Source organism: Miscanthus floridulus, chromosome 10 (genome assembly GCF_019320115.1).
Source record: "Miscanthus floridulus cultivar M001 chromosome 10, ASM1932011v1, whole genome shotgun sequence".
NCBI lineage: Eukaryota > Viridiplantae > Streptophyta > Magnoliopsida > Poales > Poaceae > Miscanthus > Miscanthus floridulus.
The window spans coordinates 861635-933723 of record NC_089589.1 but is presented as its reverse complement, the minus strand read 5'-3'; the positions used below and the strand labels follow the sequence as shown (position 1 = coordinate 933723).

The following is a 72089-nucleotide window of genomic DNA, read 5'->3' as shown; positions in this document are numbered from 1 at the left end:
GCGATCCGGTACGGCTTGTCTGCGGTTATCATCGTAGTAAGAACTAAAGATGAAAGATGGAAGATAGAAAAGGAAATCTGATTGCTTACCACTTGCTTGAAAGTAGCACGGGTGCTTACATAGAATGGTTAGTTAATGAATCAATGCGGCTATTATTAAAAATCAAATATAAGGACGCACGCTTAGTAATGCTTTCTGCAAATGCAACCCACAAACCAGATAGCCTTGCATATCATTGGAGTTTTTTCTTCTCTCCTGTCGGGTAAGTCTTGCTGAGTACAATTGAGTACTCAGGGTTTTATTCCCCCTATTGCAGGTGATAGGCGGATGCTAGAGCTGACCCTTGTGTGTGGACTCCTCCTGGTGGGCTCAACGAGGATTCCTTTACGCTACGATCGTAGTTGTTATTTATAACTCCCACCAAATACTTTTATAAATGAAAGTTTAATAATCTGTTGTCGTAGTTTATATATCAATACTTCATCATGTCGTTAATAGATATTTATTTCCGCTGTAACTCTGATCACATGCTTATATTTCGCTATTTAATTAAATTGTTTATAACTCTGATAATATGATTACATTCCGCTATTATAATAATAAATGTTATACTCTGATGTACATGTAAAGTGATGTAATAACTGGTTAAGAATGATGTAAGCTTTATTCTCTCATTTGTGATCCTGAGGGAAAATGTGGATTTTCGGGTTCTCTCCTGGGGTGTGCCCGACGGAACCGAGTAATTTAGTGTTCTCCCTTGGGTGCTTAGTGTCTAATGGAAGACGAGCACTTCTGTGAGGCATTAGATTAGGCGGTTCAGCCACACTCCTGTTCCCAATCGGCTTTTGATAAAAAGTTTTCTGAGTAGAATTCATCCAAATCTTTATATCTGAAAAATGAAGCATGTATTAGGAAAATTGTGTTATATTAAAGGATAAAAACAAAAAGGATAACCACAGTGCTGGCTATCCTTTCAGGTTATCCCTCAGGGCATGCTTAGTCAGATCTACCCATTCTCACTGCTGCCCGGCACTTCATTCTTGCCAACCCAGACCCGGCCGGCATACTCTTTCTCTTCAATCAGTCCGCCGATATGGCAAGCTCTAGGAGGTCCTTATCCATTTATGCTCCTATTTGTGAACTATGTTTGTGCAGTCTTCAGGCAACCAAACAAAAAAGAAAAACAAAGAAACTAATCAAGACATGGCACTGGAGAGCCTTGCAGGCACATGGACGACAGAGGTGCAGGGGCGCCAGGAGCAGATGGAAGTGTGCTCGTGGGGTGGGCAACAGGAATCAGAGAGGAGCCTAAACAGGACCAGATATAACTAGTATAACTGGTATAATGAATATAACAGGATAAGGGACCTAAACTGAATGGTTTTGGAACTTTACTCTTTCTCTCCAATCAGTTCGCCGATATGGCAAGCTCTAGGTGGTCCTTATCCATTTATGCTCCTATTTGTGTATTGTGTTTGTGCAGTCTTCAGGCAAGCCAAAGAAAAAGAAAAACAAAGAAACTAATCAAGACATGGCACTGGAGAGAGCGAGAGCTTGAGCTGTGACCGCCTGATTTGTGGCTGCAAGCTCTAGCCGCTGGGCATCATGCTCCCATGATGGTGCTAATCCCTGTGAACTCAGTTGTGCCCCAACACCGCCCAGCCCATTGATTGCCTCCTCCCTTGTAGGCACATGGACGACAGAGGTGCAGGGGTGCTAGGAGCAGATGGAAGAGTGCTCGTGGGGCGGGCAACAGGAATCAAAGAGGAGCCTAAACAGGACCAGATATAACTAGTATAACTGGTATAAGGAATATAACAGGATAAGGGATCTAAACTGAACGGTTTTGGAACTTTAAGGACCAAATATAACTAGTATTGGAGATGAGGCACTAATTTAAACCAACTCAAGAGTTGATGGACTAAAGTTGAACTTTTTCCTATAGTAAATGATTATCAAGAGAGATCACCTTTGTTGTGCACTAACCTGTCTAACAAGCCTTGCAATAGGGAGGACATCTGTGACTGAGTCTCCAAGATCTTGTCATACATCTCTACAGTCGACGAATGATTTAGCTTTATAGTTTTGATAGCGTCGTTGTGAAGATAACGAGGCATGTCCTTCAAAGAAGATTTAACCAAATCCTCTAATGTAGGAATGCAAAGAACCATGTCGTTCTTCCCACCACCGTTTTTCTCAGCTTTCCCACCATCTCTTTTCACAACTTCCTTTCTTCTTGTCACAACTTCCTTTCTTCTTACCGCAGGGTTGACATGCGTGCCCTTTTCTTCTTTATCCCTTTCTCCGCCTTCATTTTTGCCAAGGCGAGTGTGCTTATTCTTCTGAAAAGGAGCAAGGATAGTGTATTCAAGTGTATGTATTATATAGGAACAATGACATGTTGATTTTAGAACCAATATTCTTACATTACGCTTGACGTTTTTATTCTGCTCTCCAGCCACTTTCTGCACCTTCACCTTATCACATTCATTATAGTTTCTTGAATAACAGGTCTCTTCGCTTGAGCGAAACTGAAAAGGGGCATGGATATAAGTGTGTTTGACTGTAACATTACAGGAACAATGGCATAATGCTTCAAAATCAGATTCTTACCTTGAGCCTGTCAAACCTCTTGCAATCATCTTGCTTAGTTTCCTCCACCAATTTGGCCAGCATAGATTTGTCGTTGTAACAAATTTGTGGAGTCACAGAGGCGTCACTTTTGAATTTATCTGACTTTAGGTTGTCCAAGTAATATAACTGTAGGCATATGTTTACCGTTAGATAAATTTACTATTCATGAAAAATAATGGTTTTATTGATACTTACAAGAAGCACAGTCACGGGACCACTGATGTTGGGTGCTCTGCGTTCCAACCAAGATTTAACACCTTCTCTCAATTGCTCGAGAACTACCTTTCGCCAATTAACTCTTCCTATCCTTTCAAGGTCCATACCTGCTTGCATCTGGTGTACAGTGAGATAACCGTCTGTGGCTGGTATCAGCAGCGTATGGAATGTGATGAAGAAGAAGCATTTAACTTCCAACTTAACATCTTTGGCCTCTTTGGCTTCTCTCATCACATCATATAAATAGTCAACCTTGATACGACCCTTAATAGCCATATTTTTTCTTTCCTATTTTCCCTTATCCTCCATGATCACACACCCATTTTTAGGATCGGCAGGGAGCTTCAGCATTTCGCGAACAGATCGCTTGATTTTTGTTTGCTCCTCTTGTTTCTGCGCAAAGACAATGCTCTCATCAGATCCTTCAGGAACACTAAAAACATGCGCCACCACATTTAGCATGACAGGTAGAGACGTTGTTCCAATCTTGATCTCAACACTGTCAGATGATTGGTGAGTATCATTCATCAGAAACCTTAATCTCTTTGATTTGAAATGCATCTAAGGACATATAGAGCAGCTGCTCAAAGCCCAGTTGTATAATCTCCGTGCGCGCATCTGATGATAGTATCTAAACAGCTAAAATGATGCTGCCCGGACTGGTCTGCGTCATAACCTTTCCTTCCATCTTGTTTCTTGCAGCAAGCTCCTCTTTAGTAGAAGCAACAACAGTAGCAGCAGCCTCGTCCGACTCATACTCCTCTCCGGCTCCATCCCTCTTAGAAGGGCCCATTGATTCCTCCTCCTCTCTAGCTCCCTCCCTCTCAGAAGGGCCCATTGATTCCTCCTTCTCTCCGGATCCCTCACTCTCAAAAGGGCCCATTGATTCCCTGTCCAATCTAGGATAAATGTCAAGATAGAAAGCAATAAGGATGAACTCGTGCATAAGATAAATGCAAGGGTCACGCTAAATGTGGTGGCGCATGCTACCCTTGCATTTATCTTATGCACGAGTTCATCCTTATTGCTTTCTGTCTTGACATTTATCTTGGATTGGACAGGGAATCAATGGGCCCTTTTGAGAGTGAGGGATCCAGAGAGGAGGAGGAATCAATGGGCCCTTCTGAGAGGGAGGGAGCCAGAGAGGAGTATGAGTCGAACGAGGCTACTGCTACTGTTGTTGCTTCTACTAAAGAGGAGCTTGCTGCAAGAAACAAGATGGAAGGAAAGGTTATGACGCGGACCAGTCCGGGCAGCATCATTTTAGCTGTTCAGATACTATCATCAGATGCGCGCACGGAGATTATACAACTAGGCTTTGAGCAGCTGCTCTATATGTCCTTAGATGCATTTCAAATCAGAGAGAGATTAAGGTTTCTGATGAACGATACTCACCAATCATCTGACGGTGTTGAGATCAAGATTGGAACAACGTCTCTACCTATCACGCTAAATGTGGTGGCGCATGTTTTTGGTGTTCCTAAAGGATCTGATGAGAGCCTTGTCTTTGCGTAGAAACAAGAGGAGCAAACAAAAATCAAGCGATCTGTTCGCGAAATGCTGAAGCTCCCTGCCGATCCTGAAAATGGGTGTGTGATCATGGAGGATAAGGGAAAACAGGAAAGAAAAAAATATGGCTATTAAGGGCCGTATCAAGGTTGACTATTTATATGATGTGATGAGAGAAGCCAAAGAGGCCAAAGATGTTAAGTTGGAAGTTAAATGCTTCTTCTTCATCGCATTCCATACGCTGCTGATACCAGCCACAGATGGTTATCTCACTGTACACCAGATGCAAGCAAGTACGGACCTTGAAAGGATAGGAAGAGTTAATTGGCGGAAGGTAGTTCTCGAGCAATTGAGAGAAGGTGTTAAATCCTGGTTGGAACGCAGAGCACCCAACATCAGTGGTCCCGTGACTATGCTTCTTGTAAGTATCAATAAAACCATTATTTTTCATGAATAGTAAATTTATCTAACGGTAAACTTATGCCTACAGTTATATTACTTGGACAACCTAAAGTCAGATAAATTCAAAAGCGATGCCTCTGTGACTCCACGAATTTGTTACTACGACAAATCTATGCTGGCCAAATTGGTGGAGGAAACTAAGCAAGATGATTGCAAGAGGTTTGACAGGCTCAAGGTAAGAATCTGATTTTGAAGCATTATGCCATTGGTCCTGTAATGTTACAGTCAAACACACTTATATCCATATGCCCCTTTTCAGTTTCGCTTAAGCGAAGAGACCTGTTATTCAAGAAACTATAATGAATGTGATAAGGTGAAGGTGCACAAAGTGGCTGGAGAGCAGAATAAAAATGTCAAGCGTAATGTAAGAATATTGGTTCTAAAATCAACATGTCATTGTTCCTATATAATACATACACTTGAATACACTATCCTTGCTCCTTTTCAGAAGAATAAGCGCACTCGCCTTGGCAAAAATGAAGGCGGAGAAAGGGATAAAGAAGAAAAGGGCACGCATGTCAACCCCGCGGTAAGAAGAAAGGAAGTTGTGACAAGAAGAAAGGAAGTTGTGAAAAGAGATGGTGGGAAAGCTGAGAAAAACGGTGGTGGGAAGAACGACATGGTTCTTCGCATTCCTGCATTAGAGGATTTGGTTAAATCTTCTTTGAAGGACATGCCTCGTTATCTTCACAACGACGCTATCAAAACTGTAAAGCTAAATCATTCGTCGACTGTAGAGATGTATGACAAGATCTTGGAGACTCAGTCACAGATGTCCTCCCTATTGCAAGGCTTGTTAGACAGGTTAGTGCACAACAAAGGTGATCTCTCTTGATAATCATTTACTATAGGAAAAAGTCCAACTTTAGTCCATCAACTCTTGAGTTGGTTTAAATTAGTCCCTCATCTCCAATACCAGTTATATTTGGTCCTTAAAGTTCCAAAACCGTTCAGTTTAGATCCCTTATCCTGTTATATTCCTTATACCAGTTATACTAGTTATATCTGGTCCTGTTTAGGCTCCTCTCTAATTCCTGTTGCCCACCCCACGAGCACACTTCCATCTGCTCCTAGCGCCCCTGCACCTCTGTCGTCCATGTGCCTGCAAGGGAGGAGGCAATCAATGGGATGGGAGGTGTTGGGGCACAACTGAGTTCATAGGGATTAGCACCATCACGGGAGCATGCTGCCCAGCGGCTAGAGCTTGCAGCCACAAATCAGGCGGTCACAGCTCAAGCTCTCGCTCTCTCCAGTGCCATGTCTTGATTAGTTTCTTTGTTTTTCTTTTTCTTTGGCTTGCCTGAAGATTGCACAAACACAGTACACAAATAGGAGCATAAAGGAATAAGGACCTCCCAGAGCTTGCCATATCGGCGAACTAATTAGAGAGAAAGAGTAAAGTTCCAAAACCATTCAGTTTAGGTCCCTTATCCTGTTATATTCCTTATACCAGTTATACTAGTTATATCTGGTCCTGTTTAGGCTCCTCTCTGATTCCTGTTGCCCACCCCACGAGCACACTTCCATCTGCTCCTGGCGCCCCTGCACCTCTGTCGTCCATGTGCCTGCAAGGCTCTCCAGTGCCATGTCTTGATTAGTTTCTTTGTTTTTCTTTTTTGTTTGGCTTGCCTGAAGACTGCACAAACACAGTACACAAATAGGAGCATAAATGGATAAGGACCTCCCAGAGCTTGCCATATCGGTGGACTGATTGGAGAGAAAGAGTATGTCGGCCGGGTCTGGGTTGGCAGGAATGAAGTGCAGGGCAGCAGTGAGAATGGGTAGATCTGACTAAGCATGCCGTGAGGGATAACCTGAAAGGATAGCCTGTGCTATTGTTATCCTTTTTGTTTTTATCCTTTACTATAACACAATTTTCCTAATACAGGCTTGATTTTTCAGATATAAAGATTTGGATGAATTCTACTCAGAATTTTTTTTTATCAAAAGCCGATTAGGAACAGGAGCGTTTCGGCAGAAAGGTTGCAGTGTCTCTACATAACATTCCCATTTCCGAATATCATTTTGTACAAAGCATGAAACCAAAGGGATGGTTGAGTAACTTCATTGTGGACATGCAATGCTGCATTTGGAGGGAGAAGGAAGAATGGCAAGACAAAATTATCCTCAGTCAAGGTGCTGTTGTAAGTATCAATTTGAGGACACTGTTGTCAATGTTCAAAGTAAACATATAAGGATAATTTTCCTTCTGGATTATCCTTCTTAGGTTGATAAAAAGAAGGATAATTTTCCCTATAACCCACGAAGGATAATTAAGTTGATGAAAAGAAGGATAAACGAGAGTTATCCATTTGTCTTTTTATCAACCTATTTATCCTTGTAGATTATCCGTCTGTCTTCTGTCTCGTTTATCCTTCTTGGTTATCCTTATATGTTTACTCTGGTTTATCCTTCTTTGCCCAGCTAATTATCCTTCTGGGTTATCCTTGTACGACGTTTGCTCTCGTTTATCCTTCTTTGTCACGCAAATTATCCTTCTGGGTTATCCTTATTTGATCACTCTGGTTTATTCTTCTTTTGCCAACCCAATTATCCTTCGTGGTTTATCCTTCATGATATATCCTTCATTTTATCAACCTAATTATCCTTTTAGGTTATCTGTATGTCTTTTGTCTCGTTTATCCTTCTTTACCAACCAAATTAAGGGAGACTAAAGACATACGGATAACCTAGAAGGATAAATAGGTTGATAAAAAGCAGGATAAACCTAGAAGGATACACCAGAGTAAACATATAAGGATAACCAAGAAGGATAAACCACGAAGGACCACCAAGTTGTAGGTTCAGTTGACATGTCCAGGCGGTAGAGTTTGAAGTCGGTACGTGAAGTATATCGGTAGCAATGGTTGCAGTGATCAATAATTAAAAGCATTCCTCTGCATACCACCATAGATGGAAATGAAAATGGCCATTCAAGCATGCCGTCCCACCACACAATTTCCATCTCCTGTAGAATTGGGGGAAAGAACGAGCGAGAGTGAGCCTGCGACCCTGCATGCGAGAGCGAGACGGGACAAAGGAGGTGGGAGCATGATTTTGGGCCTCCGGAAGTAAAAATGGGCCGCTCAGCCTCATTTGGGCCATCGGTGGGATAGGAAACCGAGTGAGAATTGGGCCTATTTGCCGGATATTTGGGATGAAAGCTTCTCTAATTATTTTCGCGCCCGAGGTGGTTTGATTCAGACTGACACGCGGCAACCCACGCACTTGAACTTAGTATTTAGTCCCTGGTCCTCATTTGTTTCTTTCGCATGATGTAGAAGGATAAACGTACAAGAATAACTCTAGGCAAGGATAAACTAACAAGGATAAATGACAAGGATAATTCCATGAATATCGTGAGAAGGATAACTACTTGGGACATCGAAAGGATAAACGAAAAGGATAATTCCATGAATATTCCTGTTTATGGCTAGGATTACGCATGAAGACAGTTATTCAGTAGAGAAGTCTGAGGTCAATAGGATGATTCTGAGAAATGCATGCTTGTTTTTAGAATCAGAATCAGGAGAGTTCGACCTTATAAGTCTTTGTATTGTAAGGCCTTCTGACCCTTTTCCTGTCACTTCCAGGAGGGCTGTCGTTGCCTAGAATGCTATTTGTAGGAGTGAAAGCTCTGGAAGATCCACCAGCGCAAGGGGGCACGAGAGGTCTGGCTCCACCATGGTGGTCAGCTGCTCGAGCTCACCTTGTGAGATGAGTGATGGAGAAGCCAAGAGGGAGCCCATGCACGGAGGAAAAATAAGAGAAGAGGACTGATTTTTAGCCCCGGCACCTCCCTACAATTCATGAAGGATAATTAGGTTGGTAAAAAGAAGGATAAACCAGAGTTATCCGTATGTCTTTTTATCAACCTATTTATCCTTTTAGGTTATCCGTATGTCTTTAGTCTTGTTTATCCTTCTTGGTTATCCTTATATGTTTACTCTGGTTTATCCTTCTTTGCCCAGCTAATTATCCTTCTGGGTTATCCTTGTACGCCGTTTGCTCTCGTTTATCCTTCTTTGTCACCCAAATTATCCTTCTGGGTTATCCTTATTTGATTACTCCGGTTTATCCTTCTTTTGCCAACCCAATTATCCTTCGTGGTTTATCCTTCGTGATGTATCCTTCATTTTATCAACCTAATTATCCTTTTTAGGTTTTGTCTCGTTTATCCTTCCTCGACAATCTAATTATCCTTCTTGGTTATCCTTACATGTTCACTCTGGTTTATCCTTCCTGGCTAACCAAATTATCCTTCTGGATTATCCTTCTTAGGTTGATAAAAAGAAGGATAATTTTCCCTATAACTCACGAAGGATAATTAAGTTGATAAAAAGAAGGATAAACAAGAGTTATCAACCTATTTATCCTTGTAGATTATCCGTATGTCTTTAGTCTCGTTTATCCTTCTTGGTTATCCTTATATGTTTACTCTGGTTTATCCTTCTTTGCCCAGCTAATTATCCTTCTGGGTTATCCTTGTACGCCGTTTGCTCTCGTTTATCCTTCTTTGTCACCCAAATTATCCTTTTGGGTTATCCTTATTTGATCACTCTGGTTTATCCTTCTTTTGCCAACCCAATTATCCTTCGTGGTTTATCCTTTGTGATGTATCCTTCATTTTATCAACCTAATTATCCTTTTAGGTTATCCGTATGTCTTTTGTCTCGTTTATCCTTCCTCGACAATCTAATTATCCTTACATGTTCACTCTGATTTATCCTTCCTGGCTAACCAAATTATCCTTCTGGATTATCCTTCTTAGGTTGATAAAAAGAAGGATAATTTTCCCTATAACCCACGAAGGATAATTAAGTTGATGAAAAGAAGGATAAACAAGAGTTGTCAGAATGTCTTTTTATCAACCTATTTATCCTTGTAGATTATCCGTATGTCTTTAGTCTCATTTATCTTTCTTGGTTATCCTTATATGTTTACTCTAGTTTATCCTTCTTTGCCCAGCTAATTATCCTTCTGGGTTATCCTTGTATGCCATTTGCTCTCGTTTATCCTTCTTTGTCACGCAAATTATCCTTCTGGGTTATCCTTATTTGATCACTCTGGTTTATCCTTCTTTTGCCAACCCAATTATCCTTCGTGGTTTATCCTTCGTGATGTATCCTTCATTTTATCAACCTAATTATCATTTTAGGTTATCCGTATGTCTTTTGTCTCGTTTATCCTTCTTTACTAACCAAATTAAACGAGACTAAAGACACTGGTTAGCTCGCCCAGCAGCCAGCGTAGCCACATAGCTTGGCATGCCGCAGTGGCCGCCGCCACGTACTCTGCCTCGCACGTGGACAGTGCCACCACCTTCTGTTTCATCGATAGCCATGAGATTGGAGCCGACCCGAGGAAGACAAGCACGCCAGACGTGCTCCGCCATCCGTCGATGTCCCCCGCCAAGTCTGCATCGCTGAACACAGTGAGCTACAGCCCACTTTCGCTGGTCTTGGGGAAGACGATCCCCCTAATCCATCATCCCCTTGATGTAGTGCAGCAGCCGCTTCATCGCAGCCCAGTGGTCCTCTCGGGGATCCTCCATGAAGCAGCTGACGTAGCCCATGACGAATGCAATGTCCGACCTTGTGTGGACTAGATAGCATAGACCGCCGACGATGCTCTAATAGGGTGTTGCATCTACCTTCGCCGTAGTACTAGCCTTCGTCAGCTTCAGTTGCTCCTCCATCGGAGTCACACACGGCTTACACTCAACCATGCCGCTCCGCTCTAATAGCTTTGAGGCGTACGCGCTCTGACCGAGTGTGAGCGCCTCCTTCCTCTGTCTCACCTCGATGCCGAGGTAGTAGCAGAACGCGCCGAGATCGCTCATTCAAAAATGAGTCGCCATCTTGCGTTTGAAGCTATCGATGTCCTCTGCACGCGCGCCGGTGACGATCAAGTCATCCACATACATGCCGACGACGAGCTCCTCCTTCCCCCATTGCTGCGTGTAGAGCGCGTGCTCGGTTGCGCACCGCGTGAACCCAAGCTCGCCCAGCATGGCGTCAAGCTTGGCGTTCCACACTCGTGGGACTTGCAGCAGCCCATAGAGCGCCTTGCGCAGTCGGAGCACCCTATGCTCCGCTCCCTTGACGGTGAAACACGAAGGTTGCCTGATAAAGACCGTCTCTGCCAGCTCGCCATTGAGGAAGGTCGATTTTACGTCTAGGTGATGGACGCACCAGTCCTTCGCTGCTGCCAAAGCCAGAAGGAGTCGAACAGACTCCATGCGCGCTACCGGCGCAAAGACTTTCTCGAAGTCGATGCCCTCGCGCTGGACAAAGCCTCGGGCGATGAGGCACGCCTTGTGCTTGACAATGGTGTCACGCTCATCCCGCTTGACCTTGTACACCCACTTCAGGCTAATCGGATGGCATCTTGGAGGTGGATCAACGAGCTCCCAAGTCTTGTTTTTCTCGATCGCCTTCATCTCCTCAAGCATCGCCCGTCGCCAATTTACATCGAGCTCGGCTAGCGCGAACATGGGTGGTTCCTCTGCACTTACGAGAAGCAGCTCTGGGTCATTGAGCAACCGACCCGCTAGGCCTGAGGACCCCGTGCCACCGACGATGTCGTCTAACCTACGGAACCGCACCTCCTCACCATCGTGGAAGGCATCCATGAACTCGGTGATGTCGCTTGGAGGTGAGGCAAAATTGATCAGCGTCGATGGAGTCCCATGTTCTGCCGGAGAGGTCGGCACAGCACCTGGAGTGCTCAACACCCCGGCTGCAGTGCTCAGCACTACAACTGGACCGCTCGTCACCACTCCTGGAGTAGTTGGTACCACTACAGGAGTGCTCGGCACTAGTCTTGGAGTCGTCAGCACCACTGCAAGACTTCTCGGCTCCGCTACGGGAGTGTTCGACACCTGTCCTGGAGTGGTCGGCACCACTGCAGGACCGCTCGGCACCACTCCTGGAGTGCTCGGCACCCCTCCCAGAGTGCTCGGCACCGCCCCAGGAGTGCTCGGCTTGTTTGCTCGAGTGCTCGGCACCTCCTCTCCAGCGTCTCCACTGTAAAACCTCTAGTGTTATGATCTTGTTTAGCACCTAGGTTAATGCCTAAGAGAAATTAGCAAAACACGTTTTGGGGTTTAAAAGTTTAAAACACACATGGAATGACGAGTGAGTCTTAGGTGGTTCACTTTGATGGACTAAACTAAATATCTGAGTTAATTCACTTAGTGCGTAAAAGTATTTAAAAATATCCAATAACGATTCTAGCAAGTAAATGGCGAAGGGCTTGTTCTGTTGGATTGGGCATGAAAACAATTTTTATAAACAAAATAAAATATAACTTGTATTTAGAACTTAAATAAAATTTGAAGTGCAAGTTAGTAGTTGAGAATGCAATTTTTGTTTTGGTGAGTAAAGGTTGTTCATTAGTATATTGATAGCTCAGAAATCGAATCCAAAATTTTAAACTAGAATTTTTGTGAATCGGCAAGAAGTTGAGTAATAGTTAGGATGCCATTTTTGGTGAATTATATTGAGCAAAATAATCAAATAGTGCTTGAATGTTTTGCCTCTATGAGTTAGTATAAGGTATGGATTATTGCATGGGATATTTGTTAAGTGGAGATTAACAATGTTTAGACCTTCTATAAATTAAGATAAAAGTGCTAATGACTGTTAGTTATAACCTAAACCTTGAAATTTCCAGGATGACGATAGACAATGGCGTGTTAGCATTTAAATTCTAGCTAAATTTCTTAAACACTAGCTTTATATTCTTGTACTGTTAGTTGCATCATGGTGAGTACTTTGGCGTGAAGTGGTTCGTAGGATGGTCTGACGTAGCGGGGTTACCCCAAGAATTGCTCGAAACTCCTTAGAACACACGAAGAACCATGTTCAGTGCTCTGTTCATGAACCGGCGCGCTGTGCGACGAACTCATCTTGGCCCTCTCGTATCTTTTACCCTAGTAACTCTTTGGTCGCGCCGAGTGCTTCCCTAGCTAGCTGGTGGCGTGGGCTTTGGGTTAGTGAGGTTGGTCGAGCCTTAACCGCACTGTTTGGCAGTCTGGGTGTCGCTTTAAAAAGCATGCATGACAGTGGTTTCGGCCGTTCAGCCCTATGGCCGCGGTCACCACGCCCACCACGTTGTGCCGTCACGTTCTGGCGCGCCTCACGCATGTGCCGCTCCCGCCTTTTCTGTTGCCCTGCGGTCGTCTCATGAGCGCGTTGTTGCCGTTGGCTGCCCAGGCCAAGGTCACTGCCGTTGGCCGGCCCGTCTGAGCACGGCCACTGCTGTGGGGTGGTGTGCGCACGCTGCTGGTGGGGCTATGCGCAGCCAAGCCGATGCCGTGATAGCAGCCGCCGGGTCGACGTGGCTCCCGCCTCACCACCCAATCCAACTACCACCGGGCCACTTACCCTGTAGTAACTGCCACCCTCCGTTGTCTCATCGAGCTACTGCCTTGTCGGGGTGTCAGTGCTCTTCCCGCGCGCTCGCCGTTCTGTTTCCGCCGCCCGCTCTCGGACAAGGCCAAGTGGTCCCATCTCGGCAACTCGTGGCACGTTCCCTCGGGGCCTCACCGTGTGGGTGTTCCTGCTCATTTAACGCAACCGGGTCGTGGTTGTCTAAACCGTGAGCCGCTGCCTCGTCTGCCTTGCCGCCGATGGAGCGCATCGTGGCGTAAGCCTACGCGCGCGATTCGTAACCTCCCACTTTGATTCAGTGTTTCCGTAGCTAGGACCGGAGGTAGGCTAGCCTGTTGACCCGCTTGAGCCCCTAAATTTGCTCTGGTCGGCCGGGTTCGGTGGTTCTTCGAACCGCCGGTCCTCTCGCTCGGAGCAGAGCATGTTTTGGGGGTAAGCCCATACCCATCGATAAAGGTTCAATTGACGTTTTGGGGGTAAGCCCATACCCATCGCCCCCAATGGCTCCCTGTACTCTGTTGACACAGCAACGAGGATAGCCTCCAACACTCACATGTCATCTTCTTCATTGTCGGTGCCCTTGTCAATAGCATTCTAGAGCTATCGGGCTCTGAGCTTGATCTTCATGGTCACCTCCCACTCACCATAGTTGGTGCGAGTCAGCGTCGGTCAACTGGTGCCGCTGACCTCCCGCACCGTGCGCACGACGACCTCCTGTCGTGGCTAGGCAACCACAGCAGCACCGCTATTGTCGCCCATCTCCAAACCGTCCGTCATCGCCAGCGGATAGTCCGGCGACGACGCTTGTATGGCTTCGATACCACTTGTTGGCCCCTGGATCTTCGGCACCGGTGAGTCGACCGTTCACCGGCGTTGCTGACCGCACACTATGGCTAGAGGTAGAAGAAGGGAGTGAGAACAGAGCGCGCACACACACAGCACAAGCGCCAGTGTTAGCCGGAGCTCTGCAGAGGAGATAGCAAAACTGAACTCGCTCACTTTACTGAGTTGCTATGAGAAGCTATATATATATAACTATATCCATCTAATCCTAGTGCACAGACATGTCAGGTTGCCATGCTGCTACAGTGACTAGCTATGACAGTAGAGCTGACTTTGGCGCCTGCCCCTGCTGTAGCTACAATGTGCCAGGTGAGCCTTTCGGCGCCTGCCCCTGCAGCGGTTACAGTGCAGCAGCAGGGGAGCCCTTTTGGCGCCTGCCCCTGCCGCGCCGTACAGAGGAGATGTTTTTTTTCCCTCACCTACTTGTTTCTAATAAAAATTATATGGAAGAAAGAAAGATGCATGATGTATTAATTATTATCCTATGTGTCGACCAAATTTAAAGGCTGTCAAACCAAACCAAACTAAGGTCCCGTTTGGCTTGCTGAAACTTGGTTGAAAGTGGCTGAAAAACACTGTTCTTGCTAAAATGTTGTGAGAGAAAAATATTGTTCCGACTGAAAAATGAAGCCGAACAAACCGGATTTAAAATCAAAGAGGAGCAGGGTACTCAAATCAAAGAGGAGCAGCGTACCCTGAGGTTGGCAGCTGGCAGCATGGAACCACCAGTAGATGTGGAGAATCTAGAAAGCCAAAGGCCACCGGAGCTTGTTGGAAGGTGGCCATGGTGCTCCAGTGCAGATGGAAGGCGAGGCTGTGCGCGGGCCATCGTCTTGGTGGCCAAAGAACGAAGGATCGCTGCTCCTGCCATTGCCATTCCCACCACGGAAGCACCACCGATGCGATGGATCTTGTTCGTCCTATAGATAGATAGATAGATAGACAAATCGAATAGAAGAAGGCTAGCTTGGCTAGGATTGTGTGTGATTTGGATTCTCCTGAGTCCTGATCTCCTATCTCCTCCTATATATACTCCCTATTCCATCTATCTACGTACTAGTACGACATATATTCCTAGTTTCCTACGACTCCGCTTCGGCTCCGGCACGGAAGGGACGGATCGGGCGTTTCGGAAATCGGGTCGGGATCATATATGTAGATAGATGAGAGATCATATGTAGGAGTAGCCGAAGCCGAGTAGGAGCACAGCAGGCTCCTAGTTCCCTCCCTCCCTCTGAATGCTGTAGCCTGAATGAATGTGCACGTTCAAGTCCAAGACCACTCTCCAAGAGAGCTACAGTACAACTGAGTCCGCTGAAGTATCTTCTATTTTGATTTTGCTAGTATTAATTCACTGACTTGTTCCTAGTCATCAAACTAAACAACAGCAGGGTATGTCAGTCAGAAAAGAAAGAAATACGTACATCATACAAGCTTAATTTCTCACAGAAGCAGAGGCTAGAACAAATATTAACTGACTATGTTCTTCCACTTTGTATATAATATACAATACAATATATACCTACCTGAGCAATACATATAAAATAATAATATTAAGACCAGGCCACATATTTGTGCAAGACTGACGGAACTCCTCTGCATCAACACAAGCAAAGCAGATCTCCCTCCATTCTACGTTTTAGCACTGTTGGACATGCACATGCAAGCAGAGAATCCACAGCACCTCGGAACCGTCTGCAAAGGCAAATGCTGCAGCTTTTTTGCTTGTTTTCTACAGTGATTTTGGTGAGTGTGGTTGCTGACTTGCTGCAGCAGTCACTGCCGATCACGCCCGTTTATTGGCATGCCTACGAGCTGATGGTTCCTCTCTCAACCAACTTTGTAGGTTGCAGGCGCTTTTGGAGGCACGTAGCTATTCAATTTTACTCATACAAGAAACAGAGTATGTATATATGGTGCTAGCAGCTAGCCCCCCTGTAAGCTCTAAAGCTCACTACCAGAAACAAAAAAAATTCCTGTCGGTAAAATACCGACAGAAAAAATGCATAATTTTCTGTCGGCATACCGATAGCAAAATTCTGATAGAACTAAAGCGATAGGGAATTAGTTTTTTTTTTTTTTCTGTTGGTTGGATTTTTCCCTGTCGGTGGCGTTTATACCGACATGAAATTTTTAGTTTCCAGTGGTCGAACACACATTGTTTGTTCTCTGGATCCATGGACTGCATCTATCTTACAGTATTGCCGACAAAACTTTATTCAAATAAGGTACAAACCATCACTAAACCATAAATACTACGAGATTAGGGGCACGTTGGGCTACCGCGGTGCATGTGGCGGAGTTTTATGCTGAAAAGAGATGTGGCTGACGTAGCTTTCGCAAGAACCAAGCAGCAGCTCTGTGTTGCATGCCGTGCCGCATGTCATGGATAGAAAGTCTTTTGTTACCTACATAATTTTCTCTACCACCTTTTTTTTCTTTCTTAAACTTTCTCCGTGCGTTTAATTTTTGTCATCTTTTTGTTTCTGTTTGGGAACCTAGCTTTTATAATATATTTTAATCAGTAGGGCTTTGCCCCTACTATCTTCTAAAAAAACAGTACAAGATTAGCAACCTCCTTCCTGTATAGGATTAGAATTCACTATTCTTGATGACACAACATAGGAGCCAACCTTTTTGAAAAATAGCAAGTGCCAATGCCTAACATCATAATTTTTTTTGAAAATGGAAAGGAATTCTATTAATCTGATAGGACAATTATGTCCCTGTTTACATCCAAACCTCTGGATAATAAGAAAGATATACGGAGTACTAGAGTAATAAGAAAGATATACGGAGTACTAGAGTAAATCCAGAGCCCCTAATAATATTCTTCACTTCCAATCTATGACCTCCATGATTGCCACCTAGTTCCAATATGTCCATACTTAGCGAGCCAACGACCACCCTTAGAGCATCATCCCCCAATCATCCACAATGACAAGCTCCAAATCTTGGAAACACCACATGATACAATTCTATAAGAACTTCTCAGGACGCATCTAACATATTGAAAAAGCATCAACCACCTCATCGTCAAGGATGATCAAGGGACCATCAATCTAGCACCACTAGTTCTGTCTGGATAACTTCCTAGCCATCACGAGATCAGAATCCAGCAAGCCAATAACCCAAAGATGCAAACAAGGAACACAAGCATCCCCGCCAATCGCATCAAACAAAAACAGCATGAAGAACTCTGGGCTTGATGCCTAGACAGGCATTTGCACTGGAATTCTCTACAGGAAGCAAGGGCCAGTGAGGAATCATTGAAGACGACGATGACATTTTTTTTGCGACTAAGACGACGATGCCATCTGATAGCCCTCAGGACACAATTTACAATCTAAGACATAACTACTATGACTAGACTGAACGACTCCTCAACCTTGAACTTATCACACTGTTACATATATACTTACATGTATCAAGAGAAGAATGTCACGAATCATAGCCAATAAAGCGGCAATGTTTAGTCATTTAAAAAACATGAAAATAAGAACAATAGAGCCTACCTCTCAGCTCAATTCTTGTATTGCTCCAAGGATCACCTAAATCACTTAAGAAGTTTTTTTTTGTCCGTCACTCTCCTTCCTTATCCTGGATGCAGATAGATCAATTATAGCTTGGAATTACATTGATAAAATGCAACACAATATGCATGTTATCAATGTACAAGTAACTAGAATGAAACGAGAGACAAAGAAAGAGGTAAGAATTTACGCAAAAAGAGGGGAAAATAGAATAAAAACAAAACAATTAAACCAATGGTTACATAGCCCATGGGTATCGATATGAAGGACAAAATCGGACCCTAAACATAGGCTTGGCCAGCCTGATTGACGAGATGTGATAAATAATGATGAGGAAATCAATCTATAACTGATTAGGATAGATCTCTCAGTAAACTTATTACTCTAGAATATTATAAGGAGTAGTAGGGAGCTCCCTGATCAGTACTTTGGATGCAACTTTGCAACCCTAATGTTGGTCAACATACAATGCACCAACAATACAACACCATGGTATGATGGACATCGGGTATGCTTAAACCGATATAATTTATGTGTCTCGTGTGCTACTATCTAGATCTACTACACGTAACACACTATATAATCATAGTCGATGGTAAAAGACCTATAGTTAGCACTCTAGGTAGGAGTCTCTACAACCATGAAATTAGTACTCACTATACCATGAAACCTTGTGGAAATAGTTTGACAAACGAGTGTTGGGTAAATAGGAAATTTTCCCCTTGATGGACCTATATAACCTCACTTTTGTCCTATAAGAGAAGTCAGCTCAGGGTCTTAGATTTTATTTTTGTTCCCTGCTATGGGTAGAGAGCAAAAATACACCCTTCCTCATTCTATATATGACCCCTAAGAGGAGTGGGATAGTATTCAAGTTCTTTTTTATCTTAGCTAACCCCACCTGCAAGATTAGTGCCTCGTGTGTCTAAGTTTAGTTAGTTTTTTGAATTATCAATCAGTGAATATCAGACAAAGGTGCCATACTGACTTCTTAACAAAATGCTCCTCAATGCTAAAAAATAGTGCTATAGTTTCAACAAAATGTGATAGAAATGCAACTGAAAAATATAAAGGTTATAGTTTCAGTATAACCTCTCCTATATGTGTTTCCAAAAGCTATCAAACTGAATCAAATAAAAGAGAAGGACCTCTGTGTGAATTGCAGAAAAATGTTAGGTAGCCCCTATCTACAAAAACCCTTCTTCATCACCAGAGGATGGTCACAACGCACTCAGACAAGGCCAACATCCTACTAGATAGTAGATTACTAGTTTACTACACAAACCTGTTCACTAACGCCCAAACGAGGACAGCTTCAATAAATTGGGACCTACTACTGAATATCCAATCTCATGACTTGCAACACTTGGACAACCCAATCACCAAGTGAGAAAGCGCTAGGCCCGGACGGATTCATAGGCCTGTTCTACAAAGTCAGCTGGGATCAATGAAACCTCCTCAATCAACGCTCTATAGTCCTAATGAGCCTACTTACTCAGCCATGTCCTAATGATGCTACTACTCAAGCATACGTGGATCCCAAATACAATAGCTTCGGCTTCCATACATTATAGTGATTCACTCATTCACTCTTGCCTTCAACTTCCATCTTGGAACTTTCCTGGAATACAATTGACATCCATAACTCCTTGAGAAACTTGAGCTCTCTCAATTCAATCTCTAGCTTTTGATGCTTCAGCTCCGACTCCTCCTGGTACCAAGGGACAGACTCATCTGTACGAGCTACCTCGGCCTTGAGCTCAGCAAGCGCCTTCTCACTCTCCTCTTTTATCTTAGCCTGACATGCTTCTAACTTGTCTTGCCTGTCCGAAATGGACCTCAGGTAGAGGAGGTACCCACCACTGCTAGATATCATGAGGGTCACACATTTTTCCATTCCATCAATTATAACATTCTGAACTCTGCAGTCACAAATTAAATATATATATATATATATATATATATATATATATATATATATATATATATATATATATATATATATATATAATATATATAATATATAATATCAGCCTTTTATTAGTGACAGACTAAACAACATAATAGATATAACAATAAACAAAAATAACAATATAAATTCAGAGTGCTCATACCGCATTGTTTTGCCTACCATCAATTCTATTTTACAAGTTTCATACTACTTCACATGAACAAGATAAGGATATAAATTGAAATGAAGGATCACAATACATACCACTCATTGTATGGGGAAAATTTAACATGCAGTTTCTATATGCAAACAAATTCTGCTCAATGTAACAATTTAGAATCAATTATCAGAACTAATCATCGCTACTAGCAATCAAAATGAGACGAACATGAATTGAAGTACTAGGCGAAAGACAATGGAACATTTTTTACCTCATTGGCTCACTACAACAACTAACACTAACAGACCACCGACTGGGGGATGAGAGCCATGGCCGCCTGGCCTGATGAAAACATGCTAGATGTCACCTAAGGCCGTTGTTCCCCTTGGATGGGGGCGGTGACCAGCTGGGCGCATGCAGCCTGGACCCAGGGGCGTCGTTCCTCCTTAGGGGCTAGGGCTTGGGGTCGCTGGCCATGGCCTTGGCCCTTGGGGATGGCTGGATGGGGTGCTGGTCTGCTTGGGCGATGGCCGGTGAGCGACCAGGGCCAGCCGGACTTCCAGAGTAGAAGCAGGAGTAGGGACGCTTGGCACAACAGTGGAAGGTCGGGCTGTTTGTGTGCTGGGGTGGATATTGGGCCTCCGGGTAGGGCTGGGCCATGCAGGCCCCATATTCATATAGGCTAAATTCTCCGCGGGTGGGGGGGTCCATGTTTGAGAGAATTCCTTGTGTGCCCCCCAAAAAAATGACAGTTCCTTCTATTGCCCTTCAAATAATCATTTTGACTCCTGTACTCCATTTGAAAAAAAAATCCCTCGGGTGCCACTGTTGTCGACTTTTGCTAACGTGCCTGTTAACTCGTGGGCTCTCTCCGTTTGGTCCTGGTTGAAAGGTCAAATATGCCCTTGCCTCTGAATGACTTAGGATGGACCCAAATTCAAGTTTTTTGCTTGAAATCAGATTGCTTGGTACAAATACTCGATGCAAGTGGTATGAACTGACCAAACTAGTAGATTCGAACACCACAGATTTCAGAGACTTCATTGATGAGCTATTGCAGAAGTATCCTTGTTCTTATGGGGATCTAGTGAAAGTTTACTACTACTGCCATGAATCCAAAATAAGCATCCAAATATGTACTGACCAAGATCTGCTGAAAATGTTTGCTAAACATCTAAGTACAAAGACCATTTCTATGTATGTTTCCTACCACCAGCCAACAATTGAATCACCAATCATACCTGATTGGTACCAATCCACAAGCTCTGAATCTTTACAAATTCCTTGCACCCCTTCCATGCCAGCTCCTTCTCAACCAGATCGTACTCAAGATACACAACCTACCCAAACTACCACTGACAAAGGAGGCTGTGATGATGAAGACAAATTTCTTGTGAACCCTACCTGAGAATGAGCATTTGGGGCTTGATGAGGAGGATATGTATACTGAAGATGTGCCGAAGTGTCCTGTTTCTACCAAAGTGAGTGATGTTGATTCTGATTACTCAGAGGAGGCTAAAACAGATGATGAGGAAGAAGAAGAGATGGTAGAAGACTATGTCCCACTTCACAATCCTAAGAGATGATCCCCCAATGGCAGTGGGAACTATTTATGCTAACATGCATGATTTTAAGTTGGCTTTAGCAACTCATTCTATCAAGAACGAGTTTGAATACAACATTGACAAAAGTGATCCAGAGAGACTCATGGATCATTGTGCTGCTAAGGACCTTGGCTGCAATTGGAGGATCCATGCATCTACATTTGGAGATAATGTCACAATCAAGGTTATGTTGTTTTTCTGGCTATGTTTACAATTGCTTGTCTTGACATTTGTGAGTGCATCTACATTTGTGAGTGCAGTCTACTATTTTTCGATCTTGTTGTTTTGCCGGTTTTGTTTACAATTGCTTGTCTTGACAGGTGAAGAGGAACCCCAACCCCCATGACTGCAATAGTACAAGGAGGAGTGGGAAGGTAAAGCAAGCAAACAATTTCTGACAAAATTAAGGATTGGCTTGTTGAGGATCCTAGGCTGAAACCTAAGCAGCTTCAGAAGAAATTAAAAGATGAGTACAAAGTAGAAATTCATTACAAAAGGGTTGGTGCATGTAGGCAACTAGCTATGGATCAACTGTTTGGGAAGTAGTTTGACAGTTTCAAGAACTTGTATAGGTTCAAAGCACAGATTGAAACATCTTGTCCTGGTAGCTTGGTTGCTATTGATCATCACACTATCAATGAGAAGATTAGGTTCAATAGATTTTTCTTTGCATTGAAGCCATGTATTGATGGATTCCTTAGAGGATGTAGGCCATATCTTGCTGTAGATAGCACATTCCTTACTGGCAAATTCAGAGGCCAGTTATGCACTGCATGTGCAGTAGATGGCCACAACTGGATGTACCCAGTTGCTGTAGGTGTAATAGATTCTGAGACAACAAAGAACTGGGTGTGGTTCATGGAGAGGCTGAAACAAGCTATAGGAACAAGAAGAGGCACAAAGGGTGCTCAGAGGGTGGCAGGGCAGACAACAAGGAAGACACAGATGCCCCATTTGCCAACAATATGGACATCATTGGTACAATTGCAAAGATGGTGATCCAGCTGACATTGTTGCACTACTTGCTGAGAGGTGCTCTCTATTATATTTGATTCTCTAACTTTTTAGCAGAATTTGATGTTCTAACTTTCATGTTCTCTATTGTCTTTGATGTGGTGTAGGGTCCACCAAAGAAGAGGCAGAAGAAAGTACAACCAGCCACTAATGAAACAAGTATAGTGCTTGCAGTAGCCCCAACAATGAGCTTTCCACCAACAAAGAGTGAACAAGCTTCTGGTTCTTCTGTGCCAACAAAGAAAAGAAAGAGAGCAGCAAAATCTAGATCTACTAATTCCACCAGGTAAAATCCTCAAGCATAATTCTAGGAAAATGTTAAGTCATCTCATCTAGTATTTCAAACAAATGCAGGTCAGGATCAGGGTCGAACAACATGCCACCTATGCCCCTTTCCATTATACTACCAGAGCATATGCATTATGTGGGAGAGGCTGTGCAAGAGAAGATGCAGCCTGTAAGGAGGCCGCAGGAAAAGAAGGAGGCTGTCAAGAAGAAGTCATTGAAGGATCTTATGAATGAGCCTGTGAAGGAGACTGTCAAGAAGCAGAAAAAAGTGACTATCCAAGAGAAGGAGCATGTTCAACCTGCTCTTCTAGATAGTCCAGCTATGAGCACAAGAAGCAAGGTCAATAGCGCCCCATCAAGTCCAGCCATGGGCACTAGGAGTAAAAGGAAGCTTGATGTTTGATTTTTTTTTGACAAGGATGATGTCTGATTTAGTCACCTACTGGCAAACTTTTGTGCTACTTTATGCATATTTTGTGACCTGTAAGGTTGTGAACTAAATTGTGACATGCTGCTGTGAACTGTGAATTGTGCCATGCCAACTTCTGAACTCCATGTTTCACCCATGTAAGGTTGTGAACTGAATTGTGACATGCTGCTATGACTTATTTCATTGGAGTTGTGAAGTAGTTTTATGAGAACTCTAGTTTTATTGGAAATTCTGAAGTTGTTTAATTGGAGCTGTGAACTTGTTTCACCCATGACTCAGTTGCAAACTCTTTCATTCATTAAGTGGAGTTGCATACATTTTCAATCATGCATTATAGCCAATGCTCATTTCCGGCCTAGTGGCATCTAGGGGATAATAAATTTCTTTGCAGCACATACATACGAGGGCAAAACAGACTTCACCACCACGAGTTAACAGGCACGTTAGCAAAAGTCGATGGCTGTGGCACCAGAGGGATGTATTTTTTCAAATGGAGTACAGAAGTCAAAATGATTATTTGAAGGGCATAGAAGCAGCTGTCACTTTTTTGGGGGGCACACAAGGAATTCTCTCTCCATGTTTTGAGGGGTGGACTCGGGCTGTAGCCCCCCCAGCCCGGGGCCAGATCCGTCCTAGAACAGCAGAATACATGGATGATGTGATTAAGTTATTTGGTGATAATATTGCCCAAGGGCCACAAATTGCCTTCAAATTTGTATCAGTGTAAGACTATGCTTAGGGGTCTAAAAATGCCATCCATAAAGATAGATGCTTGCATTAATAATTACATGCTACATTATAAAGAGAACAAGAATTACGAAAAGTGCGATATTTGTAAAGAAAGCCCGCATGTAGTTCCTAAATCTGAAATCCAAGGGCACAAAAAGAAACCAATACGACGTAAAGTTCTGCGTTAACTCCGCTTTATACCAAGGTTGAATTTCACATAAAGTATGGGAGTGGTATGTGTCACACCCAATTTTAAGGATAAAATTGAATGCACAATACCCATGTGTGCCCAGGAAACAGTCACACACACAAGTCGACAAATCATATAAAGTATCATCACGGTGTCTCTTACATCAGATCCATAATACAACTTAGTCTTACATCACACAGCGGAAATATTAAGATAATAAACTCTCGGGGGCTTCATCACAGGGAAGGTCAACTGGTTGACCACAAGCCTAAAAATCCTCAGGGAAATCCTCATACCCGTTGTCATCTGTTACCCATCCGGGATTTTTATCCAAATAAAGAAAATAAACAAGTGTAAGTACATTCCGTACTTAGCAAGCTAACATGGGGTTATGAAGCTAAAAAAGGATTGACTCTGGTTTACTGCAGTTAGCATTTTTAGTAGGTCAAGCTTTTATTCTCACGTATTATCAAGTTATGCTTAAGCTCCCATTTAATCCCATAAGAACATATATCAGTGTAAAGTGTATCATAGATCATCATAGAACATCTTAATAGAACATCATCAAGTATCCAGTTATTCTGTGAGTTTTCCGGGCCGCTCGTAACCGTGAGCACGGCTGTTATAACAGTTTGTTACCCTCTGCAGAGGTGGTGCACATTCACCGCGAGTCGTGATCCCCATATGCCCGGGTTAATTACTCCCATGTCACTACCAAGGTGAGCGGGCAGGGTACACTATGAAGCCACTTCATAGGTTTCCCTAACAAGTTAGGGCCGCTAGGTTTCCTTGGCAGGCAGATGTAGGAACCCCCCTTTCCTATGGCACATATCCATTGCGGCTATACTCATAGGAATAGAGGCAGCCCTATACCCAACGTGGCAAGCCCCATTTGCGCCAAAAAGGTAACCTCTAACTAGCTAGAAAAGATCCTATTACTGAGCTAAAGTCAGAGCCATATGACTCTCCCGGTTGCACTGTCAGTCCTAGCTTTTGCCGACAGATAAGTCCTTATGGAGAGCTGGGAGCAACATGGACAAAAGTCATTTGCACCTTCGCCCTATGGAACCGTTGTTATGAATCATGTTAAACTCTTAGTTCCATAGTATCATTCATCATCATGTATATCAAATTCAGTTAGATCACTAGCAATCTACCCATATGCATTTAACCCATAGGAAACAAGGAACAGGATAAACAATCACTAGGATGTCCTTACGGGTATCAAAATTAGACACATGCAAATGAGTAATTGATTAAAGTGAAATAGGACATCAAGGAAGGCCCATGCTATACTTGCCTTGGTTCACAAACTCGTGCTGGTCCTGCTGGTCGTCGAAGAGTTCTTGGTCTCCAACGTTTTCCTCACCGTCTGAACGCGACCAACACAGCAACATACAACATTCCAAAAGCATTCATGCAAAGCAAACATTCCTATCATTAGAACAGTACACCAACAGTATGGAAAACAAGATAAAATGTTTGTAAACATAATCTACATCTCGCTACGATCACGTCAACGCGAAGTTCACGAAAAACGGAGCTAAAATGCAAAAGTTATGATTTAAACGGGTTTTCCTATAGCCATATATTTAATTAAATCTAATCATGAAATTAAAAAGTTCCAAACTTGACTAACAATAGTTCCTACATGTAGCTTATGAAATTATGAAGCTAACGCGATTTGAATGGATCAATTCGGAGCTAAAACGACAATTTTATAAGCGAAACAGTTCAAATGGCATTTCTGTAAATACTGAAAACGTATTTTGAACAAGAACAGTGCACTTTACGTTTTCAAAACGAGAAAGCGTAATCAGCGAAGTGCGCTAGGGACTGCGGGTTCTATTTTCTGAAAACCGAGGGGCTCTTTAGCATAATCACCTGCGAAGGGGTATCTTCTAACGTGAGCCGTCGGATTTGAAATGAACGGCCAGAAATCGATCCGGGGGAGAGAGAAAGAAAAGGTGGCCGGAACAGTAGCTCCCGTAGTGGCTCTCCATGGCCGGCGGCGTGAAGCTCACCGGAGTGCACGGTTCAGGGGCCACGGTCCATGGTTCGATGAACCATGAGCACCGGGAGAGAGAGGGGGAGCAGGCGAACACGTCTGGGCCGATACGGCGGCCGGAGGACGCGGCTGACAAGGTGGCGGACATGGCTGGCGGCAAGGAGCTTCCCGGCGCATGCGACAAGGCCATACAAACCACAAAACGAGAAATAAATTGAACGGGGAGAGAGAGGGGAGAACGGCGAGGCTCACAGCGGGGAGAAATAGGGTCGACGGTGGCTCGGAGTCGGCGGTTCACGCGGAGGGCGAACGGTGGATCCCGGCGACCTCATGGCGGTGGTTCCCTCGGGCACGGCGACGCGAGAGGGAGCGGGGAACAGCAGCAGAGGGTGCGGGGACGGCCTCGGCTTCCTTTTGTAGAGGCAAGGGCGCGGGCGACGCTCCCACGATGGCGCAAGACGTGGGCGAGGAGGCGGTTGCGGCTTGCGGCTTGACTGGCGCGGCGGTTGCGGAAGGAGGGAGACGGCGCCGATAGGTGGGGCCAGGCGGTCAGCGGCTGGGCGCGGGGCGCAGGCGCGCGGCAACAGCTGGCGCCCGAGTGGGCCGGTGGGGCTTGCTGGGTCGAGCAAAGCGCGCGGCTGGGCCAGCGGTTGGCGGGGTGCTGGGCCGCGGGGCGGGGAAAGGGGAGAGCTAGGCTGCGGTGCCGGGCCGAGCGGGGAAAGGGGAGAGGGGGCCAGCGGGCTGATTTCAAGAAAGGAGAGGAAAAATGATTCTTTCCTTTTCTATTTCTTCTATTTTCCAAAACCCTTTTTAAATTCAACTTTCAATTCTTTTTGAAATCTTTAACAAATTCCAAGCATTGACAAAATGATATGCAGCAGCATGTATGCATCAAAAAGTTTCTAAACTTATTTTTAAATTTTAATTCCACAAAATTTATTATTTCCCTGTCTTTTAATGCACACACATTTGCTTAAATAAATCATATTTACTAATTTTAAAAGAATGCAAATTTTAGGATGTTACAATTCGACCCCCCTTAAGATGAATCTCGTCCTCGAGATTCGGGTGATTGCTTACTCAAACAGTTGGGGATAAGTCTTTCTCAGATCCTCTTCTCTTTCCCAAGTAGCCTCATCCTCCGTATAACGATTCCACTGCACCTTGCACATCTTTACTGTTCGGATTCTCGTAACTCTTTCGACAGTTTCCAAAATCTTTATCGGATACTCTTCATAAGTAAGATCTTCCTTGATAGCAAGTTCTTCCAAAGGAATTTGTTCTTCTGGTACCCTCAAACACTTTTTCAATTGGGAAACATGGAACACGTCGTGCACACTAGACAAGCTCTCAGGTAGTTCCAACTGATAAGCTACTTCTCCACGTCTCTCTAGGATCTTAAAAGGTCCTATATACCTTGGTGCTAACTTTCCCTTCATATTGAATCTTCTCACACTTCTCATTGGTGACACTTTCAAGTACACATAATCACCAATCTCGAAGGTCAGCTCTCTTCTGCGGGTATCAGCGTAACTCTTCTGTCGGGACTGAGCTACTCTCAAATTGTCTCTAATCATTCTCACTTGTTCTTCCGCGTCTCTAAGGACATCAGGACCAAACACTTGAGTTTCTCCAGTCTGATTCTAGAACAAAGGCGTTCTACACTTACGCCCATACAACGCCTCGAAAGGTGCCATCTTGAGACTCTTCTGATAACTGTTGTTGTATGAGAACTCTACGTAAGGCAGACTCTTATCCCAACTATCACCATACTGAAGTGCACAGGCTCTCAACATATCTTCCAAAATCTAGTTGATCCTTTCAGTCTGTCCATCAGTTTGCGGGTGGTAAGCAGAACTAAAATTTAACTTTGTCCCCAAAGACCTATGCACTTTATGCCAGAATTGCGATGTAAATTGGGTGCCTCTATCCGACACAATTTTCTTGGGAACACCATGTAAGCACACTATTCTTTCCATGTACAACTCTACTAATCTTGCACCATTATAGGTAGTCTTGACAGGTAAAAAGTGAGCAACTTTGGTGAGTCGATCCACTATTACCCATATTGAATCATAACCTCTTTGAGTGCGGGGTAATCCTACAATAAAATCCATACCAACTTCTTCCCATTTCCATTTAGGAATCTTCATTGGTTGTAGTAACCCTACAGGTCTTTGATGCTCAGCTTTCACTCTTTGACAAGTGTCACACAAAGCCACATACTCTACCACATCTCTCTTCAAACCATACCACCAATACTTCTCCTTGAGATCCAAGTACATCTTGGTACTTCCGGGATGTATAGAGTAAGCAGACTCATGGGCCTCTTGCAGAATTGCATCTCGGATAGCTTTCACTTCTGGTACACATATCCTTTTCCCGAACCAAAGAGTACCATTCTCATCCATTCTGAATCCGGGTGCCTTTCCAAGCACTACATTCTCTGCTATCTCTTTAAGTTTTTCATCCTCCAATTGACCTTTGCGTATCTCTTGGTCCAAAGTAGGCTCTATCACCAATTCCATTGCATTAGTGACCAGGTTCAAATTGAGATACTCCATTTCAGCACACAACTCTGCTGACATAGATGTTATCTGAAGTCCATTGGCATAGCTCTTTCTGCTAAGTGCATCAGCTACGACGTTTGCCTTTCCCGGGTGATAATGCACTTCCAAATCATAGTCTTTGATCAATTCCAACCAACGATGTTGTCTCAGATTCAGATCTGATTAGGTAAACATATACTTCAAACTCTTATGATCAGTATAGATATCACTCTTATGTCCAATCAGATAATGTCTCCAGATCTTCAAAGCATGAACCACAGCTGCCAATTCCAAGTCATGAGTAGGATAATTCAACTCATGCTTCCTTAGTTGTCTAGATGCATATGCAACCACTCTTCCCTCTTGCATAAGCACACATCCAAGACCCAAACGGGATGCATCACAATATATAGAGAAGTTCTTGCTTAAATCGGGCAAGACTAATACTGGAGCTGTAGTTAATCTCTTCTTTAGCTCTTCAAAGTTTACCTGGCATTTATCCGACCATACATACTTAGCATTCTTTTCCAACAGAGCTGTCATGGGCTTGGCTAGCTTGGAAAAGCCTTCAATGAACCTTCGGTAATATCCAGCTAATCCCAAAAAGCTACGAATCTCACTTACAGTAGTTGGTGGTTTCTAATTCAGTACATCTTGCACTTTGCCTGGATCCACTGCTATTCCACCATTGGAGACAACATGACCCAGAAAAGAGACTTCCTTTAACCAAAACTAACACTTGCTCCGCTTAGCGTACAATTTATGTTCTCTAAGCTTTTGCAAGACCAACCTTATGTGTTCCGCATGTTCTTCTTTAGTCTTGGAGAATATTAGTATGTCATCTATGAATACTACCACAAATTTATCCAGAAACTCCATGAACACCTTATTCATCAGATACATGAAGTATGCGGGTGCATTGGTCAATCCAAAAGACATAACGGTGTACTCATATAATCCATACCGTGTAGTGAATGTAGTCTTGGGTATGTCTAAGTTCCGAATCTTAAGCTGATGATAACCAGATCGGAGATCAATCTTGGAGAACACATGTGCTCCTCTCAACTGATCAAACAAATCATCAATCCTAGGCAAGGGGTATTTATTCTTGATGGTAACCTCATTAAGTGAGCGGTAATCCACACACATCCGTTGACTACCATCCTTCTTATCCACAAAGATCACAGGTGCCCCCCACGGGGAAGAACTGGGGCGTATGAAACCTTTTTCTTGCAACTCTTTTATTTGTTTCTTAAGCTCTTCTAATTCATTAACTCCCATTCTATATGGACGTTTAGCTATTGGTGCAGTTCCAGGTAATAATTTGATAATGAATTCAATGTCTCGGTCAGGTGGCATACCTAGCAAGTCATCGGGGAAGACATCCAGGAACTCCTCCATGACACGATCTTGTTCATTGACTTCACCATCTAGCTGGTTCACTATGGCTGTAGGCTGAGCTTGCACTACTACTTCTACACAGATTCTATCCCCATTGAGTGATGTCACAACCACAGATTTCTCCTGACACTGAATCACTGCCCGGTGTTGTTTCATCCAATCCATTCCTAGGATAAGATCAATTCCCGTTGTTCTCAACACAATAGGCTTCACTTTGAAGTCTACCCCCCTTAAGGAAATGCTAGTTGAGGGGCTCCAATAAGAAGCGGGCATACTACCTCCCGGGGAATTCACTAGTATGGGGTTTTTCATGGCACACAAAGGTATGCTATGCATTCTAACAAAAGCTTGGGAGATAAAAGAATGTGAAGCACCAGAATCAAAAAGTACGGTAGCAGAAATAGAGTTGATGTTGAACGTACCCAACATGACCTCAGGCGTCTCCTGAGCTGCATCAGATGACACATAATTCACCCTCGCCGTGTGAGGTGGTCGGGCGTTGAACTTCTAATTGCTGGTCTGGTTCTAAGGTGCTTGTTGGTTCTGCTTCTTAGGACACTGATTAGCATAGTGACCTACTTCTCCACATCGGTAACAGGCATTGGGATTGTTGGGTGCACCACTCTTCATAGGAGCATTGTTGGCCACTCCCTGGCGTGTTGCAGGATTGCTGGTCTATTGTGGAGTACGCTGATTTCCAAACTGTTGCTGATACTGAGGGCGTTGCTGGAACTGATTCCGCTGAGGATACTAACCACGGTTTCCCTGGTGAGTTGGTCCTTGATTCCTCTGCTGGAAACCTTGCTGGGGATAAGCACGTGGGCGAGTGTTGCTTCCAGAAGCTTGCCCTTGGAGCCTTCTCTTCTTAGCTTCCATCTCCTTGCGCTTATCATCAATCACGATTGCGCGATTCACCAAAGACTGGAAGTTAGGGTAAGTATTAGACATCAGCTGGAGCTGTAGTCCATCATAGAGTCCCTTGAGGAAACGGTGTTGCTTATCCTTGTCATCCGCAACATCATTAGGAGCGTAGTGTGATAGTTGGGCGAACTTGTCCCGATACTCCGCCACAGTCATTGATCCTTGCTTAAGAGATCTGAATTCTTCCTGCTTCAGTTCCACAAGTCCATCAGGAATATGGTATGATCGGAAATTGTCCTTGAATTCCTGCCAAGTGATAGCAGGAGCATTATTGGGACGTCCAAACTGGAATGATTCCCACCAATCCTGAGCAGCTCCTTGGAGTTGCCCAGAGGCGTGCAACACCTTTTCAAGGTCGTTGCATTGTGCTATGTTCAGTTGTTTCTCCACAGCACGCAACCAATCATCTGCCTCCATAGGGTCTGAGGCATGGGTGAACACCGGTGGACGACCTTTCATGAACTCTCCACGCTTATCTCTAACCTGAACAGGCGGTGGCCCTCTTGCAGGTTCATTGTCCAAGCGCTGCATCATAGCTTGCATCAGCTGCGCTTGCATTCCCAATATCTGTTCCATGGTCACAGGTGGCGGTGGTGGTGGATTTATGAGAGCATCACGCCCACGACCACGGCCTCTGCCTCTTCCTCCTCTTGCGGCCATCTGTTTTCCAACAAATGTGCAAAATTTAGGGATTTTTCCAATTATAGAGAGCTTACAAAAGATAAGACACAATGCTGAGAATTTTCTGGACAAGACTCAAATTCAGCGGTTCAGTAAAACTGTTATAACTCGAGTTTCAGAGATCCAACAGAGGTGCACCAAGATTTGTTAGAAAGCTTAGGACATCAGATACAACTTTCATTTAGACCACTTTTACAGATTCGGACTCCCACATAGTCAAAAGTAGAGCTAAACCGAAACTGTTCTGAGTTCCAGACAGCGCAGGAACATCAACTTGTGACCGCTAGATCTCCCAAACCTGAACAGCTATTGACGTGATTCCAGAGACACTTGAAAGATACAGAGGTCTAGTTATCTCCACAAAAATTTCAGAATTTCTATCATCCCAGATGTCGAGATACCAGATAAAGAACACAGACTGCTCCAGAAATCAGCACAGCAGAGATAAGATAAAACAAAACATCTGCATTAAGATTTCATTCTAAACTTAAAGTTCCAATCTAAGGAAGTTGTGGACATGCCCACAAACTTCCAGCAATCAAGCAAAATACCAAATCAACCAAGTTCATAAATTAAACATCTAATCAACCAAGTTCACAAGACCAACAAGACTAAATAAGAACACGAACTAACGACGTGGTAATCTAGATCAAGGCACCTAACACCTATGGAGCGGTGTCAATCATGGTGAAGGAACGACGCTTCTTCTTGTAGATGGAAGGCTGTCCAAGTTGTGCTCGAAGTTCATCCACTTGTTTCTAAAGACGTCTCTGCGCCCTCTGAGATGCACGCAGTTCTCCTTTGACTTCCTCATCCACTCCCTGCATAGCGTGGACATGCTGCACCGTTGCCTCCAGAGTTGGGTCATTCTCTGGTGGAGCCAAAACCTGCCAAACACCCTCATGATCATTTCGAGGAAGGAACCTGAAGCGATCCTCCCTCATGGCCTCAAAGCGACGACCATGGTAGTGGATGTAGGCATTCTGTGCTGCATCCTCCATGCCATCCAAAGCATGGGCTCTCCTGGTAGGGGCACAGTGGACAGTCTCCACCTCATGTCCATTCTTGATATCGTTCCAAGCGGTGACCACCAGCTCTACCTTCCAGAAGGTAGCCTCCAATGGGTGCCGGTACTCGGCGCAGTGGTAGCTGATGGAGGCGTGCAAGTCGGGGTAGTAGTCGTCTAGCACGTGGGTGAGGAGAGTGTGGTAGTAGGCTGTCTCTAGAGCTGGCTTGAAGTAGTACTTGCACTTCCAGCCAATCTCCTCGTCCTCCACGGGGGCAGCTGGGGAGGGTGCAGGTGTAGGGGAAGTAGCCGTCAACTCCTCAGGTGTAGCTACCACAGGATAGACGGGCACGGCGACTGGTGTAGGAGCAGGTGTAGGCGTCGGTGTAGCCATCTCCTCGTCGTCGGAGATGATCACAATCTCCCTCTCTGCCTGTGGGGCACGCGGTGTGAACATGGCACGATAGCCGGCGGTGCTGAGTCGAGCAGTCTTCGGATTATGAGACATCTATAGATTTAAAGTGAGATAGAATTAGAATCAACAATTTTAAATAATAGATTAAGGTATGAAAAGCATAAATGTTTTAATAAAATAACAAGAATAAGACAGTAAGCAAGAAACCAGAGGAGCAAAGATGCTAAAACGACCATTTTCTAACTAGGCTTGCGTCCTACAGTCAACACGGCTCTGATACCAATTTGTCACACCCAATTTTAAGGATAAAATTGAATGCACAATACTCATGTGTGCCCAGGAAACAGTCACACACACAAGTCGACAAATCATATAAAGTATCATCACGGTGTCTCTTATATCAGATCCATAATATAACTTAGTCTTACATCACACAGCGGAAATATTAAGATAATAAACTCTCGGGGGCTTTATCACAGGGAAGGTCAACTGGTTGACCACAAGCCTAAAAATCCTCAGGGAAATCCTCATACCCGTTGTCATCTGTTACCCATCCGGGATTTTTATCCAAATAAAGAAAATAAACAAGTGTAAGTACATTCCGTACTTAGCAAGCTAACATGGGGTTATGAAGCTAAAAAAGGATTGACTCTGGTTTACTGCAGTTAGCATTTTTAGTAGGTCAAGCTTTTATTCTCACGTATTATCAAGTTATGCTTAAGCTCCCATTTAATCCCATAAGAACATATATCAGTGTAAAGTGTATCATAGATCATCATAGAACATCTTAATAGAACATCATCAAGTATCCAGTTATTCTGTGAGTTTTCCGGGCCGCTCGTAACCGTGAGCACGGCTGTTATAACAGTTTGTTACCCTCTGCAGAGGTGGTGCACATTCACCGCGAGTCGTGATCCCCATATGCCCGGGTTAATTACTCCCATGTCACTACCAAGGTGAGCGGGCAGGGTACACTATGAAGCCACTTCATAGGTTTCCCTAACAAGTTAGGGCCGCTAGGTTTCCTTGGCAGGCAGATGTAGGAACCCCCCTTTCCTATGGCACATATCCATCGCGGCTATACTCATAGGAACAGAGGCAGCCCTATACCCAACGTGGCAAGCCCCATTTGCGCCAAAAAGGTAACCTCTAACTAGCTAGAAAAGATCCTATTACTGAGCTAAAGTCAGAGCCATATGACTCTCCCGGTTGCACTGTCAGTCCTAGCTTTTGCCGACAGATAAGTCCTTATGGAGAGCTGGGAGCAACATGGACAAAAGTCATTTGCACCTTCGCCCTATGGAACCGTTGTTATGAATCATGTTAAACTCTTAGTTCCATAGTATCATTCATCATCATGTATATCAAATTCAGTTAGAGCACTAGCAATCTACCCATATGCATTTAACCCATAGGAAACAAGGAACAGGATAAACAATCACTAGGATGTCCTTACGGGTATCAAAATTAGACACATGCAAATGAGTAATTGATTAAAGTGAAATAGGACATCAAGGAAGGCCCATGCTATACTTGCCTTGGTTCACAAACTCGTGCTGGTCCTGCTGGTCGTCGAAGAGTTCTTGGTCTCCAACGTTTTCCTCACCGTCTGAACGCGACCAACACAGCAACATACAACATTCCAAAAGCATTCATGCAAAGCAAACATTCCTATCATTAGAACAATACACCAACAGTATGGAAAACAAGATAAAATGTTTGTAAACATAATCTACATCTCGCTACGATCACGTCAACGCGAAGTTCACAAAAAACGGAGCTAAAATGCGAAAGTTATGATTTAAACGGGTTTTCCTATAGCCATATATTTAATTAAATCTAATCATGAGATTAAAAAGTTCCAAACTTGACTAACAGTAGTTCCTACATGTAGCTTATGAAATTATGAAGCTAACGCGATTTGAATGGATCAATTCGGAGCTAAAACGACAATTTTATAAGCGAAACAGTTCAAATGGCATTTCTGTAAATACTGAAAACGTATTTTGAACAAGAACAGTGCACTTTACGTTTTCAAAACGAGAAAGCGTAATCAGCGAAGTGCGCTAGGGACTGCGGGTTCTATTTTCTAAAAACCGAGGGGCTCTTTAGCATAATCACCTGCGAAGGGGTATCTTCTAACGTGAGCCGTCGGATTTGAAATGAACGGCCAGAAATCGATCCGGGGGAGAGAGAAAGAAAAGGTGGCCGGAATAGTAGCTCCCGCGGTGGCTCTCCATGGCCGGCGGCGTGAAGCTCACCGGAGTGCACGGTTCGGGGGCCACGGTCCACGGTTCGATGAACCGTGAGCACCGGGAGAGAGAGGGGGAGCAGGCGAACACGTCTGGGCCGATACGGCGGCCGGTGGACGCGGCTAACAAGGTGGCGGACATGGCCGGCGGCAAAGAGCTTCCCGGCGCATGCGACAAGGCCATACAAACCACAAAACGAGAAATAAATTGAACGGGGAGAGAGAGGGGAGAACGGCGAGGCTCACAGCGGGGAGAAATAGGGTCGACGGCGGCTCGGAGTCGGCGGTTCACGCGGAGGGCGGACGGTGGATCCCAGCGACCTCGTGGCGGTGGTTCTCTCGGGCACGACGACGCGAGAGGGAGCGGGGAACAGCAGCAGAGGGTGCGGGGACGGCCTCGGCTTCCTTTTGTAGAGGCAAGGGCGCGGGCGACGCTCCCACGATGGCGCAAGACGTGGACGAGGAGGCGGTTGCGGCTTGCGGCTTGACTGGCGCGGCGGTTGCGGAAGGAGGGAGACGGCGCCGACAGGTGGGGCCAGGCAGTCAGCGGCTGGGCGCGGGGCGCAGGCGCGTGGCAACGGCTGGCACCCGAGTGGGCCGGCGGGGCTTGCTGGGCCGAGCAAAGCGCGCGGCTGGGCCAGTGGTTGGTGGGGTGCTGGGCCACGGGGCGGGGAAAGGGGAGAGCTGGGCTGCGGTGCCGGGCCGAGCGGGGAAAGGGGAGAGGGGGCCAGCGGGCCGATTTCAAGAAAGGAGAGGAAAAATGATTCTTTCCTTTTCTATTTCTTCTATTTTCCAAAACCCTTTTTAAATTCAACTTTCAATTCTTTTTGAAATCTTTAACAAATTCCAAGCATTCACAAAATGATATGCAGCAGCATGTATGCATCAAAAAGTTTCTAAACTTATTTTTAAATTTTAATTCCACAAAATTTATTATTTCTCTGTCTTTTAATGCACACACATTTGCTTAAATAAATCATATTTACTAATTTTAAAAGAATGCAAATTTTAGGATGTTACAGTATGGGAGTATGGGAGGTATGGGACCCAGCAACTAAGAATTATTTAGTATTGGAGTGAACAATAAAGCTTGTGGTATAATTATTTAGTAGTTTAACATGAAATAAGCATCCCTGTTTCTAATCTTACATGTAGACGAAAATTGTTTAAACCGTGATTGCTCCCCAAAATATCATGAAATATTCCTGAAACTAAGATCACAGAAAATGAAAATAGGATCACATAAAGGAATGGTCATATTTCATTCACAACAACATGCAAATCCAGGATCTTCTTAGAAGTTAGAACTGCACTAACTGCCAATGACAAAGAAAACCAGTTGGTTGTAGATAAGATCGGTACATCAAGTTCCACAAATATGCCTCCAAACTTAAACCTATTCGGGCAAATCTAATTTATGAGAATCCAAGCATGCTGTTTACAAGCCAACACTGATCAAGGCAAGGCAAACCATAGAACAAAGTAGAGTAAGAATAGGCAATTGTTCAGTACCGAAGCATGCTGTTTACAAGCCATCACTGATCAAAGCGAGGCAAAGCATAAACAAAGTAGAGTAAGAATAGGCAATTGTTCAGGCGGCTGGGAATAGAAAGCCGCACAGCTGGCACATGCATCTTTCCTCTCCTTTTACCAGATCACCACCTACGTCAACAGCGTCCTCACATAGGGCAAAATCCAAAACCCTAACCCGCGAACTATGACCCGACCGCCACCACGAGCCTGTGGCTCCGCCCCACCGCCAGCCGACTACCGGAAAACCGATGAACTCGAACTCGAAATTGCAGATCGGGTATCGCAGCCGCCGACAAAAACTGATACCGAAAACGGATGAAGTCGAACTCAAAATTGCAGATCGAAGTTAAACGCAGGCGACCAATCGAAGCAGAGAAGAACCGATACCTTGATTCGAAGGTGCGCCCTAGCAGATCGCGCAGCGGAGCCGCCATGGCCCAATCGTGAGCGCGGGAGGTGATTACCGCATGTAAGGAAAATGGACCATTGGCCCATTTACTTTGGATTTTGGTGTTTGATGACCAACACAACCAAATTGGACTAATGAACTTGCAAGTGATTGTTTTGTAGTTCAATAGGATGCAAGACGTGACTTGGACAAAGGCGATGTGATGATCCGATGATCAACACCATAAGCAAGACTCTAGGAGCACAAGAGAAGACCCAAGATATCAAGCAAAGTCCAAGCATGAAGATAGGAACCAAGTTGTACGCAAGATCGTGAAGAAACGAGCTCACAGAAGTGACCGGACGCTGGAAGAAAATGACCGGACGCTCCGATCAAGAGGCTCGGCAACAGGCGTGACCGGACGCTGGCGGCAGATCGACTGGACGCAGGACAGCAGAGTCCGGTCGAGTACAGAGCGGCGAAACTGTGACCGGACGCGTCCGGTGGCAGGTGACCGGACACTGGCAGCGTTCGATCAAGTGTTCGCGGCTCCAATGGTCGGGACGACCGGACGCGTCCGGTCAGAACGACTTCAGCGTCCGATCAGTAGCAGAAAAGCGGGAATTCGTCCCCAACGGCTACTTTCTCAGTGGGGCTTATAAATACAACCCCCAACCGGCTAAATGAGAGGTGTGGAGCTGATGAAACATACCAAGGGTGTTGATACACCATTTTAGTGATCTCCACTTGCATAGTGCTTAGTGATTCATTAGGTGATTAGCGTAGGTGCTTTGCGAAGTGCTTAGGTTGATTAGACCACCGCTTATGCGCTTGCTCTAGGTTTAGGCCTAGTGTTTAGTGAGGTTTGCATACCTCTTACCACTCGGTGCTTGCGAGCACCATTGTTGTATATCGGAGGGGCTTGTAGTCTTGCGAGATCACACCAACCGCGGTTGTGGTGTGGCCTCCACCGTGTACCGGAGGGAACAAGGCCCACGGCGTTTCGGCCGGAAGCTTGATAGTGAAGACGGCGGGGAGCATCCGGGAGAGGCTTGCTGGAAGGCATATCGGACACCCACTTGCATGTGGGGAAGGCCCAAGGCTATCCACGGAGTTACCCGACCGGGAGCTTGGCCCTTGCGAGGGATTCCTTGCGAGGGGCTCCAACAAGGACTAGGGGGAAGCTTGCGCACTTCTCGATACCTCGGTAAAAATACCAGAGTCATCTATGGGAGTTTGCATATCTCTACCTTGCTCTTTAGCTTCCGCATTTACATTAATTGTATTACTCCTTTTGCGGTAGAGATAGCAACACACTAGTTAAACCGTAGTTGCACATTTAGATAGTTTATCTATTGCATAGGTTTTGCTAGGATTAGAAAAATAGGACATAGTTTAGAGTTAGATTTTTAAGTTGCCTAATTCACCCCCCCTCTTAGGCGTCACGGTCCCTTCAATTGGTATCAGAGTCGGTTGGCTCAATTTGGACCTTTGGCTTAACCGCCGTTGAGCCGACGCCATTTAGAGTGGTTGGGATGGATACCTCTAGGCCTCCGCACTTTGACGGCACTAACTTTCCTTATTATAAGGCTAGAATGGCTTGCCACCTTGAGGTGGTTGATTTGGGTGTATGGAGAGTCACTCGTGATGGGATGAAACCCATCAAGAATCCCGAAAAACCCACAAAGAGTGATGAAAAAGAAATGCATTTCAATGCTAGAGCTAAGAATTGCTTGTTTGAATCATTTAGCATGGATGTGTTTAACCAAGTATTTACTTTAAATACGGCACATGAAATTTGGTTAAAACTCCAAGAGCTCCATGATGGCACAAGTAATGTCCGTGAGCAAAAACGTTGTCTAGCTAAATAAAATTATGATTCCTTTAAAATAAATGATGATGAGCATGTTCGTGATATGTATTCACGTTTGAATCTAATTATCAATGAGCTCCATTCAATAGGATTAATAAAGCTAGATGATGCGGACATCGTGAGGAAGATCATCTCCGTGCTACCACAAAAGAAATATGCAAGCATCATCACCATCCTTCACAATATGGAGGACTTGAGCACCATGACCCCGGGCATAGTCATCGGCAAGTTAGTGGCATTTGAAATGTCACGTAAGATGGGTCAAGAAGAAGCTTCTTCATCAAGCAAAGGCAAAGCTCTCGCATGTAGCGAGAAAAAGAAGATGAAGGGCAAGCAAGTTGAGACAAGCTCAAGCTCAAGCTCCTCAAGTGAAGATAAAGAAGAAGATGAGGACGGTGATGATGATGATGAAGATTCAAGTGATGATCAATCTTCCTCCTCCACCTCCGACCTTGATGAAGAATCAATCAAATTAATCAACAAGGTGGAGAAGATGATCCAAAGGCTCAATGTCAAGGGTGTGCCCATCCAAATTCAAGATCTCATTTTCACAAATCAAAGAAATGAGCAAAGAAAGAGAGGATGCTATGGATGCGGCGAGTTGGGGCACTTTGTGGAAGTTTGTCCAAACAAACCCACACCCAAGACAAAGAAGAAGGCATGCAAGAACCAAGCCCTCACCTCAATAAGATCATGGGATGATTCTTCAAGTGAAGAAGAACACCATCACAAGAGGCGAGGCCTCAAGCACTCATCATCAAGCTCTTCTCGTGTGTGCCTTATGGCACGAGGTAACAAAAGCTCATCCTCTAGTGAGAGTGATAGTGATGATGATATGCCTTTTTATGATGAAATTGTGCAACAAAATCTTAAATATGCTAAAGTTTGCACTAGTCAACAAAGGAAGCTCAAAAATTTAAAAGAAAAGCTAGATAGTTCACAAGAAGCATACAAAACTTTGCTTGAACAATATGAGAACTTTGCTAATCTCAATGTTGAACTATCTACTAAAATTGAGCAACTTAAGGCTAGTGCAACAACAAATGAATGCACAATAAATTATGAGCAACTTGTAAAGAAAAATGAAAAATTAAAAGAAAAGTTAGCTAGCTCACAAGATGCTTATAAAAGTTTGCTTGCAAAAATGGAAACCATGTGCAAACATTGTGATGAGCTAACTAATAAAGTTGCTAATCTTGAAGCCATTAGTACTACCTCCACCAAGGCATCTAAAAAGAAAAGTTCTATCTTTAACATGTCTAAAAAGGATGCCTCTACTTTTTGCAATGATCTATGTCTAGACTCACATTTGTGCAACCAAGTTTGTGTTGAGAAAGTTGTTGTAGATACATGCACACAAGAGGTTGCAAAGGAGAATGAGCAACTCAAGCAAGAAGTAGCTCGCCTCACCAAGGACTTGACTCAAGTGAAAGGCAAGGCGAAGCGAACCCAACTTCATCAAGATAACACCGTCAAGGGAGTAAAGAAGCTTGATGAAGGACAAACCGTGGTTTGTTACGTGTGCCACAAGGAAGGTCACAAGTGCTATGATTGCAAGGTGAAGAATGGGGGAGAAGCAAAGAAGAAAGAGAAAAAGCAAACAAGCAAGCTCTCCAACACCTACACCAACAAGGTGGACAAGAAGGCCTCCACACCTTATCTCTTGAAGAAAAAGAAAAATGACAAGGTGGTGGCCATCAAGGTGAACAAGCAAGCCAACAATGGGGTCAAACGCTTTTGGGTGCCAAAGTAGATCATTTCCAACATGAAAAGCACCAAGAAGGTTTGGATCCCGAAAGGGAAGTGAGAAGTCCAATGGACTATGGGGAATTTGGAGACTTGGCAAAGTATGGGTGCATTTCATGGGGTGCATCATGATGGACAAAATCATTGCCAAGTGGGTTAGTGAATACTATGGACCCAAATTCCCCCTCCCATGTTAGGTAACTAGTTTCAATTTACTTCAATCGGTATTAGATTTAAATTTCCCTACAATTGGTATCTTTTAGCATCTAGTTACCCTTCATGCCTAGGTTTGCATTTACATGTTTATATCTTTTGTCATGTATACACTAGGTATATCTTATGGTAGGCTTGCTTGTTTTCATTCTTAATCCTTGGAGCAAACCTACATGGTTTAAATTTGTTTAGGAGCATGGCACATAGCTTGTCTTTTGATTATTCATCTAATATGTGCCAAAGTCCAAATTATAGATAATTTCTCCCGAATATTATCTTCGAAAATGATTCTCATATTCTTGAGATGTCATCTTTCAAGTGGTATTCTTGATTCTAAAATCAATGTGCATGATTCCTACAAGTATTCCATACTTGTGTGTGCACAAATTTAGGGGGAGGATAATCTACAAGTTGGATGCTTTGAGACTAATACCCTTTTCAAGTTTATCATGTGTGTAGTAGTCTCATTGCAAGGAAAATGGAGTCCCCGGAGTTAAGCATCACACTTCAAATTTTCACCACTCATTGCAAGTGGTACAAATCAATTTGGTGTCCACATGTGGTATTTCTAAACCAATATCATCATGTTGATTTCATTTTGATATTTATATGCTTTCTCCATGCATTATATAGATTAAATTCCCTTGAGCTACATCTTACAAATTATGCATATGCTTTAGTCTTCAATTGGTATCAATATGCATAAATTTAGGGGGAGCTTAGTCTATATAATGTGAGAGTCAAACTTTGTGACCTATTCCATTCCACATAAAAAGGATCACAAAGTTTGACCCTCCCTTATGCTACTAATGTCTTCCTTTTTGGTGTTTGATTCCAAAGGGGGAGAATTTAGAGGACCAAAAGCAAGCATCAATAATTTATAAGTGGTAATGGTCCGAGAAAGGGAGGATAGTGGATTATGGATTGCCTATGTAATAGGGAGAATATGTAGGAAGCTAGGCGTAAATCCATAATGCCACATGGGGACATTTCAAAGGGCAAGATAAGTTTTATGTAGTACCCTTTAGTTTTACAAAGTAGTATCTTTTAGCATCACATAAACTTGCCCCTTGCATTGCATCCTAGCAAGTAGGTAGTTTTCTAATTTCAAAATTTTTTATTATTTGCTTGCTTTGGTCGTGTTGTCATCAATCACCAAAAAGGGGGAGATTGTAAGGAAAATGGACCCTTGACCCAATTACTTTGGATTTTGATGTTTAATGACCAACACAACCAAATTGGACTAATGAACTTGCAAGTGATTGTTTTGTAGTTCAATAGGATGCAACACGTGACTTGGACAAAGGCGATGTGATGATCCGATGATCAACACCATAAGCAAGACTCTAGGAGCACAAGAGAAGACCCAAGATATCAAGCAAAGTCTAAGCATAAAGATAGGAACCAAGCCGTACACAAGATCGCGAAGAAACGAGCTCACAGAAGTGACCGGACGCTGGAAGAAAATGACCGGACGCTCCGATCAAGAGGCTCGGCAACAGGCGCGACCAGACGCTGGACCGGACGCTAGCGGCAGATCGACCGGACGCAGGACAGCAGAGTCCGGTCGAGTACAGAGAGGTTCCAGAGCGGCGAAACTACGACCGGACGCGTTCGGTGGCAGGTGACCGGACGCTGGCAGCGTCCGATCAAGTGTTCGCGGCTCCAACGGTCGGGACGACCGGATGCGTCCGGTCAGGACGACTTCAGCGTCCGGTCAATAGCAGAAAAGCAGGAATTCGTCCCCAACGACTACTTTCTCAGTGGGGCTTATAAATACAACCCCCAACTGGCCAAATGAGAGGTGTGGAGCTGAGGAAACATACCAAGGGTGTTGATACACCATTTTAGTGATCTCCACTTGCATAGTACTTAGTGATTCATTAGGTGATTAGCGTAGGTGCTTTGCGAAGTGCTTAGGTTGATTAGACCACCGCTTATGCGCTTGCTGTAGGTTTAGGCCTAGTGTTTAGTGAGGTTTGCATACCTCTTACCACTCGGTGCTTGCGAGCACCATTGTTATACATCGGAGGGGCTTGTAGTCTTGCGAGATCACACCAACCGCGGTTGTGGTGTGGCCGCCACCGTGTACCGGAGGGAACAAGGCCCGCGGCGTTTTGGCCGAAAGCTTGATAGTGAAGACGGCGGGGAGCATCCGGGAGAGGCTTGCCGGAAGGCATGTCGGAGACCCACTTGCGTGTGGGGAAGGCCCGAGGCTATCCACGGAGTTACCCGACCGGGAGCTTGGCCCTTGCGAGGGATTCCTTGCGAGGGGCTCCAACGAGGACTAGGGAGAAGCTTGCGTGCTTCTCGATACCTCGGTAAAAATACCGAAGTCATCGACGGGAGTTTGCATATCTCTACCTTGCTCTTTAGCTTCCGCATTTACATTAATTGTATTACTCCTTTTGCGGTAGAGATAGCAACACACTAGCTAAACCGTAGTTGCACATTTAGATAGTTTATCTATTGCATAGGTTTTGCTAGGGTTAGAAAAAGAGGCCATAGTTTAGAGTTAGATTTTTAAGTTGCCTAATTCACCCCACCCCCCCCCCTCTTAGGCGTCACGGTCCATTCACCGCGGCGGGCGCGTCTCTCTTGCAATGGCAAATTGGTCGACCTCGAGGAGAGAGGTGGGGGGTGCCAAGGTTTTTAGGTGGGAGGGTTACCGCGGACACGTTTGATGAGAAAATTGCATATTTGGACTCTAATCAACACGCTTCACAGATTTAGGACTCCAAACATCAACTTCGTAAAAATAACCCTCCAAACGTGGGACTCTTGATTTTCATGACATTAAGTGTATTTCATCTCTTTTTGAATCTAAATACAAGTATTTTGTCCCTGAGTGGACCCTTTTGCCCTTCTGTCTTACGAATGCATGAGCCAAGACCGATGTATCGTTTCCTCTTCACACTGCCGCCCGCCTGATCTCCTTCCTCGACGCAGCGCCCATGGCAGACTCCCACGTGCCGCTGCCGGATCTTGAAGTGCCGTCGTCATCTTCCCTTCCCCCGTTGGCGTGTGGCCTGCCCGGCACGGCCGCGGCAGCCTCTGCCCTAGGCCTCGCCCTGCCGGCCACAGGCTTAGCCGTGGTAGCCGCGTCGCCCTCAGGACTAGGCGCGCCAGCCTCGTCAGGCCTGGCCGCACCGGCCACAGGCCTGACCATGCTGGCCACAGGCCTGGCCGCGCCCAACCCCGACGCCGTGAATGTCGGAGCCCGGCCGGCAACCATGCACAGCCGGCAGCCAGCCAGCCCAGGCAAGCCAACAAGGCCAGCCACCGGCCAACCAACGTGAGCAGCACCAGCGGCAAAAGGGTCAGATTAGGCTCCAAAGTACATGTATTTAGATTCAAAAAGAGATGAAATACATTTAATGTCATGAAAATCAAGAATCTAACGTTTGGAAGGTTATTTGTACGAAGTCGATGTTTGGAGTTCCAAATCTGCGAAGCATGTTGTTTGAAATCCCAAATATGCAATTTTCTCCTCGTTTGCCAGGACTGCCTGGGCTGCGGCGCCCAACCCACGGGGGATTTGACCCTGCCCAGATACCCCAGATACGAATTTAACCCGATTGATTTAACCCGGGCTAAATAATTAATTAAATAATACAAATCATTTGGCCGAGTCTATAAAAGTGTCATAATCCTTTACATAAATAAACAAGCTATAATATTGTATAATTTGAAATGAAGGACTACAATAAACAAGATATGATATTAAAAGTAGAAACGAAGGAACGCAATATACATTATTCACTGCTCGTGAGGAAAAAAATTAAAATGCCGGATGCTATTGGTAATAATAAAATTTAACATATTATCCTTCGATACATCTTACTGCTCGTCAATATACTTCGTACAAGTATTATACATGCAAAATCACACTATTCAACAGCTCATGTTGCAATTCTCAAACTCACTCGCCAAAAATTTATGGTACCAAAAAGAATATTAATTCCAAAGTGTAACCATCTACAACTCCAATGAAGTTCCACATCTGTTTACACAAACTCAAAATCTTCTGCTTACACAACTCAAATCATCATCTAAACTCTCTGCAAAAACAACTTAGTAGCTTCCCATTGGTGGCATCCCGAATGCTGGCATCGGACCTGGGCCCATCGGCGGCATACCCATTCCGCCCATCGGAGGTGGAGGACCACCCATGCCAGGCATTGGCGGAGCAGGCAAAGCAAGAGGAAGCAGTTGCGCATACATGTTCTGCACAGCACAACAGAATGCAACTTGTCATGTCAATGCCTCAGGTTGAGATGATTGATTACACAAACAAAACATGTGAGCCGTATTAGGTTACCTGCTGAGCCACAAGATCTTTCTCCTCCTTCTCTTTGGCTCTTTCTCCCTTCTGCGACTCAATTTTGTCCTTCACTAAATCATCCACCTTGCTAGTGTATTCACGGATGAACTGCACACGCAGCACGGATGCTAGTTACTATAGTAAACTGTATCTAAATAAACATCAGCAAAGAAATGGACCGAAATAAGTTACCTGCAACAGGTATGGGAAGGCAAAGTCCAACATGTTGTTCATCCATGCAAGCTCAAGAGCGACATCCGGCCGGATCAAGTCGTAGCAAATGAAGAGGCAGGAAGCAAAGCATTCTTTCTTACCCTGCGTTTCATGATTGTATGTGTTTACTAATCAGAATGCAATGCCAAGAAGACAGACTAAGCCTTTTGGTGTATATAGTATTGAATTAGCTTATCACTAGTCTCATATCATCAATCAATAGAATGGGTTTGAACCAAACCTGCTCAATGAAATAGACAAGCAAGTCCTCTGACAGTTCACGGTCACCAGATTGTGAGCATGTCTCCATGCAATCCTTGTACATGTTGTCTTTCTTGGAAAGGGCAATGGATTGCTTCCACCTGCCAGCCTTCTTCTAATTGTAGGCAGCAATCCTCCTCATCTCCAGCAATTCATGCTTCTCAAGCTGAGTTCTTTCCAGTGCTGCTTTTCATCACAAGCCCGGATAGGCTTAGGAATATTGAGACAGGTGGAGAAAAGTTTTTTTTTTGAAAGGATGGCAAGAGCTTTGTCACAATTTTTATTAGACGAGTAAAGGAAAAAAACACAGTACCAGAAAAAGCAACTAAAGCCTCAGCCGGGGTCAAAGGAAATACAAAAACAAGAAAGCAAACCCCTAATGACTCCTAGGTGAAAGAAAAAATGACAACAAAGAACACTACTAGACCCCGGCCCTGGCAAACAAGAAAAGTTTGATGTGCTCCGTAAGAGCATCTCCAAGAGTTTTCTACTTTTTTCTCCTAAAAAGTTGTAGTTTGGCAACTCCTAAAAAGATATTGGGAGAGAAAAAGATAGCCATCTCCAAGAGTTTCTAATAAATAACATCTAAAAAATCAAATTGAGGCCCACATCAACTTTTTCTGGCTTTTTTTATTTTTTGTCACGGGAAACATATCGGCTGCCCTACCCTGAGGCCACGATCTCCCTACCGCCGCCGCCAAGTCCCAGCCAAGGCAGCCACCACCCAGCCGGCTGCCGCCTCCTTCCAGCCAGCGACGCGAGTACTACTACTGCTTCTACACGGTAAGGTGTAGACGTCTATCCAGCCAGCGACGTGAGTACTATTCTGCTTCTACGCGACGTGAGTACTATTCAGGGCAACACCTCTCGCTGGCTATGCTGACAAAAACGTCACAGGAAAACAAGTACAGCCCATAGTTTTGTGCCAAGCTAAACGACGAGGAGAAATATTTTAGCCATAATCAACTATCTTAAAGAGCTTTCTGGGTGCCGAATCTATGCCAGTTTGTTTGCAGGTGAGCTGGTAGTATGCTCCTTGACACTTATTATATATCTTTTAGTTTCATCTTATAGTGGGATCTCATCCTTGGTAATTTGATAGCCCTTTCTAACCTACCAAGGTTCAACTGTTCGTGTGGTGGGTGGCACACCACATTTTGTATAAAAAACTTCAAGAACATCAACTGCAGTATTAACTTTATTACTTGACAGAGTGGTCTGAGACTGTTTGTTTATGTTTCTCAATGCAGAATCAAACAGAGTCAGAGAGTTTTGTCAAGAGAGAGAGAGAGAGAGAGAGTCAGAGAGGCACACCTTAAATTGAAAACAATTGTGCACACTATTCTACTATTCTGCCTCGGTAGAATCATGGCGTTTGGCAAATCTCTGTTGCAAAGAGAATTAGAAGATTTCTCATCAGACGATGATGATTGTCTCATTATGTCAGCAGCTGCAATTGTTGAAACATATTCAAATAAAAAAGGAAGACATGGTGGTTCTGTTCTAGGGCATAAAGTTATTTATCGAGATAGAGAAGGCGGGCACCAAAGGATGTTTCAAGATTATTTGGCTGATGATCCGACATATGGCCCAGATTTATTCCGTCGGAGGTTTGTGCGCATTCACTTGTGATATGATCACTAGTACGCTAAGTAATTATTCTTACATTTATTTTATTTTTTAATTTCAGGTATAGGATGAGTCGGGACCTTTTCGTACGCATAATAAATGCTGTAGAATCATACGATGACTACTTTGTCCAAAAAAGAAGTGCAGCCAATGTTCTTGGATTAAGTTGCTTTCAAAAAGTCACAGCAGCATTTCGTATGCTAACATATGGAGTTCCAGCTGATGCTACGGATGAGTATGTTCGCATTGGAGAAAGTACCGCAATTGAGAGCCTACGTAGGTTCGTTGCTGCAGTTGTTGATTTATTTGAAGAAGAATACCTAAGATATCCTAATGAGGCTGACACAACACGCTTACTGGCACTCGGTGAGCAAAATGGTTTTCCTGGTATGTTAGGGTCCATCGATTGTATGCATTGGGCGTGGAAGAATTGTCCTGTAGAGTGGCAGGGTCAGTACAAGGGGCATATGGAGGAGCCCACTATTATTTTGGAGGCTGTTGCTTCCAACGATCTTTGGATATGGCATGCCTTTTTTGGAATGCCTGGGTCTCATAATGACATCAATGTGCTTCACCGGTCTCCTTTATTTGCTAAGCTGGCTGAGGGCAGAGCTCCTAAGGTGAATTATACCATAAATGGTCATGATTATACGATGGGTTATTATCTAGCCGATGGTATATACCCATCATGGGCTACTTTAGTGAAGTCCATCTCTCAACCTATGGGGAACAAGAACAAATATTTTGCTAAAGCACAGAAAGCAACGAGGAAGGATGTCGAAAGAGCTTTTGGGGTTCTGCAATCAAGGTTCGCCATTGTTCGAGGAGCAGCTCGTTTATGGGACACGGAGACACTGGGCAACATCATGAAAGCTTGTGTCATTATGCACAATATGATTGTCGAGGATGAGGGAGTCGTTGACCCTACTGAGCGGTTCGATTACGGTGGCCAAAAGCAGATCGGAGGGAGAGGCCACGGACCGATCGTACGTACCTCAGCACCTCACAGTAGCGGCATCGAACCTCTTTTGGATGCCGACGGAGGAGCGGCTTCCTTCGTATGTCTCCGAGATCCGATGCAACTGCAATGAACGAGCGCGCCAAGGACCGATTCGCGGCAAAAGGAGGGGCACCAAATTGATGCCGCGCGGGAAGCCGCTGATTTGCGCTACGCTGCGAGCGCGGAAAGATACTCGCGCCTGGGGTCAGTTTACCGAGTGCCTAAAAATTAGGAGGAGATATTAGAAACTGTTGGAGAGAGATTTTTTCTCTTGTTTCTAAAAACCAAGGATTAGGAGTGGGTTTAGGGAACTCTTGGAGATGCTCTAAGCTTCTCAGAGCGGTATCTAGCATATAGAACTCCCAATTCTGTGAAGATGCCCATGTGTGCACGTTCAAGTCCAAGACCACTCTCCATGAGAGCAGCAAGTTCACTGTAGCATCCTCTATTCTGGTAGTATTCACTGACTTCTTCCAAGTCATCAACCTAAACAAAAATACAAAAGCAGGTATGTCAGAAAGAAATATATCATGGAAACTTTGCTATAAAGCAGAGACTAGAAAAAAAATATCAGTATGCGCTCCTACTTGTATTCCTGAACAATAATATTGAGACCACATATTTGTGCAAGACGGAACTCCTCAGCGTCCACGCAAGAAAGCAGACCTCCTTATATGTTTTAGCACTGTTAGCCTTGCGAGCAGCATCCACAGCACCTTGGAACTGCTTCAGCTTAACCAGGGTAAGTGGGTAACAGCCAGCTTAGCTCAGTTTGAGATGAAGGCATAGATGATCTTAGGAGCTAGCTTCGTATAGTTCATCATACAGACGGTCACCAACATTTTGAAGGTTAATTGGCAACATTTGGCATAATAATGAATTCCTCAAATGTCACCGAGCCTATCAATCTTAGCATATGCAAAGATGAGTTCCCCATCAACTTTGGGTTCCCGTGCCTTTTGCCTTACCATCAGAAGGTACTTCACTAAATCATTGTACACATTAGCTCCCTCAGCAGCACGGATGACATCATCAAGGAAGTATGCAGCATCATCTGCGCGAATGAAGGATTGCGGCCCTGTAGCTGTGAAGATTGTGCGTCATCATGCCCGGGGCTCGTCCACTTGGTCTCTGAGATGGTGGGCTATAGTTCATGGGTTTGGGGAGCTTAGGCGAAAGCCATGCACGACCTAGCTGTGCGATCGCCGGCGACGCCCTTCAGCGCCGTTTACCTCCTTGGAGGCGTCGATGTAGCCTCCTATAATTGTAGTATTGTCCCTCTCCTCCCGGTGAAAACTTGATCTGGTTATCGGGAGCCGGTGGTGGTAGCGTCAACGACATCATGTACTTCTTCTTGAGGGCGCCACCGATGAGGGGCCAGCTCAGACCTACCATAACTTTCCTTCTTGCAGGGCCCTCCTTGCACTCCTTATACTGTGGTACAAGCTGCTTGCTGGATGGTGTCTATTGTCGGTGTCCTGCATCTTCTCACCATACGCCGGGTTAGCGGGACCATGATCCCCGCTCTTGGATCTCCTCGTTCTCCAATCGTTAGTCCCCAACCCTCGAGGCTTCCTCCCCTCTAGGGGCATAGGTGGAAGGCGATTGGTCCCGGATCTCCATAGAAGATGTACTTCACGGCCGTTGCGTGTCATTTTTAACTCAATGCCTTAGAAACGCCCGTGGAATGGAGCTCGTGGTGCTTTGACTATTGGTGGTGCATTATTCGGCGTCCGACGACATGTCTCCGTGGTGGGAGTTGTAACTTTGCCACTTCTACTTGTGGTTGTTGGTGTTTCTCTATGTTTATGTTGTGTTGTTGGTGGTGGTGATGTGGTTGACATCTTTGTCCCTCCTCTCTTTTTTTTACCATGTTGGACCCTTCAAAGGGTTGCCCATGTACTAGGTGCTTTACACCCTCCATTAACGACTCATTGGAATTTGTGGAAACATATTCAAGTGGAGCATCTCAGCTACCCCGCACTACTGGAAATTTGAATACTTCTGTGGGTGTTACATTTTTTCTGTGTGTGTTTTTCTATACACACAGAAAAATTCGTAATTTTTCTATGCGTTTCAAAAATCCCGACAGAAATATTCGAAAACCCACAGAAAAATTGCTTTTGTCAATACACACAGAAAACTTGACATTATTCTATCGGTCTTTTCAAAACTCACAGAAAAACTACGTACACGCACAGAAAAACTATATACATGGAAAAAAAAACCTAAACCTATCTCCAGACGCGGCCGCCCATCCTTATCCCAAACGTGCCGCCCACACCCGCTCGCACTCCCGTCGCTCCTAGGTCTCGCAGCGGCCACCCCCTCCTCTCTTCCACCGTCGCGGCGGCCATCCACCTTCTCTCTTCCACCGTCGCGGCGGCCACGCCCTCCTCCACCGGTGAGGTCACCACCCCATCCTCCACTACAACTCCTCCCCTCCCTTCCCTCGGAAGACGGCGGTGGCTGCCCGTGCAAGGCCGGATGGCGGCGCCTCCGCCCCCAGATCTGCCTCCTGCCGCACCAAGGAGCTTCGCCGCCCGCCGCCCCCAGATCTGCCTCCCCCTCCTCTCTTCCAACGTCGCGGCGGCCACCGCCGCCCCCAGATCTTGCGCGGGAGATCTTGTCGTCCTCGGGCCTGGGCTAGGGTTATCGCCCCCATTTCGCGCCTCTCCTTCCTCCTCTGGTTTGGTGCGCTCTCTCCTCTTCCTCCCCATCGAGCTCGCTTGACCTATACGGTCAACCTCCACCGGCGGATTCGTGTTGGTCCTCCAATGCTCCGACAGTATATCTCACCTGCCCCCATCTCCTGCCCCTCTCTGTGCGGTGATTTATGTTGAATCGTTTGTGGATTTTGTTTGTCGTCCACTGATATTAGGGTTCATGTTCTTAGATACTTAGATCTGGGCGATATTTTTGTTGATCTACATGTTTACATTTGCTTTCGTCTTGTTCCGCCCTTAGATCTGTGTGATGTGCACCTCTTATTTGTTGTACACATGTGTTGTCGCCTAGATTTTGCACATGATGATGCCTAGTCCGATTTACAAACTGAGCAAAGTGCCTTGGTCGATGATGTTTACTTAACCCTAGGCGCTGGAGGAGCACCCTATGGTGTGGCAGCCGCGTCTTGCTTAAGTCCATAGCTCTGATTCTAGTGAGGGTTCTTTGTGCTGAAGCATCTAGAATTTATGACACTGATGTTCAATCTCTTGATATGACTGTGATGTTCAAACTCTTGATATCTATTTGGCCAATGATGCAACATGAAAAATAAACTCTGAGGTGGCTGCAATTTGTTTTTTGTGCATTCTGTATGATTCTCATGACTGTCAGCAAACCATAGGACATGATCTTAGTTTTCTTCTATCTGTTTTTTTTTTTGCCTTAGCAACCACCTATGATTGAGTATATGGAAATTGAACACCGGCACTACTGGAATCTCGCTTTTTTCTGTGTGTGCGAAAACACACAGAAAAATACGAATACCGTCAGAAAAATATTTTTCTGACGGTGTACCCTCAGAAAAATACCCACAGAAATATAATGACAGAAAAATCAAATTTTTCTGTGGGTTCACCGTCAGAAATAATTTTTCTGTGGGTCACACACGCACAGAAAAATGGTTTTCGCCCAGATTAAAACTAATTTTTCTGTGTGTTAATCCACACAGAAAAAGAAATAAACGCACAGAAAAAAAACATTTTTCTGTCGGTCTAGGTGAATTCACAGGAAAATTCATTTCGTCCAGATTAAAAAAGAATATTTCTGTGTAGCCAGCCTCACAGAAAAAAAGAGTTAAACGCACACAAAAAATTATTTTAAAACAGTAGCAACAGCATATTAAAATATATATTTTCCATACAGTAATTTATGTGCATGACAACAAGGTTTCATTCAAATAATACACAAATACAGTACTCGAAGGGACCTTGATGGGTGACCAGACAACCGATCAAGTATCAAGAGTACCAAAACAAGTATCACGCCCGATGTGGCTGGGCGACAAGCAAACTTCAAATGACCAACATCAAAGTTCTAAACCATCACGAGAGGACGACTAGGACACCATGATGAGCTTCACTACTGTGGCGGCGGTAGCTGCTCCTGCTCCTGCTGCTGCTGCTGCGAGTGCGGCGACGGAAAGGTGGCAGTGGTAGGCATGGTCGGCGACACTCCTGCAGCGACAAAGAAGCAAGTGTTAGGACTAAGTTCTCTAGGTTAGGACTAGGTAACTCATAAAATCCAGGAAGGCGAAGAAAAACCTAAGTCAATACCGATCGAAGCTGAGCCTAATGTAGTGTATCCCTGAGAGTATGATGCTGGATAGGACGCCGGAGCTACACCAGCAAGAAAGGCGAGGTTTGAGTTAGAAAAGCGTAATAAGGAAATTTAAGGAGTGAAACGCGCAAGGGACACAACTTGAGCAATAAATAACAAAGGAATATCTAGAGTCGCCGGCTAGAAGATCTGGTAGAGGTGTGCAGCAAGGCTGACCTATGACATCTTTGTTTTGACTACTATTTTTCCTTCATGTTTTTTTTCTCTAAAACTGCTATGGACTACCTTCCCCTTGATACCGCAAAGGACATGACACATTCATTTGGAAAACAGAGATAGAGACAGGTATACATCTAACAGTTCGTGGTTCTTCTAATTGTCAAGGTCACACACCTCAACTAGTGAAGTGTCGACCCTAGGAACAATTAGGAAATTGTCAAAACAACATGGAAGCAATTGAACAAAGTACAAATAAAAAACTTGCTGAAAACTCAGCTACACAGCAACCAAAGATTGACAACCAGCAAAGATTTTGGGAACACTGAATCAAACTGACAAATGAATGAGCAGCAGCTGTCTAAAGTTCGGTCACACCAAACAAGCTGCTGTCGGATGGGTCACTGCTGAAAAACTGTTGTTCGGTCTCTCCTAGCAGCAAGCACGAGAAAAAGATCACGAACGAGCAGAGATTTCAAGTAAAATTTGCCAACTAGTTGCTGCAATTACTGGACGGTGACCTTTTCCATGTAAGAAAATTTAATCCACATTTTCAATTGTAAATTGTTGCTGGTGTGTCACGGCCAGTGAAGCCTGCAAATTTCAACTGCAATAGGAAGAAGGATTGGACAGAAAGGAAAATTACTACAGACTGAAATACAGAGCAAAATAGTGGAGAGAAAATTCAGAGGAAGCACAGCTGAAGACTGAATATCGACTCTAAAACTTGAAACAACAATTCACACGTAACAGTACTGAAACAGATTATGTGCTACTAGACAAACAAAAGCATGCAAGCCATAAATTAAATATTCAGAACTAAAAATTGAATACAGGCATAGTAGTGAATGAGCAATCTCTGAACTTATTGTTCTCGCGTCGCAGTAATAGAAATATATTAGGAACATTGAGGCTAGTTGTACTCTATTCGCTTTACACAATTATAATAACCTTCAGTCATACTACTACACTAAAGAGTATCTCAATTTTAGGATCTAAGTAAGAAGGAACTTGGCGACATACCTCTGCCTCTTCCCGGCTCATTCCCTCTTTCCATTCATGGTCAAGAAGGGCATAAAGGTAACTGGAACCTGAACCTACAATTCAGAGATAACATAAACAAGTGTCAGAAACAATATTTCTCAAGCAAAGCAAGTTTTTTTCATAACAAGATTTAGAGTATGAACACTCAGAGATCATGTACAACTCAAATAATAAGTGATTTAATTACTAGATCACTAGCCATAGCACAAAAGGTATGTCACAGCAAAGAGAATAATGGAAGTAGCATTAAAATACTGACTTGGAAGAAGGGAACAAAATGCTAGTGCTGCGAATGATTCTGGTGACTGGGGAGGCTGGGGTAGTGGAGTTGGAGCTGCTGCAAAGCCAGCAGATCAAGATAATTCATGGGAAGTGCATGCTAAGGTGCAGGACAATCTTACATGTCACTTTCATCTTCCTTAAGCATAACAGGGTATGTCTGTTTTTTTATCAACAATGGCATAAAAAAAAAATAAGGACTAACATCAAGCCAAATAACCAATAGTAGTATATACATTAATAAACACAGGAAAAAAAGTATAATCGTATACATAAGAAATTTGATTCACAATAGATGATTACCTAGGTTATCTTCAGTAATATAAAAAAATGACTTATACTTTGGCTGCTCACTCAATTCTTTATACCGGTATCAGCACATCTATCATACACTAAGAAAAACACTAAAAACAGCTATGATATAAATCAGAGAGCATCCTATTGAAGTCAAATGTTGAGAGAATCACACTTTGAGGTGCTACGCCAATTAGCGATTTCACAAAAAAACATCCAATTTATTGCTAAAAAATAAAGGATTTCAGCAGGATAGGCATGTAGACACATAAGCATAGTAATATTGTCAATCTAACATACTCTTGCGAGTGAATAAAATAAGTTTCTAAACAGGCCATTTGACATTGCTAACCACCTTGCAAGTGAATCATACATATTCAAATCAGATTGTTATATGGCAAGCTCATATTTATCAAGTGCAAGTAGTCGGTTCTTACTACTGATTTTACAGTTGGGGTCATCAAAAGTTGAGAAATCAAGTGCCAATCTCAGACTCTGAAAAGGTTGGAACAATGTCAGGCCAATTCAAAATCAGTAAGGTATGCATTACTCAAAGTTCCAGTACCTCAACACAAGCTCAAGGTTGGAACATTGGCCTCAGATATCAGTTGCTCCTCGGTTGACCTTGAGCTTGGAGCATAAGAAACAAACAGAGTAAGAAACAAAGTTCCAGTACCTCAACACAAGCTCAAGGTCATCAGTTCTTAGTTCTTGGTATGCTTAATATGATATCATCATTGGCAAAGTAAGTGAGCGTAGAACCAGAGAAGCTAGAAAGCCAGAGGCGATTCGAGCTTGTTGGAAGCCGGCCATGGCCATGGCCACGGTGTTGCAGTGCAGATGGAAGGCGAGCCATCTTGGTTGCATCAGATCAAAGGAGCCCTGCTCCTGCCATTGCCATGCCTAGCAGCAGCAGCAATGGATGATGTTCGTCTTTCGTCCTGGCAATTAATGTTAGAGGTGAGAGAGAAAAGAAATCTAATCCAATCGAGTCGAATCCGAAGAAAGGCTATTTCCCCTCGTATGTCGGCTCCGGCACGGAAGGGGCGGGCTCGGCAGTCGGGACGGGGACGGGATATGATAGGGCGGAACGGAACGGAACAGAACTGGTCATAGGAACATTGCGATGCCTGTTCTTCAACAGCAGAGGCCAATCAGGCCATGGCCCATCAACTGCCCATGGGCTTCTTCTGGTCTGGACTGGACGAGGCCGCCAACAGCGAGCGAGCCCCAGCACATGCAGGCTCCTCTGAATGGGAACGCTGTGCTGTGCCTGAATGAGATTGTAAATTGGAAATTTGATGACTACTAGAACATTTGGCGCCCAAAGCTATTATCAAAGTTTGATAGTCATTGCTTTATAACTAAATGATAATGTTAATATCTAAGCAGACATTAATATAGTAACTCTCAATATCAGCGTGGAGTCAACACCTAAGATTAGGATAAGTAAGAGAGTTGTTTTTGTCAGTTTGTTAGCAGCAGTCCTGTTAGTTGTAGCAGCTCAGCACGAATCTACATTGTTCCTTGACAGATCCTGTTGGTTGTAGCAGCAAGCTCTTTTTCCAAAAGACCAGTACTTTGCTTTCTAGCCACTGCAGATTGTACAACAATTATCAAATCTAATAAACAATCACAATAATCAATCAATGCAAGAGGAACTATTTACATTGTTTAAAGTCCACACCTTCAGTATCTGAACCGCTACTTATCCCTCCTGACACCTTCACATATATTGTCAAATAGAAAATCTACATGAATATAGGAAGGAGAGAGCTACAGTCACAAAACTTTTCAATTAGAAGACTCTACCCGTCGAGTCTGAGCTGAAGTTGTTTGACATTCTAGAGAGGCAATCGAAGCACACAAAAAATATCCTTGCTAGAGAAATTTCTATTTCACTTCATATGAATTTGTACCTGCAAAAATATTGACATGGGCAACCACCATAAATAGCCTGCATGTAGAACTACTTTGATTTAGTAGACCATGAAGGGAACTCACATGATCAGAGGCATCATTTTTTCCCTGGTGTGCTTTAGGATGTGTTCCCTCTTCTGTTATCAGTAATACCTTTCTTCACATTGATTGCCTTAAAGAATGGTCTTTCATGTGCCTGCTCTTTTTTGAGAGACGAAGCAATATGTTTCCTTACTTCTTGAACTAACAGCATATCACAACAGGACTCGTCAGCATTTCTTCCACAAGTGTCTTAGCTAACGACCAGAAAGCACCATCAGATAGCACGTCACCGCCATCTAATTCAGGTAAACCTAGAGGGGAAAAAATCCTGCAATCGATGCGAAAATATTACCACATAAGTCAGTAATGGAGACGGGGATCCCGATCTTCCGTCAGGTGATGGTAACTATCGTTGTGGCGGAGAATGACACACCGATCCGGCTTCAGATCGAAAGATCGAACCCTGCAATCTTAGCACCACAGCTCCTCTGGTTATCAACCGAGTCACGGACCAGGTTGACCTCGCCAAGAAGGCTAATCCCTGCCTGCGCAACGAAGAACACAAGCAAGAACAAGAAAGATCGCAACCAAATTGCAAATGTATGATTAATCTCACGAGTTGGGGTCTCACAAACCGAAGAACGGCGAAACTGTTTCTTGACAGAATAATCTAAGCAAAACCCAAACCCTAATGGAGGGGCGGCGGCTGTTTATGAAGACTCTAGGGTCGTGCAAGACCCCTGGACGCGCCCCTAATGGGCCCAAACTCGATACATGGTCCAACGGACCAAAAGACGGTGTCGCAGCACCCTGGCAGATTCTGGACGCTGACTTGTTTCGATGATTCCCGTTGATTCCGAATAGCTTTTGACGTGAAACCACTTGGATTGGCTTCCTTATCAAATTAGCTTTCCATCCATATGTGGATCATCGAAAACGGAGTCCGGATGCGTCCTGGGCGACCAGTTTAAGGCAGACTGGTCCTGTAGGCCGAGGCAGACTCGAATTCGTGTTGGACTGGGTCTCCGGCTTGTGTTGGACGTCCTTGCTGGTCATCATCACCTCCTCCACGTCCTCTTAGTCCCTCTTGACCCTCTCCAATGTTCCTAAGCAAGATAACATCATTAGGTAGTAGTCTATTCTCAAAAGTATGAAAAGGATCGCTTAAGAACGAGCTCACCTGTAAATTGAGTTGACGCATTCGAGCCCGGGTCATTGGACCTTGCATGACGGTTGGAGGATCAGCTGGTACATCCAAAGGAGTGATGTCCTCATCATCCTCCCCCTCTTGAATTGGAGTCGTCCTCGACTCAAGCTCATCTTCTTCTCCCAAATAAGGTTTCAAATCTGCAATGTTAAATGTGGGACTAACCCCGAACTCGGGTGGCAACTCAAGTTTGTATGCATTATCATTTATTTTCTCAATAATCTTATAAGGACCAGCTGCTCTTGGCATTAATTTAGACTTACGTAGCTCAGGAAATCTATCTTTTCTTAAATGTAACCAAACCAAATCACCCGGTTCAAGTTTAATCTCTTTTCTACCTTTACTACCAGCAATTCTATACTTTTCATTCATGCTTTCAATATTTGCTTTAGTTGTTTCATGCAACTTACGAATAAAATCAGCACGCTCTCTAGCATCACTATGTATTCTCTTAGTGGTAGGTAAAGGCAAAAGATCAATAGGAGCACGGGGGTTAAAACTATACACTACCTGAAAAGGACTTACCTTGGTGGTGGAATGTTCCGCCCTGTTATATGCAAACTCCACATGCAGCAAACACTCTTCCCACATCTTCAAATTGCGCTTCAAAATGGCTCTCAACATGGTGGACAATGTTCGATTCACAACCTCAGTTTGCCCATCAGTTTGGGGATGACATGTTGTAGAAAACAGCAGCTTGGTCCCCAATTTATTCCACAATGTGCGCCAAAAATGACTCAAGAATTTTGCATCACGATCTGAAACAATAGTAGAAGGCATACCATGCAAGCGAACAATTTCTTGAAAGAAAAGGTCAGTAATATGAACAGCATCGTCGCTCTTATGACAAGGAATAAAATGTGCCATCTTAGAAAAACGATCAACCACCACAAAAATACTATCCCTCCCCCTCTTAGTCCTTGGCAATCCCAACACAAAATCCATAGATATATCTGCCCAAGGAGTAGAAGGAACAGGAAGAGGCATTTACAAACCATGTGGGTTCAAACGCGACTTAGCTTTTTGACATGTGGCACACCGAGCCACGTACCGCTCCACATCACGCCTCATCCTAGGCCAAAAGAAGTGTGTGGACAGCACCTCCTCCGTCTTCTTGGCACCAAAATGTCCCATCAATCCGCCTCCATGTGCCTCCTGCAACAACAAAAGACGAACGGAACCAACTGGAATGCATAGGCGGTTAGCTCTAAACAAAAACCCATCGTTGATCATAAACTTATTCCATGTGCGTCCCTCTCTACAATTAAGCAACACATCCTTAAAATCAGGATCAAGCGCATATTGTTCTTTAATGGATTGAAGACAAAAAATCCGGCAATCAAGTTGAGACAGCAATGTGTATCTTCTAGACAAAGCATCAGCAATCACATTATCCTTCCCTTTCTTATGTTTGATAATATAAGGAAAAGACTCAATAAATTCAACCCATTTAGCATGCCTACGATTCAGATTATTTTGAGAGCGAAGATACTTAAGCGATTCATGATCAGAATGAATAATAAATTCTTTAGGCCACAAATAATGACGCCACGTCTCTAAAGAACGGACAAGTGCATACAATTCTTTATCATACGTGGAATAATTAAGAACAGGACCATGTAATTTTTCACTAAAGTAAGCAACAGGTTTACCATCTTGCATCAAAACACCACCAATGCCAAGTCCACTAGCATCACATTCTAGCTCAAAAGTCTTACCAAAATTTGGAAGTTGCAGTAATGGTGCGTGTGTAAGCTTGTCCTTCAAAGTGTCAAAGGACTCCTCATGTGCCTCTCCCCAATGAAACACCACTCCTTTCTTCGTCAACTCATGCAATGGGGCAACAATGGTGCTGAAATCTTTGACGAAGCGGCGGTAGAATCCTGCAAGACCAAGAAAACTCCTCACCTGTGTGACGGTTTGGGGAACCGGCCAGCTCTTTATGGCTTCAATTTTTATCTCGTCCACCTCAATTCCCTGTGGAGTTACAACATAGCCAAGAAAAGAAACTCGATCCGTGCAAAAGATGCACTTCTCAAGGTTACCAAATAAACGTGCATCACGTAAGGCATTAAAAACAGCACGTAAGTGATCCATATGTTCATCAAAAGACTTGCTGTAAATCAATATATCATCAAAGTAAACTACCACAAAATGACCAATAAAAACTCTTAAAACCTCATTCATTAAGCGCATGAAAGTGCTAGGTGCATTTGTCAAACCAAAAGGCATAACTAACCACTCATACAACCCGAATTTGGTTTTAAATGTAGTTTTCCATTCATCTCTAAGTTTCATTCTAATCTGGTGGTAGCCACTTCGCAAGTCAATCTTAGTGAAAATTATAGAACCACACAACTCATCAAGCATGTCGTCTAGCCTAGGAATAGGATGACGATACCGAATAGTAATATTATTGATGGCTCTACAATCAACACACATACGCCAACTTCTATCTTTCTTAGGAACCAAAAGTACAGGAACGGCACAAGGACTAAGGCTTTCACGTACATACCCACGGTCCAAAAGGTCTTGGACTTGCCGCTGAATTTCCTTAGTCTCCTCAGGATTGGTTCGATATGCAGCTCGGTTGGGCAAGGTCGCTCTCGGAATCAAATCGATTTGATGATCTATCCCTCTCATAGGTGGCAGCCCCGGGGGTATCTCAGCTGGAAAAATGTCCTCATACTCCTACAAAAGGTTAGTGATAGCAGGAGGTACCGAGCTAACAATATCATCAAGTGAAAACATAGCTCGTTTGCATACCAAAGCATAGCAAATATCATCAACAGAAATTTCAGCAAAGTCACATTTTGTTGTAAGCATAACACCACCCTTCAATTTAATCCCCTCAGCCTTAGAAATAGATGTAGACTTATCCTTTTTAGGTGGGAAAATAGAATTAGCAACTTGCTGATTTTCAGATTGAATATCATTCAAACTAGCAGCGCGTTCCCTATCAGCTTGTACAATTTGAGCAGGGGTCAAAGGTACCAAAGTAATTTTCTTTCCTTTATGCACAAAAGTGTATTTATTACTTCTACCATGGTGTGTAGCATCATTATCATGTTCCCAAGGACGACCCAATAAAAGTGAACAAGCTTGCATAGGTACCACATCACAATCAACAGAATCAGCATAAGAACCAATGGAAAATGAAACTCTACAAGTTTGTGTTACCTTTGCTTTACCAGAATCATTTAGCCACTGAATATGATATGGACGTGGGTGTGGGCGTGTGGTCAAGCTAAGCTTCTTGACCAAATCAGAACTCACCAAATTGTTGCAGCTACCTCCATCAATAATGACACGTGCTCGACGGTCGCTGATGACGAAGAAAATCTAGAACAAGTTATGGCGTTGTAGCTTCTCAGGCTCTCCTATAGGACGTCGTGGCCTCGTCACCAAGGACTTCGCCGTCCTCCTCATCTGCATCTTGGTCTTCTTCATCCTCAATGTCAGAGGTGCTGATGTAACCATCTTCTGTAGCAATATATGCCCGCTGACTTGGGCAGTCCTTCTGCACATGGCTAATGCCATGGCAGCGGTGGCACTGAATACCCGAAGTGCATCCCGTCGATGCAACGGATGAGGAACTCTTGGTAGGCACCTGCAAAGAATTTTTACCTGAATCTGAAGGTCGTGCGGGAGGTGTCTTAGGTGTAGCGGAAACTCCAGAGGCTGTTGGTCGCTTGCTCGCTGGTGGAGGCATCCAAAAAGTGGTTGGCTTGGTCAGCCCCGAAGATGGTGCCGAGCATGGCGTGTATGTGCTGGTGCTGACCTTGCTCTTGCCCTGCTGTTCACGCCCCTGCAATTCCTTTTCTGCAAGCATAGCAAACTGAAACAACTGGTTCACAGTGTTAAATTCTTTATAATCAACAATGTCCTGAATGTCACGCCTCAAACCAGAATAAAAATGACAAATGGCATCTTCGTTTCCCTCTACAACACTACAACGCATCAATCCTTTTTGGAGCTCACCATAGTAATCCTGTACAGATTTATCTCCTTGTTCTAAACGCATCAATTTCTTACGCAAGTCTCTATGATAAGAAGGAGGAACAAAACGATCACGCATAGCTACCTTAAGTTCTTCCCATGTACCAGGTAAAGCATCCTGTGCAGCTAGCCCATTCCACCAAATAATGGCAAAATCCTTAAACTCACTAGTAGCTTGTCTAACTCTATGCTGCTCAGGTACAAGGTGGGCACTAAACTTTTGTTCTACCGTCATCTCCCAATCAAGATATCCTTCAGCATCATAATGACCCAAAAAAGATGGTATTGTGAACTTAATCTTAGCATAAGGATCATCGGGCACACGGTGATTATTACCTTGACGGTGGTGGTGGTGGACACCACCCATACCTGTCGTGTTGCGGCGTAGACGTTGCCGTAATCTCTCTTGTCGGATAGCTGCTCGACCTATGTTTCCAGCGGCATCATGCACCGTGTCTTGACCATCAGTGTTGCTGCCGGAAACGTCGTTGTTGCCCGCCACGAAGGTTTCCAACTTAGTAACCTTGTCGGTTAGCGTGGAAATTCACTTGTCCAATCTCTCCATGCTATTGCCAATGTTGAGTTCAATGAGTGCGTCAGTGACGGCCTTCCTGACGGCCTCATTCATCCTTTTTTGGGCATCCTCTACAACAGCTTGTAGTTGCTCTTGGCTGACACACTCGCTGAAACCCTTAGGATTGTTATCTGCAGTCTGTTCACCTCCTGCCATTGAAAACACAAAAACAGGAACAAACAGGTGAAAGTTATCCCTACCAAATGACTACGTGGTTGTAGTGGTGTCACTTTTCACAGCAAGTGGAAGCGTCTTACCAAGCTCTTACCAAGTTCTTACCAACACAAGCAGTGGGCGGTACAACCGGCGGCTGGTTCGTGATACCTGTGAGGTAGTGGTACCGAGATTGCAAGACCCTTTGTCTGTACTGATCTGTAGAATTTGTGGAGCTTGGAAGGCAAACAAAGAGTAATATGTATATTTGGCACACAAGTCAGTAACAGAAAGTAATGCTGAATTATAGTCCAAAGTACTTGTTCTCGTTGCTGGTCTAAAGTGTTGCAAGTACCAGGTTATGACAAAAGTATGGTGGATAGCAAGGTGATAAGTATGAGAAAAATAAGTATGGTGGATGGAAACAGCAACACAAACAAGGAACCAGACAGCACACGCAAACACAGCTCACTTTGGGCTTCTCTATGTGCTCCTCTAGATATTGTTCCTCTTTTGCCCCTCTCTTTTTTTCTATTTTTTGGGCTGTCGTTGTTTTTTTGGGAAATTTCGACTTTTTTATTTTATTTTTTTTGATATTTTTCCTTTACTTAGGAGCACAAAAGCAGTAACCACAGAAAATATGGGCTCAAACAAGTGTAAGACGTGGCCTGTGGAATTTTCAGAAAACTGGATGAAAATTGACAAAAACCTTGTGACCACGAAACGAGGATCTTGTGACCACTTTTTGGCCAATCTAAAAATTCCGAACCCCGACAACACGGGGATGGATGGATCCGAAATTTTTTTCTGATCGATTTGCATATATGGAACGTCGAAAACGGAGTTCGTATGCGAAAACTAGACCAGTTTTAAGAATTGGCTCCGAATTAGAGGACAAAACGGGAACAATGTGTGCAAAATTGGTCACAACAGCCAAGATTTGATGGAAACGATGGGGGGAAACACACGAACTGGACTCTAACACAACCTAACCAGCAACAAGACCTCGACCAGGACATAAACTCACACGACGGACTCTAAAACTGAAATATGCAAAGGCTATGGCGCGGAAGGTTCTAGGATAGGAAAAACGAGTATGACACTGGACTATGGGACGAATACGAAACACTCAAACTAGGGAATAACAAGTGAACCTAACGGTATACCTTAGCTCTGATTATCACTTAATGGAGACGGGGATCCCGATCTTCCATCAGGTGATGGTAACTATCATTGTGGCGGAGAATGACACACCGATCCGGCTTCAGATCGAAAGATCGAACCCTGCAATCTTAGCACCACAGCTCCTCTGGTTATCAACCGAGTCACGGACCAGGTTGACCTCGCCAAGAAGGCTAATCCCTGCATGCGCAACGAAGAACACAAGCAAGAACAAGAAAGATCGCAACCAAATTGCAAATGTATGATTAATCTCACGAGTTGGGGTCTCACAAACCGAAGAACGGCGAAACTGTTTCTTGACAGAATAATCTAAGCAAAACCCAAACCCTAATGGAGGGGCGGCGGCTGTTTATGAAGACTCTAGGGTCGTGCAAGACCCCTGGACGCGCCTCTAATGGGCCCAAACTCGATACATGGTCCAACGGACCAAAAGACGGTGTCGCAGCACCCTGGCAGATTCTGGACGCTGACTTGTTTCGACGATTCCTGTTGATTCCGAACAGCTTTTGACGTGAAACCACTTGGATTGGCTTCCTTATCAAATTAGCTTTCCATCCATATATGGATCATCGAAAACGGAGTCCAGATGCGTCCTGGGCGACCAGTTTAAGGCAGACTGGTCCTGTAGGCCGAGGCAGACTCGAATTCGTGTTGGACTGGGCCTCCGGCTTGTGTTGGACGTCCTTGCTGGTCATCATCACCTCCTCCACGTCCTCTTAGTCCCTCTTGACCCTCTCCAATGTTCCTAAGCAAGATAACATCATTAGGTAGTAGTCTATTCTCAAAAGTATGAAAAGGATCGCTTAAGAACGAGCTCACCTGTAAATTGAGTTGACGCATTCGAGCCCGGGTCATTGGACCTTGCATGACGGTTGGAGGATCAGCTGGTACATCCAAAGGAGTGATGTCCTCATCAGTCAGGACAAGAAGTGGATCCTTCATCACCACTTCATATCAATACCATCATATCTTGTTCAATGTGTGAAGCTTTAAAATACAGGTGGCTACTTTGTACATAATCATTTTGTGCCATTCGAACTATTTGTTTTATTAATGCATATGATTTTAAACTTTCAAACCAATACTATACACAGAGGAAATTTCTAATTTCAGTACAATATGATACACGATTTAGATCATAAATATTACCTAGCCAAAGTTATATATGCATATGAAAAAAAATAGCAGAAGCATGCCTGACCCCTAAAGAAGAAACATTAGCATTCATATTTGGACCAGACTACCAGAGCCATTAGAAAGATGCTGAAGTTCCACCTGTAGAGTGATTGTAGAAATGAAATGTTCAATGGTAGTCCAAAGATTAGCCTGACCAAATGCAGATAAGGGCAAAATGGTACTCCTATGTAAGGATGAAAACGGTACGAAAATATCCCGTACCGAACCGTATCGTTTTTTACATTTAATCCGATCGAATTCGTATTTTCGGACAAATTCGAATTCGGTTCGAAATTCGGAACATCAAATTCGAAATCGGAACGAAAACGGTTTAGACATTTTTTCGACCGTTTTCTACTTTTCTACTTTTAATTCGGAATATCCCGAATTCGAAATTCGGTTTCGAAATTCGGTTTGAACCAAATTTGGCCCACTACAAGTCCAACCTTAGAAAAATCATATCTTTTTCATACAATCTCGGATGAAGATGATTTTTATATGAAAATTGTAGCTCTCGACGAGATCTACAACTTTTTAGTTCTTAGTTTTTTCATTTGATGTCTTGAAGATGTTCAAAAAAATTAAACAAAGTCTGCGATATATTAATCGCGTACAAGCGCTTGTTGCCTTAAAAAAATCATATCTTCCTTACATCGTGTCGAATGGAGATACTTTTTAAGAAAGTTGTAGGACTTGTTAATTATTATGTACTTGTTAATTGTTATGCACTTGGTCCTACGGGTCAACATTCCGTATTGATTTTTCGTATACCGACCGTGTTCGACATAATTTCGCTCGAATTAGTTCGTTTTCGAAATTTTTGATATTCCGTAAGTTCGTGTTCGTTTTCGTGTCCGGCTTTACCGCTTTCGTTTTCGTTTTCGTATTCAAATGTAAAAGTAGAAAACGGTTGAGAGGTTTTCCGACCGCTTCCGACCGTTTTCATCCCTACTCCTATGTTAGTGTACATTGGTGAAATGTGTTTCAAGCTCTTCTACAACCAAAGATCTAGATTATACTTTTGATAGACGCAAGTTGATTAGAAATAGTGTGCCCTGGGCGCTTGGTCGTTGTGAAGCTCAACACCGTGACTTTGAAGATGCATCACAAATTCACAGGTAAATCAATCAACATTCGGCAGGATTCGAATCGAACTAACCATTCGTGAGCTCACCTGCCAAGAACCGCAGCAAGCATGCCGTGGTGCTAGATCCGATCCAACGCCAGGCTCCAGCTACCGGATCTGCCGTGTCGGCAGCCATGAAGCACCAAAGCATAAAAAATCCATGAGATCAAGTCCAAATCCCTCCCCACCAAACCCTAGGACCTAAAAGCCCCCACATTTCTCACCTTGAGCCTCTTCGGGGGAGAGAAGGGGGATGGCAATGGGACTTTCGCCTGATCTGCGCACTGCCAGATCTCACAAGCTCCCACATGCCACAGAGGCCGCATGGCTTCCCATGCTCGAGCCATGATGGCACTCATGCCGGGAAGAAGAGGGCGCGGGGAGGAGAGGGCAGGGATGAGCTAGTGTTTCCTTATCTGGCGCTGACCATGGCCGCCGTGGGAACCGGCGAGGTCCGCCCGATCTGCGTGACGCTAGATCTCACATGGCGCCAGCGCTTCCCTATGCTGGAGAGGTAGTGCGGTTTCAATGCTCGAGCGACGGCGGTGTGGAGGGTGGGCGGGAGGAAGGGCAGGGAGGGGCGGAGGTGCAGCGATGGCGGCGGGGAGAGGAGAGTACAAAGAGGGAGGGACAACGCAGGGGTGCCGGGTCAGACCAGGGCTGCCGCGGCGCGCGCGCTGGGGGCTTCGTGCAAAACATCACGGGGTTATGCAAAAAAGGAACAAGTCTCGAATTTCCTCTTCTTCATGTCAGAATAAAATTTACATTAGGGGTTTACGTGAAAAGCATCTCAACGTGGATACTGTTTATGGATGATGAGCTGGACCGCGGGTTAGTTTTCAAACAAATAGAGGGCTTCTCTGTAAAATTGTCAGAGGCGTATGTGCCAGCACGGGAGCGAGCCACGGAGTCCCAAATTCTCTGGTGGCAGCGGACTCAAGTGGGTTTTAACATCTTCCGATAATAAAGTATTGGATGTGATGATGATAGAATCTAGTATTTGTCAACTTGACATCCAATTTGTGTCAATTCCTTTCATCATATACTATATATAAAAAAAAATATGAGATAAGATTAATTTTTGCCCCTGGGGTTTATTGGCTCATGATGCATGCTGCTGTCTTGTGCTTCCCTCTAAATGTTATGTTAGCACAACAGTAAAAAGTCATGCTTACATGAGCCATCACATCCATGTACTCTAATTTCTCGTTGCCTCATTCTGGTTCGCCATTAGTTAGGACCAACTAATAATAATATAATAACATAGGAAACTAGCCAAACCAGATATAAGTTCACAAAGGCTCAATTCAGTAAAGTCTCACATTTTCAAGTTATTGCTTCTAATAAATAAATAATGTCCTGTGCTTATGTCTTCGAAATGAGAACACTGACTGAATAGCAAAATACTTGCACAATTGCCAAAGGACGGAATTCTCAAGTCTCAACACCAACATACTTGTACGGCTATACCAAAACCAGTGTTGCTAAAATAAACAAATCTCCAGTAAAAAAGGATCATGCAAATTTTGTATGCTTGTTGCAACGCATGGAACACCGCCTACATAGTCAGTGCAAAGATCCTATATAACCTTGACAGGGTGAACCATCTTTTAGCGATTACACACACGCGCGCGCGCGCGCGCGCACACACACACACACACACACACACACACACACACACACACATATATATATATATATATATATATATATATATATATATATATATATATATATATAAATTATAGTAAGTAAATTATCGGCACCCTCGACAACTAACAACTACACGATTCCTTAAACAACCAAACCGATTCTAATGCTCCCCTCTCATCTACACCTTTCCTTGAGAAGGAGCTGAATCCAATGCAATTTTGAGCTCGGCGATTTCAGCTTCGAGCTCCTTGACATGATTTGCCTGGGAATGCATCATCTTCACGGCTTCTTCTTTGCCCAACTTGTCAATAGCCCCTGTTCCCTGGTCGGTGGCGTCAACATGTCCTGCATGATATAACAACAAATAATTAGTAATTGTGCTACCAAAGTGAAACACAACATACATCTTAGCACTGCACAGCAGCTAAAATGAAATGAAAGCAACTAAAACAAAGTGCCGACAATGCAGGCAGCATTATTTGTGCCTTTTTTCTTTCTCTCAAATGAAATGGCAAGATGTAAAATAGTAGTAATACATGCATCAAAGGACTCAATCATTAAATGTTCCCTGATATTAGTCTCTTACAAAACCATGTTCACACAAAACACTTGGAAATACAAACTCGTGGTATCATTTCTGATATAAGAAAGAGTGGTGATTGTGCTGTCAAAGTCTCAAAGACGCTGAGGTTTCAAACTTGATGAAGAAAAAAATAAATTTTGATATTGTCTAATCAATATACCTGAGGCTAGCACGCTTGGAGTTTGATGAGAAACAGAAGAGACGTGCGTATTCTGAAGCTTGACAAGCATTTCCCGCTGTGCATGGATAATGGCTTGGAGGCTATTGATAAGGTCCGACCTTTGCTTATAGAGAGTCTCAAACATGGCTATCGCCTCCTCCTGCGCCGGCTTGGCCCAAAAATGCAAGTAAATCAAGGTACCAAACAGTGCAGTGTAAGCCACACCGGCTCTAGCCTTAGCGAGTGCAGTAGTATGAAGAACCTGAATGAAGATACAGATACACAAAACAATGATCGCCGAATTATATTAGAGATGGATCCGGATCCGGAGGTAATAAAATAAAATTGAACAACGAGCAGCATGGCTGACCTTTGGCGGCGTGGAAGGAATCAGATCAGGGGAGGTGCAGGTGCGGCTATGAAGTCCGCGGCCATGGACAAGACGATACCACACCTGGTTATGAACAACATCCGCCGTCCCTTGCTGGATCACATGCATCAATAGCAAAGCAATAGTAAATAATAGTTAGTTAGGTCTCAAACCGATTGAAGGCAGGCAGGGCGGGCATACCTGGACCTGGTTGCTGTGTAAGGAATAAGTAGCAGGAGGCCCTGAGCGAGCGCCGCCATGGAGTCCACGCGCGACAAGAGAACGATGATGCGTCGGGGCTGCAGCTGCACGCGACAGCATCTTGCTCGCAACAGATCGAAGAAGCGCTGCCGCGGCCATGACCGACCACTACAACCAACCAATCGAGATCTCTCCTACCTGTATCCTGTTCTCGATCTCGATCTCGATCTCGTGGATTCGATTTGCTGTTTCCTCTAATTTATTATATAGTGCGGCGGCGGCGGCTGAGAAGAAGCCCCGGATGCGGATCGAAAGAGAGAGCCGCCGTCCGATTCCGAACCCAACCGACAGCCTGCTGGAATTCGAATTGGGCCCTCCCTTCACGCTTGGCTTGGCTTTTGACCCGGAGTTTTCTATCTCTACTTTCTACCTAGTATTAAAAAAAACTACACTAAAAATATGTCCGTGTTTTACGGCGAGAGTAAAAACTATCAAATATTTAATAAAAGAACAACAACAACAGGACTGATATATCTATATCTACGATGATAATAATAATATACTCCCTCCGTTCCTTCCAAATTATAAGTTGCTTTAACTTTCTTGGTTCATCCATTTTGCTATGTATCTAGACATATTATTTGTCTATATACATAGCAAAATAGATGTACCAAAAAAATCAAAGCGACTTATAATTTAGAACGAATGGAATAATAATAATAATCTATATACTAAATACTAAAGAGGCAAATTTTCTTTCTAAATTTTCGTCTGGCCTCCACGTTATCCCTAACCCTTTATATAAAATTTAAAAGCTATAAGTTATTTTATAATGACCATGATACCATAATGGCCCTGTTTGCTTGTCTTATGAGCCGTACTGTTTCAGCGGAGGAACATCGTTTTTCTCTCACAACAAATCAAAGAATAGTACTTTCAGTCATGCCTTTTCAGCGAAGCGAACAGGGCCCTAGCAATAATACAATGATGCCATGTATATCATGTATCTAATTAAAATACAACATTGATAGATTTTTTTCTCCTATTACAAAGCATAGACTTATTTAGACGTAATCATAACTTTAATTTTCATACTATCCGTGTGTTGCTATAGTTACATTGAGTTCCATGACCTTCTTTGAGGTTCCATAAAAATTAGTTCTAATCTCTAATTAAAGTCCGCAAGGAGTTAGTTGCCGATGTGTCAAGGATCGATTTATCCGTTGATGTTTATGTTGGACTACATCTCTCAGTTTTCATCAAGGAAGTCCTCAGCGGGATTACAGAGATACCCTGGATTAGATAACAAAGTACTAAAGATTCAAGTTTATGACTTAACTAATTAGACTATGAGCTGATCCAAATTTAATAAGAACAAATTTTGTTTCTAATCAAAACTAGATCAATAATTCAGTAGTAGAAATCTTTGTTCCTTAGGAAAGAGTCAAAATTTCAAATGGCTCATAATATTATATTTATCATTTATTTTTAGAAAAAAAAAACAAAACCAAACGAGAGGGCTTACATATAACCAAACATAACCAACAAATCGGAAGCATACATGAAAAACAGGAAACAGAGCAACAGAAAAAAGAAACTGCATCGGACACAAAAGCGAACATGGTCACATGGAAAACAAGAAAAAAAAAACGGAGCAAACAAAAACTGCATCAGACACGAAAAAACAGACAAAAAAAGAAAAAAAATAGAAGCGAACATGGAAAATAGAAAATGGAGCAAGCAGAAACTGCATATATGGGACATAAAAATGAAAAAAGAGATAAAAACTATCGTGTTTAATATTCGGATTAAAACACTATTCATGGTTTAATATTAATGTGTAATAATAATTTCTACTCTTATCTTTTTCTATTTGGATTTGGATTTCTATTCACGCTATTGAAGATAAGAGACATCTATTTGGATTAGGATTCCTAGCAATTCAGGTTACCTAAAAAATACCCTGCATATTCCATATAAAATAAAAAGTTAGACAAACATGAATAGAAACAATTTTCACATTCACATAGTTACCTAAAAAGCTATCAAACATTAATGCAAGTTTTTATCTTTTTTATAAAATAAAATTTAAAAGCTATAATTTATTTTACGATGACCATGGCATCAATAATATAAGTTAATATTTGCAATAATATTGCAATGTCCTGTTAAGTTTGTATCGAATTAAAATACAACCTTAATAAATTTGTTATCTTTTGTTGTAAGTCACAAAAATATTTACTCGTAAATATATCATAGTTTTAGTTTTTGTACTATATGTGTTGTTAGAGTTTGATATCTAGTTGGCAATAATATTTACTCATAAAGATATATGCTCTACTAGCTCATTATCTAACCTGGACAACATCATTGTTGGGAAAATCAATAGAATATCAAACAAAATTAGTGAGAGGCCTATTTCTGGGCCCCAAAATATCAAAAAGAAATGGGACACATGATCTGAAAACTTTTCAGATTGGTGTTAATGCAGCACAACCAGAAAAAAAAATCGAAGGGAATGAGAATATTCCAACGTAAGATAAAAAGCAAACTAAAAATTGTGGGTTATGGTCCATGCATTTTGCACACAAATTGACCATTTAGAATCTAAATTCATTACAAGCTTGCTGGATACTTTAGTTCACAAACCTAATTCTGTTGTGCCACGTGCATCGTACATGCAAATCCTGGTTCTGTTGTTAACTTTATTATTTTAGAAAACTTTTCAAACATGCATTAGACATATGCAAAGTGTGTCTTACTGGCAGGTATGACACCTACACGAGCTATACAACTAACTGTAGTAAAATATTGGACTCAAACAATGTAATAGCTTTGATACACCGTCTAAGATTTCAGCATCAGTGATTACAAATTGAAATTTATTGTTAAAGTTAATACCCATTGATGCGAAGCATTAGTGATTACAAATTTAAATTAATTGTAAGCCATGTAGCCTGAATATATAGATGTTTCGTAATTCACCGATGCATTAAGCAGGTGCTATAAATAGCTCAAGCATTGGATGGTGCCTCCTAATAAAAAAAATAAAAAAAAACAGTAATAGCAACAGCATTTAGACAGTAAACATAGGAGATATGTACTTCCTCCATTCCAAATTATAAATCATTCGAAGAATCTTGGAGAGTCAAAGTATCTCAAGTTTGACTAAAATTATAAAGAGAATTATAAAAAATTTTGAAATCAAATAGGTATACTATGAAAATATAATTGACGAAGAATCTAATGATACTT

General features: G+C 43.7%; 3 protein-coding genes, 1 long non-coding RNA gene and 1 pseudogene across 4 annotated transcripts; 1 reads left to right on the top strand and 4 right to left on the bottom strand.

Moving 5' to 3' along the window:
• Window positions 1-44929: 44929 nt before the first annotated feature.
• On the bottom strand, window positions 44930-45876 carry LOC136486054 (clathrin heavy chain 1-like). The gene is made up of 4 exons (XM_066482835.1): window positions 45723-45876; window positions 45461-45583; window positions 45266-45376; window positions 44930-45171 (listed from the first exon to the last, which is right to left on the bottom strand). Exons 1-4 carry the CDS (start codon window positions 45804-45806, stop codon window positions 45019-45021), a joined length of 471 nt encoding a protein of 156 aa, XP_066338932.1. The 5' UTR covers window positions 45807-45876; the 3' UTR covers window positions 44930-45018.
• A 1234-nt stretch (window positions 45877-47110) lies between these two features.
• On the top strand, window positions 47111-48462 carry LOC136487352 (protein ALP1-like). Its single transcript, XM_066484507.1, has 2 exons — window positions 47111-47352; window positions 47433-48462. The coding sequence occupies exons 1-2, from the start codon at window positions 47111-47113 to the stop codon at window positions 48460-48462; spliced, it is 1272 nt and encodes a 423-aa protein (XP_066340604.1).
• Window positions 48463-48674: 212 nt separating this feature from the next.
• On the bottom strand, window positions 48675-51091 carry LOC136487351 (clathrin heavy chain 1-like; annotated as a pseudogene).
• Window positions 51092-56181: 5090 nt separating this feature from the next.
• LOC136486056 (uncharacterized) lies at window positions 56182-65965 on the bottom strand. The gene is made up of 3 exons (XR_010766647.1): window positions 65916-65965; window positions 56493-56778; window positions 56182-56407 (listed from the first exon to the last, which is right to left on the bottom strand). It is a non-coding gene; the product is annotated as an uncharacterized lncRNA (long non-coding RNA).
• Window positions 65966-67228: 1263 nt separating this feature from the next.
• Window positions 67229-69145, bottom strand: LOC136486053 (uncharacterized). The gene is made up of 4 exons (XM_066482833.1): window positions 68835-69145; window positions 68634-68747; window positions 68264-68525; window positions 67229-67865 (listed from the first exon to the last, which is right to left on the bottom strand). Exons 1-4 carry the CDS (start codon window positions 68991-68993, stop codon window positions 67699-67701), a joined length of 702 nt encoding a protein of 233 aa, XP_066338930.1. The 5' UTR covers window positions 68994-69145; the 3' UTR covers window positions 67229-67698.
• Window positions 69146-72089: the final 2944 nt, after the last annotated feature.

What these genes read in the sequence shown, in the direction of transcription:
- LOC136487352 (XM_066484507.1), top strand. Translation starts at nt 47,111, where the DNA reads ATGGCGTTTGGCAAATCTCTGTTGCAAAGAGAATTAGAAGATTTCTCA. An exon ending in CCAGATTTATTCCGTCGGAG is followed by an intron (nt 47,353 to 47,432) that starts GTTTGTGCGCAT and finishes TTTTAATTTCAG; the next exon opens with GTATAGGATGAGTCGGGACC.
- LOC136486054 (XM_066482835.1), bottom strand. Translation starts at nt 45,806, where the DNA reads ATGTACAAGGATTGCATGGAGACATGCTCACAATCTGGTGACCGTGAA. An exon ending in TTGTCTATTTCATTGAGCAG is followed by an intron (nt 45,584 to 45,722) that starts GTTTGGTTCAAA and finishes CATGAAACGCAG; the next exon opens with GGTAAGAAAGAATGCTTTGC. An exon ending in AAGATCTTGTGGCTCAGCAG is followed by an intron (nt 45,172 to 45,265) that starts GTAACCTAATAC and finishes TGTGCTGTGCAG; the next exon opens with AACATGTATGCGCAACTGCT.
- LOC136486053 (XM_066482833.1), bottom strand. Translation starts at nt 68,993, where the DNA reads ATGGCCGCGGCAGCGCTTCTTCGATCTGTTGCGAGCAAGATGCTGTCG. An exon ending in TACACAGCAACCAGGTCCAG is followed by an intron (nt 68,748 to 68,834) that starts GTATGCCCGCCC and finishes CATGTGATCCAG; the next exon opens with CAAGGGACGGCGGATGTTGT. An exon ending in TTCCTTCCACGCCGCCAAAG is followed by an intron (nt 68,526 to 68,633) that starts GTCAGCCATGCT and finishes ATCTTCATTCAG; the next exon opens with GTTCTTCATACTACTGCACT.